The 58,392-nt window shown below is 49.4% G+C and overlaps 2 protein-coding genes across 2 annotated transcripts in view; both read right to left on the minus strand.

Annotated features, from left to right (window-relative positions):
• LRRC58 (leucine rich repeat containing 58) overlaps nucleotides 1–3,508 on the minus strand; it is an 18,047-nt gene extending 14,539 nt beyond the window's left edge. The window contains exons 1-2 of the mRNA XM_010567680.1: nucleotides 3,428–3,508; nucleotides 2,712–2,903 (exon numbers count right to left, since the gene is read on the minus strand). Coding sequence (XP_010565982.1) covers nucleotides 2,712–2,903; nucleotides 3,428–3,508 — 273 coding nt within the window. The remainder of the gene's footprint in view (nucleotides 1–2,711; nucleotides 2,904–3,427) is intronic.
• Nucleotides 3,509–5,569: 2,061 nt separating this feature from the next.
• Nucleotides 5,570–24,810, minus strand: FSTL1 (follistatin-like 1). The gene is made up of 13 exons (XM_010567681.1): nucleotides 24,789–24,810; nucleotides 22,056–22,109; nucleotides 21,382–21,516; nucleotides 21,117–21,220; nucleotides 17,885–17,989; nucleotides 16,495–16,624; nucleotides 15,318–15,350; nucleotides 13,597–13,727; nucleotides 10,663–10,781; nucleotides 9,738–9,850; nucleotides 8,420–8,530; nucleotides 6,608–6,705; nucleotides 5,570–6,345 (listed from the first exon to the last, which is right to left on the minus strand). Exons 1-13 carry the CDS (start codon nucleotides 24,808–24,810, stop codon nucleotides 6,301–6,303), a joined length of 1,200 nt encoding a protein of 399 aa, XP_010565983.1. The 3' UTR covers nucleotides 5,570–6,300.
• Nucleotides 24,811–58,392: the final 33,582 nt, after the last annotated feature.

The following is a 58,392-nucleotide window of genomic DNA, read 5'->3' on the forward strand; positions in this document are numbered from 1 at the left end:
CCCCCCCCCAACGCGGGGCCGGAGAGGGGCGAGCGCTCTTATGCAGGTTGCGGGGCGCCGGCGGGAGGGAGGCGAAGAGAGCGGGCCCAGCCGCGGCCCCGAAGCGAGCATGAGAGAGAAGGGCGGAGCGGGGCAGCGGCTGTGGAGAGGAGCCTGGCACCCCCGCGCCCCGCTGGCGCCGGGCGACGCGAAAGCTCCGAGTCCCTCTAACGGGAAAATTAAAAAAATAACCTCCCTCCTCGCCTTTTCACTCATCCTCAGAGCCCGGAGAAAAGGCGCTTTGCCCCCTCCCTCCCGTCCCCCCCAGCACCCCAAGGCCTCTCTCTGTGGTGACTGCCGGTGGCGGGGCCTGGCCCATGGCGTCCCGGCCTTGCGGGTTTTGTCCGGGGTTTTGTCCGCTTTGGTCCTTGCGGACCTGCTGCTGGTGAGGCACCAAACCAGAGGAGCCTTCTCAGAGGCACCTCGGCGTATCTCCTTGTCTGGATGTGAAAAGACAGCTTTGATCGTGAGCTAGGCCGTTGGCAGGAGTTAATCCACTTAACACGTTGGGTCTTGTCAGGCGGAGAGGCCTGATGCAGGTTACGGATTGATAACGGAGCTGACTCGGGTTGTACCATATATGAAGAGGGAACTCGGGATTTGGGATTCCAATTCATCGCCCTTTGGACACAGCTTAATGGCGGTGTAATCAGTAATCGCCTGCTGGAAGAAGCAGCAGCCGTGTTTCATGACAATGAGAAGATTCACAGCCCAAGGGAACTTTTGCCCTGACAAAGTCCGGGCTTAAGAAACAGACTTGCTTCCTTATGATGCATAGAAGAACCCGAAAGAAGGGAGTGGCGATCTTCCACCCGCTTAAAACACTTCATATACCCCCAAATCTCTGTCATCTTAGAGTGGAAGAAACGCAAACGAACCACGCTTGGCTTGTACCAGCCAAGAGCTTAAAAACAATGCGTGAAGCAGTAACAGTGCTGACTTTGAAGGTGTCCAGAATACTGTGGACGAAACCCATGGTGCATTTGTCCTTCCCTTGGCGCTCCTACAAACTCTGGATTTTACCACTACAAATATTTTGAAGTGACAGCTCCCGTTCCCATAAGCAGGGATTTGTCAAGGCTGTGCCCAGCCTTCAAGAAATGGTGTGCCATGGTGGGTGGGAATGAAAAGGTCACCTTCTGTTGGACTTGTCTCATTTGTTCTATAAGTCTCTACGGATTCACAGATGCAACCCCTGATGTGAACCCAGAGATAGCCGTGTAAGAGTAGACACTGTACCAGTACAGTTATTTCAATATAATTTTGCCTGCTCTATAGAGGTTGCACTGTTTCAGCTGGATCGGGATAGTTTGTGGGAGGGTTTATGTAAGCACAAGAGCAAGGTCATCTGGATTTTGCTCTTGCCTCCTGCAGTGCTCTGAGCCTGTGCTCTCCCAAAGTTGTGTCCTGTGAACCAGTTCATTTTTTTCAGGAACTGAGTCTTATGATAGGTTAGTTTGTTCTCATCTTCAGAATTAAAGTTAATAAATACCTTACAAATGCAGTTCAGTCTTGATCAACCACGTAAATAGCATATTTCTCAGTTTGAAGCTTAACAGTCCTGGAGAATTGTGAAGCGATTAAGTGCATGTAGTTACACAGTGCAGCAACTCGTTAATACTTGTATGTGCTTAACTCCATAAACAGGTCAGAGTTTTTGCCAGGCCTCTGCTAGAGGTGGACCACAGCCTTCCTGCTCTTCCTCTCTCCCACCCCAAAGTAATTTTGCTTCAGTAAGTATGCATGATGCACAAGGCAAAGTATAGTGCCATCTAGCTAAATTCTTGGCTGACACGTCGTCCTTTCATTCCTTCTTAAAATCCTGGGAAATTCTAGCCGTAGAAATTAAAGTAATAAAGCAGACCCACTTTACAGTTGAGCAGTGAATGGGCTGGGAATGCCACAGTTAAGACTGTTTATGCAGCAGCTGGTACATGCTGAAGAGGCCATTTGGTGTGAAAAGTAACATATAAGAGGCAATTTTTTTTTTTTTTAAACAGCTTTGGAAGGAGCGTACCAAGTGAAACAAAGGAACGCAGCCTTCTCTTCTGTTGGACTGTCATTTGCACAGAAGAGCTCATGGTAGTAGAAGTTGCTAAGTCCATTACAGTTACAGGGGAGATGAATGGTAAGACATTATCCTCCTGTTACACGACACCATTAAAGGCCATTTCATCATTCAGTTCAGCAAAGATGACATTAGCCATTCAGCCCTGTCTTCGTAAGGTCCTATCAGAAACAGACGGGACCTCGGGAGGGTCACCCCCCTGTTCTCCCATCTTGGGGTAGGATCAGCTATACTTGGTCTACTCCCGATAGCTGTTACTCAAGTCTTTTCTTAAAACCCATACAGGGACGAAGTCTGTGAAATATCATGGAAGTGTCTTCCAGTTCTTTGCTAACCTTGACATTCAAAAGCATTCCCTGACATCTCACCTAGATCTGCCCTGGCTGCCGCAACTGAAGCTAGTGTCCCATCCGCCACAGCGAGATGGGTATGTTCATTTTGGTAGCAGTCTCCACCTGAAGACAGCTAGAGCCTTCCTTCTTAACTGTGCGTAAGGCTTCTGATCTGTCCTTGTAAGTCATGTTTTTGAGGCCTTTAGCTATTTTACTTGCCTCTGGGTTCTTTCCACCTGATCCACCCGTTTTGTGAAAGGCACTGCCCAAACCAGAAGGTACTCCAGCTGAGGCTCCCTCGATGCCACACGGGACAGAGCAATTGCCCCATACTTCACCACCTGTGTCCCTCTGGAGTGCGTGGCTGGGAGGCAGAAGTCGTGGCTGCCGGCTGCATCTCTGTCGCTGGCTCGCCACGTGATTGCGACTTCCCACTCCTCTCTGCTGTACCTCGGTTTCCCCAGCTATAAAACAGAGACAGTCATGTCTCACGTTTGTCAAATGCCTCGAGATCTGTGTATCAATGCCATCATGGGGTGTGCAGAAAGATAGCTGTTTTGTTTTTTTTTAAGAGGAAAATGAGGTATATGGCTTGTGAGAAATAAAAAAATCCACGTGTTATTTTTTAAATTTTGTTTCATTTATTTGGCAGTAATATCCAAACCCCCCTGCTTCAAAAAAATTACAAAATCAAGTAAAATAAGTGCACTAAGGAAACCTACAGAATACTGATAAATTTCACACACGTACAGGAGGGAATATAGAGGGAGGAGTGGGACTTCTTTGTTTGTTGCTTAAATTTGGCTTTTTGGAAAAAACAAAACAAAACAAAACCAAACCTGCCTTCCCTGCCCCTTGCAGTCTGTACAGCAATTGTCCCAGAGGGCAATGGCTGGAATTCAGCACTTCCTTCCCCAGCAGCCAAGTCACCCAGCAGAAGTTAGCGACTGACCAGCCTGCTGCAGGGTACAGTCTGGGCATCGCTCACCGAACGGTTGCCCTTCCCCTCAGTGCGGGGAGGCGAGATGTTTCGGTCCTCTTTGGGTACCGTAGCCCTTAGTGCCGGCATCGCTCTCCACAGCTGTGTTTCCCTTTGAGGGCGGAAGGAGGAAAAGGCTCCGCACGTGGCAGCCCTTTCCGCGGAGGCACGTTCACCGCACTCCTACCCCGCTGCCCCAGGCTATCCTAGGATCTGTTGTATGGCTTGTCAGAGAGCTCAGCTTGCCTTGCCCAAGATAGCAGCTCATCCCTCTGCCGTCAGTGCAAGCGCAAGCTCTGTAAACCTCAAGGCCAGCACTGACCTCTCCAGCTGTCCCCAGCAGCCATCCTTGTAGAGTGCACATCCACAGGAGACAGGAAGGGGACTAGAGAACGTATCGCGTAATGCAGTCTACAGAAGCCCTTCAGCCATGGATTAGCCTCCCCTTCCTGCAGGTGCTCTGCTTCTCCCAGTTGGAGATTTTCCTGACTGGACAATAAGATGTTATCTCCATCCAGGGAAAGCCTTTAAGGCAAGCTGTTGTATTTTCTCTAAGGCACTTTAATGATCCAAGCTGGAAGGAAGCGAGCTGGGAGGCACGAACTACCTTTCAAAGCAGGGTTGGAATAAAGCAACACATTTATGAACAATGTTCCTGTGACTCCAGATCCAGCACATGAAGCTGTTTCACTCATACTGTTGGGGAGGAGCGAGGCTATGTCTGATGGGTGCTCCTAATTCCACCAACCACTTCATCCAGTGCCACCAGAACACAAACAATGACCCCGTCCCAGTGTAGCATTGTCTACATCCCCCTCACCTTCACAGGTGACAGCTTCTCAAATCCAGACCCTCATGGGAGAAGAACCAGCCCCCTTCTGCATGTATTGTGCCAAAACCTCCAAGCATGGCAGGGTCGAGTATGACTCTCACTGGAAATGTGGCACTGTGCCAAAGTCAGTGGAAGTCCTCTGGATTCACATCGGGGAAAACAGCTCAAAGACCAGACAGCTTTTAACAAATCTGGCTCATGGGTGAGACCACAGGAGGGACCAGGCTTTCTTCTTTTCCTACGCTTGCTAGGTACCAGCTCATTCTTCCTCTCCAAGGAAAGCACTGTGCAAAAAGGGGAAGGTTGGGACAAAAGTCCTGCTGATCTTCACTCAAGCAGAACATTCTTTTGCAGATGCATGTGGAGTTTTGCTTGAGTAAGCACTAGGGACTGCAAGACACCTGGCAACAACTGCTGAAGTTGCTCACAAACAGGAAGATGGAAGTCACAAGCAGTCATCTCAGGGTACATGCAACTGCTTGGGATGCACAGCAGGGGCGTAAAGGGAACGCGGAAGCTGGAGGTTCAGGCCTGTGAGCGTATGAAGTACATTTGACAACTGCAGGAGAAAATCAGCTCGGCTGGAGGCTACAGAGGTGATTGTCAACAGAACAGCATTTCATTTATATCTAGGACCAATGCTCTGAGAAAGGGGTCAGACAAAAATGACCCGTGAAGGGATGCGAGGTTGGTAAAAGACAGTCTGATCAAAGACATCATGAAATGCGTCAGTAATGAGGCTTCCAGCCCTGACTCCAAACTCAGACCTGGAATCAAAGAATAATGCTGCTGCCTTACCCCAGAGGGAGATGGAAAGCCCAAGATGATGGCTAACAGCCCTGACTCCAACTAAACAGTTTTTTACGTAGTTAAGCCTTTTAAGATACCCTGCTAATGGGATTGCCTGGTCCCTCTGTCTCTGGACTACTTGGCACTCCCCTCTGGGAAATTTAGAGAGGCATGAGCACGGACTTTGAGCACATGGTCAACGCTAGCTAAGGGAGCAAGAGCTAGAGAGCTGCAGTGTCAATCTGTGCCTGGTGAAACTAATTACATCCAGCCCTGTCTCTTCTTCCCATGAGGGACACTGCTATCCCCAGTTGAGAAATACCCTGTAGCGCAGGGCTCACAAATTGCTTGTGGTGTTTGCGGTGGCCGAGCGCAGTGCGATACAAACTGTGCATGGGCATTACAGCACTGTCAATAACAAAAACCCACAGGCTGGGTTTTCTTGAAAGATCTAGAGCTACGAAACATACAAAAGCTGAATTACTACCATAGGAAATAAAGTAATAAAAAAAAAAAAAACAAAACAAGAGGGGGAGTCAGCATGTGAATGTGATAAGAAAAGAATATGCTAGCACCTCTAAGGAGGGGGCAGGGAGAGTAAGAGTGAGATGAGGTCAAAAGGAACCATGTTGTGTTGGAGCCCACAATGTACTGGAGGAGCTGCTGGGGACAGTCCGGTGGAAAGCAAGGAGGAACGTGCTGGACTCATGCCAGCAGCATGGCACCACGACTTCCAGGTGTCACACCAGGCTGACCAACTTTGAGGAGCCTGAACCAAAGGGGAGGGTAAGCAGGGCAAGGTCCTTGGCTAATGATGCCCTGCAGCACACGTGCTCAGCCACAAAACTGCCGGGCCTGTATTTCTGCAGCCAAGGCCGGTGCCGACAATTGTATTGATTGAAGACCCCCTTTTCTATCCAGCACTGACCTCCGTCCTTTCCCCAGATCCAGGGGAACAAGAAAACCCTGTTAGCTCTTGGAGGGAGCAGCTGTCTGCCCTGGGAAAGGGTCCCAGAGGCTGCTCTAAGTCCCTCCCAGCCTTCCAAGGCCCCAGCAGTAAAGCTCCCTGAACAGGTGGGCTCTGCTCCCCTTTCCTGGCCCCATTCTCTGTGTATTACAAAACAAATAACCCATCGCTATACAATGTAAATATCTGTGACTGGGCAACTGTAGCAGACACTTGTGCATACTGAGATCAGCACTGGAGGACAGGGTGGCAGGTTGGGCCCATCCTCCTGGGCTCCTCCAGTGTGGAGGCCCCTTACATCTCCTTGGTGCTCATTCTCTTGGTCTTCTCGGCCGTCTCCTGGAGAAAGAGAGTACAAAAGTGAAGCTCCGCACTGACGCAGGAGCTGGCAGTGCCCTGAAAGCTTTGGTTCATCCACAAGCAGCGCCGACACTGGCTTACACCTCAAAGCCTCACACCTGTATTTGTCCCCACAGGCAACAGAGATCCCCCTTTACTGTGCTCCCCCTTCCACCAGAAGTCTCCAAGTGACAGAAGCAGAGGGAACCCTCTAAGCAAGGAGACGCTTAGTGCAAGCAGACCTTCCCAGCCTCAAGCTAACCTGATGCTTCTGCAGTTCCTGAACGTATCTAGCCAGCTCCTCCTCAGTCAAGTCTTGATCAGGTCGCTGTCTCTGAGCAGGCACCTTCTCATTCTTCCCTGCAAACAGAAAGGGAGTTCAGTGTTATCGCAAATAAGGGATGCAAATTTCAGAGGCTGAACCACGTAGAACAAAAAGAGGCAGGTCGGCGACAGCACACCTCAAGCTTAGGAAGACTTTGCTGGAGGAAGGTGTGGGTTGGCTTCCTAGAAGGAGAATGGGCCTTGTGGCTGCCTGGGACTTCAGAACCTGTGTATCCAGTCTGTCCCCATCTCTCCCTCCCATGTGATAAATAATAAAACCACATGGCAGAGGCTGCATATTATTTAAAAGAAGCACCTATAATTAGTTCAAACATCTTGGCCTCTTGTAGGGAACAAATGGAAGCTCAGTGCTATCCAAGTACAATAACTGACGCCTAATGAAGAGGTAATTTAGCTCAGTGGAGATGCAGCTTGCTGATGTATCTGATCTGAGTCTTTGGTTTCATTATCCCTCTAACAATAGCCTCTAACCCCTCTGCTGCTCAGACATGGGCAGAAAGTCAAGGAATTGTCCCATTGCATGCTTCTGCCATGGATGCAGGGAACAAAGTAGACAGCAAGACCGGGTGTTGCATAGCAACTTTGAAGGTTGTTTCTGGGGAGGCAACAAAAAGAGCCTCTCATTTGGTTGCTTAACCTCTGAGACCTACTCACAGCTCCTCTGGCAGCTCTATCAGTATTACAGTTATCTTTTCTGAGGTGAGTTTCGGCTGCCACAGCCAAGTCTGGTCTGAGGTGATCCCAAAACCTCTGCTGCAGAAGGCCAGATAAATGTAAAAAACTCTGTACGTACCTCTTGCCGTTCCCCTCTCTCCTCTGCCCAAACTACTGGCTATAGATCTGAACTAATGTAGTGCTGACAGCTCCTGCACACCACTGAAAACAAAGCTCAAGCAAAGGCCTGGTTTCTAGGGAAGAAGGCCAGTAAAATGCAGCGCAGTGCTGGGAGAGTGGACATGGCTCCTTGAAAAGGACTCGTACATTTCCCAAGGCAGGGGAAAGCTGGCTTTACACTGGCCCTGGACCGTCTGTGAGAAGGCAAAACGGAGAGCCGATGTTGACGACCCCACCGTGACTTCTCACAATTGTAACATGGCTGTGAAAGTTGAAGAAAGGCCTTCCAAAGGCAGAACAGACAGACTAACAAGCCTGCCTTACTATGAACACCACCTCCCTTCATCTCCATCATCATTATTTTCTTCTACAGTTTTTATGGCAAGAAGCTAAAGTGCTTTCTTGGCATTACTGGATGAAGTCTCCTATCTCCCCTGGGGGGCAAGGCAGGACCCTAGCTCCTGCTTTACAGATACCATAAACACAGATACAGTGAGGATACTGACACACATACAGGAAAGCTGACTTGCTTACACCTACATGTATGGTTGCAGACAGTGACCTGTTCGGCCTGTGCATGCCCCAAGCCAGCTGGATGCAGAGTAGCTCTGGCCTGAAAGATTTGGTGCTGAATTTTCATGACACCAATCCAAACTACAAACCCCAGCAGCATTGCCTCCAACCCAGTTACACATTTTCTGGCCTCTAGAACAGAACCAGCTTGGGTTTGGCCAACACGGAGCACAGGGAGGGTGATGCAGAAGCCACCCATAGAGAAGCTGAGGAAAAGCTGGAGAGAGAAGAAATCTGGATAGCTAGTGCCCTCGAAAGATAAAAAGCAAAACCCCTTTTTGTACAAAACCAAGTACAGTAATTGCCTAGAGAGCATACAGACCCTCGCATGTCATTGCAGTGCACACCCAGTTCCCACAGGCACAGACGCAGCGGTTGCACTCCACCTGGGTCTCTGCTCCATCCTCATAGGTTTCATCTTCCAGGGCACACTCTAAAGAGGCACAAAACAAGGGCAGTGGTTGTGAGATAGCGAGCAGACTAAAGACAACATACTTTGGAGAAGCCTTGAGAGAGAGAAGAGGTACACAGTTTTGGGGGAGGCCTTCCTTCCCCTAACCACCAGAAGTTTCATAATGACTAAAACATTCATGCTGAATTTGGTGTGTGAACTCAGCCAAAACATAATTTGAGAAAGTCAAACACTTCATTTTGCTTCCTCAGAAGAACACATTTCAATTTCTCAATACCAAATGAAATCTCAATATTGGATTTGTTTGTATTTCCTAATCTGTTATACATAGAAGAGAACCCCCAAAGTGAAAGTTTTGGTTACTCTGAAACAATTGCTCTTCCGGGTGGGGAGAAGTTGGGGAAATGATTTGTGTGTTTGCCGTAGCCCTAAGAAAGAAAGGAAAAAAAAAGGTTTCTCATTTCAGCTCACATTTCTCCTCAAAGCTCTATTGTATGTTTAAGTCGAGGCCCCCAGAGCATTCAAGGGCCTGTATGGTGTTAAGTGAAAACCAGCTGATCGTGTTTTCCAGGGGAGGTGCAGCATCCCTCGCTTCCCACTAAAACAGGCAGCAGAGAGTTCACCTTAATATTCCCTACGAAGCATAGCCTCTGTCTGCTCCTTGGTGCCACCGCAGTGGGATGTAAATCTGGCACCTTTGGACCGGCAGCCCCTGAGGAGACAATTAGATGAATAGCTAGGCACGCCTGATCAGCAGAACACTAAGCTGCTTCCACGTGAACTGTAGCGCTAAGCAGGATTTGGAAGGATAGTGAACTTTGAGATGTTCATCAGGGAGGGTCTCTGTGTGAAAGGCAAAGCATAGCAGGACTTTGGTCTGGTCTGACTTTCCTAAGTTATCTAGACATGAACTCCTCACATGATTTATCTCCACACTGCTAAATACATGCCTTGACCTTCCAAGCATACCATATCCATTTAACCTACGCCCTTGCTTCTCAGATCCAAATGTTTTTCATCACAAGAGCTGTGGGAGCTCTGGGACAGAAAAAGCAGTACTTCTGACAATGCAGGGACAAGGGGTGCTGTCAGATGGGAGGTAGCGTATATCAACATTATCTCTGGGAGTGGAGTTACAGCATCCGATGTCTGGCCCAAAGCTGGTCTCTTTTCTTTCCTCCCTTCCCAGGACCCCTCTGGTTCCCCAATACAAGTAAGGAGTTCCTACTTTTCTCTGGTGGGTTGAAGGATGGGCTGAGGCACTTGAGAAATTCACTGAAGCTGAGCTTCCAGTCAGCATTTTCATCTGACAGCTCGATGAGGGCATCTACGCAGAGTCCCCTGAAAGGAAACACAGTGGCATGTTCTGTACGGGGCTGTACTAGGCTGGTTCCTGCTCTATTGGCTTCAGAGCACAGATGAGTAAAACCAGTAATAACTCGTAAGGTTCTGAGATGCCTGGCAGAAATGGCTTCTGTACGGAAACCTCAATGGATACAGACAAAAGAAAAACAGTCACAAAATACTCCCTGTCTGGCAAAGGGCCAGGAAATGGGGGGATATTCGGAACCGCAGGAATAGGACCCTGTTGACATCTACATGCTGTCACACAGGTAGAGATGCAAGCACAGCTAACCACAAGCAGCCTGTTCTCCTCATTGTTTCACACAGTGGCAGACACACAGAAAAAGGGAAACCTCTCAAACTATGTTTTTATGCGATGCTTGCACGAGCTCTAACTGCAGGCTGCCCATGAGCTGTGTTTTCCTACCATCTTCCTTGCACTGGATCTAGCTATCAGGCAAAAGGTGAGTAAGGTCCACTGGAAATCTGATTTATTAGGAAATAAAAAAGACAACAAATTTTCTGTCACCCAACTCACCTTCTGGCTGCACACCTGTAAGATATAAAGCAAAAGAAGGTTGGAATACATGGCTAACGTGAAGGGTAGGGGTGGGACTGCTCCTTCTGCCCGTATTCACACCTATTAATTAAGTGAGATTAATTATTTAACTAAGTGAGAAGCCACTTCATGCACAGTTATCTTTGTCAGTGCAAGCCCTAACTGATATTTTCCATGAGTGGATTTTCATGCCCCCTTCTACCACATCTGGCCCCCGGGCCCTCCTTCTGGCATCCTGTCCACTGCCCACCTGAGCAGCTTGTTGGTCTCCTGGTCCATGTAGGTGGTGATGTTGACAGCAGTCTCATTCTGCTCCACAAACTTCAGGAATTCAGTGGAGTCCAAGCGAGAATCACCATCGTCAAAGCTCTATAGGGGAAGATGGGAGGATGTGAGAGGGTCTGATTTATCGGTTCAGGGTAGCCCTTCCTTCTCCCCCTTCCATATGTACTTAGCATGTTTGAAGCTTCAGTGAAACAGGTTGCATCATCCCTGTTTTGCACGAAGGACAGAGGCTCAGAGAAAAGCAGCAACATATTCATACTAGCATCAAAACTGGGAGACACGATCCTAGCTTTGTTCTCACTGATAAGCTACACTGCCTCTCATTCACCTCCTGCTGCTTGATTTATGGCTCTAACCCCATTTCTTCTCTTTGTTCCAGCCAGCTCTTAGCCTTCTTATATACCTCCTGCCTTAAAGCAGACCAGTTGCATTCAAGGAGGTGTCAGCTTTCCAATATGTGCAAATCCAAAGCTGTGCCTAGACTGTGACAGTGACAAAAGGGAAAATCACAGGAAGCAATTTTCTGCTGATCCCAAAGAAGGAACAATTTAATGCAACAGCACAACGCATTGCCACCAACTTCTTAAGGTCTTGACAGGACTCCTGGCACTGAAAAGCAGAATTTTTAGCCCCGAATCCTGGCTGTACTCCCAAAGAAGTAATTGCATTTTGCTCTCCTGTTTGGAGATGTCATATCACAGCGCTGGGCACTCAGCAGGAACTGCTGGGCCCCCTCAGAGACAGCTGCATTGCAGTGAGGGGAAAATGAATTCTGCACACAGACTGCTGCTGGCTAATTCTTGCTGTGTGACTTGGGGCAGGTCACTGTGTCTCCTTGCGCGTGCTTCCAGGAATGCTGGAAGAGACACTGCCTGTTTTTACCTCTATGTGGTTCAGGAGAAACCTGTAGGGCTAGGAAAATTACTCTGTGTGCTGTAGCCTGCATATAACTGCTCCACTAACATGTTTCAACTTCTACTAGACTTTGAAACCTCTTGTCCCGCTATTTCTTGTGAAAGTGGCCGCCATTCCCTTAATGACCCAGACTCAGTTCAGTTAGTTTTCTTGCCTTTCAATGCTATGGTCTGCATTTACATGTTTCCCCAGAGACCCTCCAAAACAGAGAAGCTTCCCACTACCAGCCTCACTCCTCTTGAAATAATGTCCTTCAAGGTCATGGCCTGCCTGATGTACAACCCACATCCCAGTGATCCACACAAGTCCGGCTTCCAGGAGGGAAACAGCTTAATGACGCATCTACAAACCTCCCCATCAAGGAGAAAAGGGAAAAGCTTCATGTCATCTTTGTCTCCAGTGTTTATTACCTGCAGGGCAGGAATCAGGCCATTTGCAGGGCAGGCGTGCAGAGCCCCGGGACTGGGCACAGCAGAATTCCTCCAGTGACAGTGGACCCTCACTGGTGACACACATTAGTGTGTGTTTGAACCCAATTTAGTTTGCTTTGCTTGGATTTGTCCCAAGTTATTCCAAGCTCTGAATTCTGCTTTAAAAGTATTTCAAAGCTTTAAGGATTGTTGATATGGTGGATTACCACCTGACAGAGAAGGAAATTCCCCCTTTGGTCTGAGAAAAGGTACAGCTTTGTCATGGAAACTTTCACCCACTTGTGCCTGGGATCAGTGCTCCAGAAAAAGAGGGACAGTAAAGAGAACATGAAGCTGTCTGCCTCTGAGCTGCGGCCACGGGATTTCACCACCGCCCCAACAGGCATGGGGCTGGCAGGGGTGACCAGGCTGTGCCGTGGCGGTGGAGAAAGACCGTGGCTGGCTCATGTGTTTCAGTGAAGCCCATGGTCTGGGGAGGCTCTCCGTGAAGGCGGCTGGGGACAGCATGTTTGCAGGAGGAGGGACTGAGCAGCTCTACTCTGCAGGATGCTGCAGCTTTCGGGTGCCAGCGGGGGTGCCTGAGGCAGTAGGCCACAAGTGGGTTTCCACAGACGGAGCAGCATTAATGGCTACAAAGGCAAAGATGCTCTCTGGAGCGCAGGGACCAGCTCCTCTGTCTCACCAGGGGGTGCCATTGCCATGGCAAATTTGCTTGCAGCGCTAACTCCTGTCAGGCACCATTAATCTCTTGCTGTCGACAGCTTATGATTTAAACACTCTCCCCCTTTCCCCACCTGCTCCTCCAGCTCCACCCTGAATGCTTTGAAGTCTTTATCAGGAGCTGGGCGTGAGGGGGAGGGACGAAGCAGTGCATGTGGCAGGAGCATGGGAGAAGCGTGTGATCTGCTGGTTACAAAAGGAGGTGGGGATGGGCTGAGGGACAGACTGACAGGGAGGAGGGAAGACGAACGGGATTATTGCAGGGCCTGACACACACGGTTGGCTCCTCTCTCTCTGCAGAGCACTAGGGAACCGCCAGCTCTTGGCCACAACTAGGTCATACTCACTACTTGCAAGCAAATATTCCGCTTGAAGCCCCCAAGTGTCCCCTATCCCCACCTCAACATGGCCTTGGGACCGTCTGGAACAAAGAATCAGCAGCCTCTGCCCTGGCTTCCTGCTCCTTCTACTTCCATTTCCAGCACTTTCACCCATCTTTTCTCCTCTGGCTATCTTTTGTGCCCTGAGATCAGTTCTCCTCTCCCCTGCCACAGGCACACCTGGCCTGCCCTCCTCCTTTTTCCCAGGGCAGGTCAGATCCACAGGGATGCTCCAGTTCTGGGCTGTCCCATAGCCATGTCAGTGGCTCTGTCAGCAGCTGCTGCAGGCAGCCTGTAACACATCATACTGTAGGACATACCAGAGCTTTCTGGCCCCCTGCTTCACAGGCCCATCACACACTGGAGCCTCCTGGCTGGAGACATGGAAGCTGCTTTGCAGTGACAGGGCAAGAAATGTTCTCTGGCCTCCGAGGCAGGCACTGCTCTACTTGCCTTGAAATACTTGTCCAGGACTTCGCTGTAGTTGCTGCCCTTGGAAAACCAGCCATCTGGGATAATCTCAGCTTCCAGCCACTGGATGACACGGCGACGAAGTTCGTCCCTGTCCGACTGATAGCAGACGACTGTCATGGGAGAAGGTGTAGCGGAAGAAAAAGCAAGGATGAGAGAAATGAAGTTGGCAGGGAGACCACAGAGAAACGACTGGAAATAAAAGCCAGCGCACCAGCCCTGATGGCAGGTTGCAGGCCCCTCTGTCCTTGGTCCTTGGAGATGCTCCAGGGCCAGATCAAAGCAGGGGCGCCATGTGCTAAACGGCAGATGGGCTGTGGGTGACACCGTGTGGCAAAGCCAGAAAATGACACCCCTGCCAAACACCTTCTGCCTTCCAGTCCTCAAAGCTTGCGGAATAACAACCCGGGGCTGACTCGTCTTGGTGTGAAGAGTCTCCAGATTGAGGGAGGAAGGTGACTGACTGGCCCTGGACAGTGTTCCCAGGCTTCCCGATGTCAAGTACCAAAACTTCCATCCTGTGCAAGGGCAAAGACTAGACTGAGCAAGCCGCTGTCCCCAAGACTTGAATTTTAGAGCCTACTATCTCAGGAGATTTCGACTTGCCCACTCTGATTGGAAACGAGAGGGCATTAAGTTGGGCTTGTTCACAGCGCTCTCCATAGTCACAGGTTTCTCTAGGTGGGCATCACCTTGTGTGCTAATACTGAACAACGTATTTAGAAGCAGAACTGAAACCCTAGATGTTCTCGCTTCTGTGAGTCGTCACACCCACCCAGACAGAGGTCAATCAAGCCAGAAGGGGAGTCAGTGTGCATTTGTGTTGCCTACACACACCAAGGATCTCCTTCCGAATCCAGTGACTACAGTCACGACCAGACAGACAGATGAAATAAAAAGCCGTAGGGATTCTGCATGTTTAATGTTGAACTTCCCCGAAACTGCTTTGAGGTGGTGGCCATGCCCTGACACGGTCCTCTCCCTTAAGCCTGTATGAGGGTTTCCTCTCATCTGTCCTGGGAAGCTGAAGTTGATGATTATACAGCTCCAGCAGTTAGAGGCCATGGATGGGAAAAGGGTCCCCTGATGAAGCACGGGCCATGGCCCCAAAATCCAGTCCAAGTACACGAGGCAATGCATAAGGGAAGAAACCAGGCACAGAGAATCAAAGAGACTTGTTGGCTGATGGGAGAGGTGGTTCAGCTACACCTCCTGACTCCCCAGACAATGCCCTTCATTATATAGTGCTGTCTCTCTGCCCTGCACCCATCAGTTAATCACTCCTGAAGCAAAGTCTCCTTTCAAAAGAGTGCTCGTGGAGTTAGGGACATAGCTCCACAGTTATCGTGTCTTAGATCCCCAATGAAGTCTGCAAAAGCGCGTCTCTTCCCTCAGGCTGTGATGAACACAGCTTGTGTCCCTAGGGGCAAACTGGGTTTCATTGCACCTTGTACATGCTCAGAGTCCCTGAGACATCCCAGCACAGTGAAGAGCCCAGGAGATGTATGAGCTCTGAAAGGTTACCCAGGAGTAAAGAGCTGGGCAATCACATTTCAGCTGATGTATCAACTCAGGCTCTGCTACAGCCAGTGCAGAGGTATGACTTTGACACAGAGCTGTGCAACTCCCCCAGCAGACCTTCCTCCCCATCTCTTTTCCCAAATGCATACAGAGGCCCCAGCCATGCAAGGAGACGGACTCACCTGGACTTGCAGCTGGATTCTCAGACTTCTTTTCTGTTAATGAAAGACAGAAGAGGACATTTCTGATGCAACATGAGGCAATACGAACCTCTTCCCACCCTGGGTGTCACTTGGGCAAGAGCAGAGGAACCTGGGAGTCTTCAGAAACACGAGGGCCTGGAACATCTGTCGCCCCGAGGGGAGACTGAGGACTGTTTAGCCTGAAGAAGAGAAGGCTCAGGGGCAATCTCATCAATGTTTATAAATCTGATGGGAGGGAATGAAGAAGACTGAGCCAGACTCTTCACCGTGGTGTCCAGTGACAGGGCAAGAGGCAGTGGGCACATATTTATACACATGAAATTCTGTCTGAACATAAGGAAACAGGTTTTTTTACTGTGCGGCTGGTGTGGGGGTGAGTTAAACAGCCCTACCATTGAGACAAAATCCTTGCTCCTGAAGTTCTTGAGGTCCCTCATGAACAGGGATGGCAGTATGGGCTTTGGGGGTTTATCCTGAGAGTCTGACCTTTCCTCAGCAGGTAGACTGAGACACCTGCCTGGCTGAATCCACGAGCTCAGAGAGAGGCAGGCAGGAGCAAGAAGTTGTGTCCCGAGTGCCCTCATCCAGCATCCCAGGGAGACAATAGCTCCAAGATCCCACCACAGCCAAGGTGTCAGGGTTCTGAGTACACTAATGAGGGCCTCCATCCACACTCCCTACCCATGAGCCCAGGGGCTCCGTTTCAGCTGATGTCTCGGCCCCTAGCCCTTGGCTGGGATTACGTTGTAGGTATGCCTGTCTCCAGCTCTGTCGCAACCATTCCCATACCTGCCATAGACCCTGTTGATCTAGGCCCTGACCTGGTGACTGTCTTCCCACCTTGATCTCAGACCTGCTATAGACCGCATCACTACAGACTTGTCTGGCAATTACTGGCCTGTGCCCGATTCTGGTTACCGTCACCAGACCTCATTTTGTGGCTTGACTTCAGGCCTACTTCATCACCACAAACTTGCCTGGTGATCTGGACTCTTGGTTGAACCTGGCTGCCGTTCCCAGGCTTGCCCTGTTTATCCCACTCAGCTACTGTGGGACAAGGTCCTGGCTGGTGAAGCCTCTGCCTTGCCTTGTTATCATGCTCGGCTTCCGACTCTCCCTCCCTTACAGTGTAGCTGGCCCTCATCGCCGGGGTTACCTTTACAGTGGCCATCGTAATCCACCTGGATCTTGGAGCCAGTGAGGCAGGCATCACGGTGCAACTCACAGTGGTTCAGGTACGTCTTGCCATTGCTACCGCACACAGGCCTCTTGTGAGGTTTGCATTGCTGTGAGAGAAGCCAGAGAAGACAGCATTTTACCTGCCTCTTCGGGACAGCTAGAGGGAGGCAGGTGAGTCCCAGCATCAGCCCAACTCAACAGAAGCCCTTGGCACAGCCTCCTTGGCCCAAAAGGTGTTTGGAACAGGCTGAACCCACCCATCGTCACCCCGGAAAAACCTGCACAGGGAAGTCTGTGGGTGTGGGTTCAAAGGCTTTGCTTTATCCCAGCCTCTGTCACCACCACCACAACAGGAGCCTTCCCGAAAGCAGAGCCCAGCAGAGAAAATCAGTGCCCAGCATAAATACTGAGCGTAATCCTGCAACTGCTGCTGTATGTGCCATGGACATGCCTGCCCGGAGGTGTTTCTGTGAATCTGTTCTGTGCACCTCTGCTTGCTCAGCTCTGTTGCATCTTTTTGTAGACTCTGCTCCACCTTTCTGTAACCGAATGCAGAATAAGCCATCAGCCACAAGCAAACAGCACAGCCTACAGCAGAGGGAGAGTTCACTGGTGCCACTGTTCAGGCTGTGGGCTTCCTTCTCCCATCCCTTTCAGTCTGGCCAAGCCTACCCAGAGTGACAGACTCTCTTCCTGTTAACGGGGCATTTTACTCTCCAGTCCCCAGGCTGGCCACGTCAGAGCTGCAGGCTCTGAGGGAAGTGGGAACAAAGAGCCACATGCCCATTCCCAGGAGCCAGGCAGGAACGGTTTGAAAGCAGGGCAGAGCAGAGTAGGGAGGCAGTGTGTCTCTACAGCTGGGAAAGACTCTTCTAATCATCTCTGGCTCCCTGCTGGATGGAGCTATTCATCCTCACAGCACTCTACCACAATTATTTCCATTTTACAAAAGCTGATTTTTAGTAGGGTGCTTGTAACCTCCTCAAACCAGATGCCAGTGAGGGCAGGCTTTCTTGGAGCTCGCAGACCGCTCCCTAGAGTGCCCTCCAAAGCTAGCGGCATATCAATACCCTACTGGGCTTTCCCAACAAAAGACCTCCAGCCAAGTCTCCTGTGAGTGTGAAGACCCTAGGCAGTTGTGCGAGCAGCACAGCTGCAAGCCCCAGACAATATCTACCCTACAGGGCTCTTCCCCCACACCACACTGGGAAAGGCCCTCCTGTTTGAAGAGCCAGTGTGAATTTGCAGCTGCTCCAAAACAGCCGTAGCCTCATCCCGTCATGAGATCCTTCCAGCGACCAAAACCCAGCCGGGGGGTGATGGTGGTGACACCCGTCCCTGATGCAGAACCTGTGCTGCCCTCATACCTCAATGCAGAGGCAGGTTGGCTCTCCCTTCTCAGTCACTGCACACTCCCGCCCAGCTCCACAGAAAACATTGGCACAGATCTTGGATTTGCTCCTTGGCTCTTCCTGCAAGATACAAAGAAAGAGACACAAAATACTTCAAGTTACCAGGAAGAGCAGCAAAACAGCTTTAAAAAATAACACATTTAACTTGTAGACTGGACCAAAGAGCACCAAGGTGGTAAGGAACAGATTATAGAACAAGAGAGACATGACTGCAATAGATGGACAGCTCAGATGATAACCAGGAACAGACACAAGAGCTAGGGCTACAGCCCCAGCAAGAGAGGGCTTCCTTGAGGTCATTCCCGGACAATCACCTAGGACAACTGGAGCAAACGTGAGCAAGAGAAAGTCTAGCATGAATGGCAAGAATAATTCGCTCATGCCAAGGACTGCCATCTTCAAAATTTTTTTCATGGAGGGTAGGGAGCAGAAACGTCTTTGCTTGAAACATTTAAGAAGAAGGTGAACATAACCCTGGAGAAAGGTGTGATACCAAACAGGCAGAAAAAATTGCCATCGGGCACCAGATAATGCCCCTGTCACAAAAAAAACTTCACAAAACTACAGGACCCATTATCTTGCCTCCACTGGTCAAGATTAAACACTTCAAAGGAAGAAACACTGTCATAAATAATTATACAGCAACCTTCTCTGAGAAAATTTCTTCTGGTCCCTGACAGCCAGCAGTTGACTTATGCCCTGCAGCACAATTTATATGCTTTAAAGTTTTCTCCTAGGCAAAGTCATCAGAAGTATTCTTGTTGTTCACATAACTGTCAAATCCTTTTTTTTGAGTCCCACTGCGTTCCCAAACTGATGACACTTAGCAGGGAAGATTTCCACAGGTTAATCATGTTTTCAATAAAACCAGCATTTACTTTTATCAGTTTAATCCCTTTTTTCCTTAGGCTTTTAAAAGAGAAGACACTTCCAGGGGTTCAGAGTTGGGACACCCTGGTTTATTTCCCTGCTTTGTCATTAATTTCCTTTGTGACTCTCATTTCATCTAACATTTTCCACCTGTACGTTAAGTATCTGGTTCAGGCTAGCCAACTGGCTTCCTCAACAGTTTTGTATCAGAGACAGAATATTGAGGAATGTAAAATAACCAGTGGGATAGGTCAATCACATCTGCTGTGACTCTTCTGTCTAATATACAAAGCGTTTTTTTACCTTCTCATCCGAGTATTATTCTTAACCTCTGCTCATTTGTGGTATCTTTGTACCTCCATTATATACTTTTGAAAGTAGGTGATCAAAAAGGAGCAGAATTTGCCTGAGGAGCAAGCATTATTGATACATTTAATAACAAATGCTGAGCACATTTTTTTCTCCTATTGCTTCTTTATCCTAATTTGGGGGTTTTTGTTTTGCTTTTAAACCACAGTTTCACAGTGAGTTGCTGTCTTTACTGAGCAGCCCACAGTGACAGTCAGATCATTTCCTGAACGACCTTGCCCTGGTCTTCAGAATATTTTGTCTGCCGGCCTACTGCACAGTCATCAAGCCCAAGAAGGTCTTTTCAAAGCACTACAGGATTCCCTCCAGGTTCACATAATGACAAACACCTTCCTTACTCTCTGCAAGTGTTCCTATCTTGCTGCTTATCCTGTAAAATAAAAATATAATATTCAGACACACCAGTCTTAGCTCAGAAATGTGCAGTGTCCCAGACCTGCTCACCCCATGAAGACAGTCAAGAGACTGTCCTCCCATTGCTCTTTCGTCCTCCTTTCACATATAATTTCTGAGCTATGAAAGACACTCTGCCCCTTCTGCCGCATCCACCTCTCTTTAGTTGCCTTCTGGTGGAGGGCTGGGGTAAATGATCTAGGCGCTTCTGGTGTGGGATGGAGCAACGTGAGTGCTTCACCGCACAAAGCGACCTCACACAACTTAGGGCAGGAAAGGAAGAATAACTCATTTTGCAAAAAGCACAAAGAAAAAACAAATTTTCCCAGGCTGGAGTCTAACTAGGGCACTCACACACCTAAAATACACTGTAGATACCCAAATGCTGATCCATTTAAAGGGTTTGGAACAACATGCCCATCCCTTCACTGAGCCAAAGACCAGAAAAAACCAAAAAAGAACTAGACACAGCTTTGAACTGCCACCCACCAAGGTCTGTAATCCAAGTGCCTGGCAATAGATGGCAGTACTCTGCCTCTCCTTACCCATGGCCAGGCAGGACCACCAGCAGCAAGCTCCCAGCTGCGCCCACCGATGCCAAACCTGGCTCTTGTCTCCTGGCCTGAGAATTACAGCACTGCTACAACCACAGCCGGCCTCGGCAGGTGTCCACAGGGAACGAGCTGGGGATGCAAGACTCTTCTCCCCTCGACAGTTTGCTGGAAACCAGGCCTGTGACGCGGCCGTCCTGGCCACAGCTCCCTCCCTGTACTGCCAGAGCCCGGGAGCCATCCCGCAGCTCTCCCACTGGGACCTGGGGTGGGGATGCTGGCAGGGTGACACCGCCAGAACAGCCTCCTGCCAGGCTAGAGGGCCACGTTACTCTGATTTTTCTTATTAATCAAAGCAATATGGTTTGCCAGTTGCTGCTTTTTGTTGTTTTAAGCTGTCCTAGGCTGGCAGTGGGTCGGAGCTGGTTGCCACGTCCCGGCACGGCTGTCTCCACCCCGGGGGTTTGCCAGAGAAAGAAAAGAATCGAGCTGCTCTGCCTGCCTGCCCTCTCACTCTGGCACAGGGTTTCTCAGACTCAGCATGCTCATCCTCCCTCCCGGCAGCAGCAGCCGTGGCAGCAGTTACCAGGCTGGGTGCTGGCTCCACCTTTATTTAGTAAAAGCAGCTCTCAGCGTCCACCCCAGTTCCCAGAGCAGTAACTCAGCTCCCTGTGCCCTCCACTCTTGTAATGCTCGCCCCACAAACTGTACTCTCTCCACCTACAACCTACAAACCATAGCCCCTTCCACTCGTATGCCCCCCTCCCAAAATCCCCGAGACTCTCACCTCCTTCTTTTACCAGACATCACCTCTACCGCTCTACATGTACCCTACCCGGCATCTGCAACCTGACCCATTGCTGCTGCTTTGCAGGTCGAGGTGTGCTCTTCTGCCAGGTGATAGCAGCTGCTGCTGCAGATCCTGCCTTCACCTCCTGCAAGAGCCAGAAACATTTTCCTCCGCCAGCCTGCACACAGATGAAGTTAGCAGTTGCCACCGCTACCGCTTGGTACGGCCACACAGCTCTAAGGTGGTTCACGGCATACCGCAGGGTGGGAGCTCTTTCTAGCTGCTCCCAGCCACCTTCCCGGCAAATGCCCGAGTCTCCTGTGCGGAACTGGGAGCGTAACGGAGATGGCGGTGGACGAATGGATGAGTACGGTGGGGGTCTGTGAATGAGGCTTTATAATCTTCACTCCTGGTTCTCTGGCAACCTCCCAGGTGCTACTAGCTGAACTAGTTTCTTGTGAGAGATATTCTGATCTTACCTTGGACCGTGTTATGTTTGCTCTTTATAAAGCTCCATCTGCCGGAGTCATGCGAGTAAGCGTGGATGGCAGCTGCCACTTCAATATTAAAGAGCTCGTCCTCGCACGTACCATGTAAAAGCTTGAAAACATGAACTGCAAAAGTTTAAATGCAAGGTCACACACAGAAAAGACTCCACAGTGTTTCAGTGTCACTGCCCTTAAATTAATTTCAGGATTCGTGGACTGGCATCACGGTTTTTACATTGCTTCCTCCCTGTGAGCTGTCATTGCCTTTTCTGTCACCGTGGGCTTGGGAAGTGTCACTTGTCCCTGTGCACAGCGCGCTCAGGCAGGCGGAAGGGAAAGGGCAGAGACTCGTTATTAATTGCTGCACGGTGGCATTTACACTGCAAGCCGTGACAAGGCAGTTCCTCTCTTCTGCCTTGGGTAAGTTGCCCAAGCTCTCTCTGTTTGGGCAATGCTTTTAATTACTCCTCTGCTGCCCGGAGAGCAAGCAGGAAGGTGTAAAAGCAGCGAGCACAAAGCCAGGGCAGGAGCACCTGGATTCCGGAGCATCTGCCACAGCACAGGGGCACTCCTGATTCTTCACCCCATGGCCTCCACAGAGGCAACGACCTCCCCAGACATCTTCTTGGGCAAAGACACAGAGAAAGCTGCTCACCACGGCTCACGGGCCAGAAACTCAGGGTGGCCGGGCAGCATCAGGTACGCATAGCCCAGACCGTCTGCCGAATGGGGACAGGAACGCACACTGCTTTTGGGGGGCCAGGAAGTGTTAACCCATGGATGAAGGGTTCTTGCATGCGAACGGGCAAGTGCCAAGCAGAAGACCTGAACTGACAGCGCAGCTAGCCACACGCACTGCTTCTGCCTCAGCTGTTGCTTCCTGGGGAACAAGGAGGAAAAAGAGACATTTCCAAGGTATCCGCGGGTGAGAAAGCCTGTGGCAGCGCTGATGCTGAGGGATTACCATGGCAACCGGCAATGAGGGGCCTCAAGGTGGAAAGCTAAAATTAGGCAGCGGGAAGGGGCTGTTTCTCCTATCTAGCAGCAACCGGCGCTGAGGAGTCAGACCCCCAACACAGCATAAGCACAGATGTCAGGAACATTTCCGAGCCCCTGCCTGCGTCTGCATGTCCGGGACCAGGCATGGCTCAACACATCAACACACGGTGCCATGTCCGGGTCTGCACGGGGTCCCGAGGTCCTGCGAGCTTCCATGCCTGCTCTGCGCTGGTGGGACTACATGAAAACACTGCGGTGTCTGCAGCAAGATATATGTGTGACTGCACGCACGAAGGAAAAGAGGCATCGTGGCTCCTTGGCTTTGCAAGGGAGCTGCTCGCTGAGGCTCTCCTTTGGCTGCTCCCTCCCTTGGCTCCTGCTGAGCCACCACTGCCTGGTATAACTTGGTGGAAATAGGGACTTTCCCAACCAACCTGTGAAAGCTGAAACCATTAACAGTTCAGCGACAAAACACCTCCGTAAGGAAGAACAAGCTTCCACCTGCAGAGAAGAGCTGTGCAAGCAGCTGCACGTCCACAGTGCCCCACTGCCCGAAGGGAGCAGCAGGGATTTCTGCCATTACGCATGCTCTGGGAAATGAGCAGGGAGACCGCCCTGCTGCGAGATGGGGAGTTAATGTGCTTGAAAACAACCCTTCAGATTGCTTTTTGTTTTCTGCACATCCTTCCATACAAAATCTCCTCTTGGAGATCTCAAAAGTCTTTTTCTCAGAAGCCCATGCTGCACTGGAGAAATACTACCTGCTGTCCTGCTCCTACTGACACGACTAAAAAGCTTTTCTGCTATCAGTAGCGACTCTAGGTCTTTTTCCTCTTTTGGCATCAGTTTGTGGCAATCCATAAAATGACTTGACCCCTCACATAATGCTCTGTGCTGTTTGCTGTAAAATCAAGGCTTTGCATTTTTGCCCTCTCTGATGTACAAGGAAATCAAAGTGCTCTAGAGCTGTAGCACTGAAAGCTCCTCTGGGAGGCAATCCCATGTATTATACAAACTTGAGTACTACACAGATAAGGCAAAACCGAAGGGCACCAAAATGATGTCTGGGATTGTGAGGCTTGCACAGATTCTCATGCCTCGGGGAAGGCAGCAGCAAAAGCTGGGAGGAAGTTTTCAAATATAACCAGTACAACTCACAATAGACTCCCTCCATGCAGCTTTGCAGCTATGTATTTCAGCCAGTCCTTCCTGTGTCTTCCCATCCACATCCCTTTTGCCTGTTCCCTGCCATGACTGACACAGAAGTAGGGATATAAGGGGTCTCTGAACGTGCCAAGGTGCCACCTGTAAACAGCGCTGCCTGCACAATTTCTAAACCAACTCAACATCCAGCCACAAAACCTAGCACTTCGTTCAGCTGTTGTCTTGGCAATGTTTTCTCCTCAACACAGAAAGATCTGGAGACACGAAGTGCTAGGTCAACAATGCAGAAAGCTAATACGAGAAGCCACGTCTCCCGATTCCCAAACCTCCTTTCTCCCATCATGGGGCTGGGAGGGAGAAGCACTGTGTTCTGCTGTGATATCCAAAGAGAGGGCTGGGCAACAGAGCAGCTCGGGGTGGGGGGGATCAGGAAAACTTAGCAACTCCTGTACAGCGATGGCACTGAGAAAGCATTTGGCTTGTGCATTTCATCCCATCATCCAAGCGTGCTTCCAGGCAAAACGGCTCCTTCGGCAGCACGCACGTTTTGCTGGAGGGCACGCATGGGCAGGCAGCCTGTCACCTCCCGCCATTTGTGCGGCCGGCTCTGGCAGCACATTTGTCCCGTTGTTCTCCTTTGTGACTAACAAGCAAAGCGCTCGTCCCTCCCCGCAAACCTGACCTAATTCCTGTGGCAGCTCCCTGGATCCTCTAACGCGCTGGTGTGACGGGGCGGAAATTTGGCAGCAGCGTAAACTGAGCAGATTAGCGTGAAACGAGCAGGCACCCCTGACGATGGGTTTGCCATAAATAGATAGGTCAGGCAAACATTGCAATTTCTCTTCCCTAGGGCTATTGCCTCAGGACATCTGCAGACTCTGGAAGAAACCCCACGCAAATTACCCTTAAGTCTGACTTGGAAGGTTTGATTTTCAGTTGTCAAAGATAAGATGGAGATAAGCCCAGTGTGGGGGGATTGAACCACAATTCCCAGTTCGGCTCCCTGATAAAAACCTACCTCCCAGGACATCGCCGCTATTAGGAGGACACAGTGGGCTGTGGAATGATCCTTATCCTCTACTCTGGAAGGAAACCTGCCATCAGAGCTTGCTGTACCCACTGGCGCAGGGTTACACCAGGACCCAGCTGCACCGTTCCTCAGGTCTGGTGTTACCCAGTCCCAAACTGGCACCCTCTGGAGCCATCCCGCCCCTCAGGAGCTCCCTCTCCCTTACCTCTGGGAGGCACATAGTACATGTCCTGTGCCTCAGACCAGCAAAGGTGTTGATTGGCAGCTCAGAAGGCCCGAAAACAGGCTGCCCCCAAGCTAGTTAGTTAAAAAGGCAAAGAAAATATGTTTGTGAGGCAAAGTCTGGACCAGTGCTGGATTCCCCAAGGCACTGTGACCAGACACATTTGACAGCGTTAACAACATCCTATTTGAAGGGTGTCAGCATGAGGTCTACACTGGATACACCATTAAAACTTCAGGATTCCTCCTCCCCCAAATCCTAAAGCCGTCCTGCGAGCAGCAGAACTAATGAAGCCCAGTTTCCAACAGCTCTCTGCACGGCCTGTCAGTTAGTTACAGGGCAGCGTATGGACTCCTTCCTGGGGAGGAGGGGGGGGGATGTCTTTGCAGGCCCCTCTCATTAAGCCAGTCACCTAGAGTCAAAAAACCAGCTGGATCCCATTATCTCGGAGGCCTCCACCGCTTTATCAGCTGTGGCGGAAACAGGCTGATAGATTCAAGACTCACTGGAGGCGAGAGACAGGCGGGCACAGACAGCCTGCTGACATAGCTTTGCTTCCTTAGGGAACCAGGCTGCAATTCCTTTGCAGAGCCCCATGAAACACCCCTCTGGCTCAGCCTCTTGTCTCAGCACCACTACTGCTCACAGCCCTCACCCCAGTCCCCCCGCCGTGACTCCAGCCCCCCTTAGCCTCCCCCACACTGACCCTCGTCCTCCCTCCCCAACGTTTTCCTTGCGTTGGAGGACAGACCCCATCTCTTTTCTGCTTTCATCCATCCCTGGGAGCTTCCACTACTGAAGTATTTCAGCCAGCTGCAATCCAGGGCTGCAAACAGCCCTCCAGACACAGCGCTGGGAGCTGCCGCGCTCCCTGCGGGATGCTGGCTACGGAGAAGCACATGTCCCAATCCAGTCCCCAGTCACCACCCCCCTTCCCAAATCTTTCCCTGTATCTCTTCCTATTCTGAGCCAACATCTAGGACTGGCTCACTAAGTACATCGCACAACAAAATGCAACCCCTTAAAGGCTTTTGAATACTTAATAGATGAATATTTCATGGCAGCTGACTTTTGCTAATGGGAAACAAGCCAGACTATACGTCTCTGCCCATGCTGGGAATCAGGGCATGTTCCCAGAAAACCTGGATGCAGAGACAAGCAGGCAAGAGAGGAAGGGACCTGCACCTCTGGGAGGTCACAGGAGGCTCCCTCTCTGCAAAACCCATACCTCACCCATTTGTGGGTAACCATTCCTGCCTTGCTGGCTGCTCAGTCCGTGATCCATGAACCAGCCGTGTCCATATCAGAGCATTGAGCGTGAGAGTGGTGAGGCTCTAACTGACCTCTGCGATTGAGAGGAGCCCATCAGGTCGGCAACGTCTGCATGAGGCCATAGAAAAACAACATTGCCTGTGGCAGCCTGGTTGTGGGTATTTGTCGGTGGCTCTGTCAGGGAGATGAAGGCGTCTGATGCTACTACTGCCACAAAAAAGACTGCTGTGGCAGTATCGCCTTGCAGAGACTGGCGGGGTGGATACAGAGAGCTCTACCTCCCCACTGACCCCAGTGGGTATATGGCCTGGCCCCCTGACAGGGACTGCAGCCCAACACACCAGCCATGGCTTTCTCGTGTGCCACAGCGAGCTGGCAGGAGCTGGTGCCTGCAAGGAAAGGGAAGCAGGAGTTGGGAGGAAGGAGGCTTTTCTACCCACAACCTAATCAAGAAGAGAAAGGCAGCTGCCAAACAGCTGATTTCTCTTACAGTGCGATGCTAACAGTTATGGAGCCAGGCACACCTCTCTCGGGGACTCCACTGCGTGAGGACTCTGTTTTCCCTTTTAAGCTGGAAGGAATGTCTGTGCTCTGGCCCCCACAACCTCATATTTTCCACCACAAGGCAATGACCGGTGAGGCCCCATAAGGGGAACAATGACATGAGAGTCTGGGGAAGAGGAAATCTCTACTGCAAACAAGTCTGGAAAATGGCTGCTAGAAGGAAGGGAGCTTGTGTCTGGCAGCACTCTCCCCGCTGCAGCCTCGCTCTGCCGCTCACCCTAAAACCCCCCTCACGCTCACAGCCTCAAAAACGTAAGGGCTCCAGACTGCACTCTCTCTTAACACTCTTCCCTCCGCCCATCCCTGCAGCACTTCTGGAAGAAGGGGCTGGATTCCCTCCTGCCGCATCACGCGGTGAAACTGCCAGCTCCTCTGCAGCCACCAGGAACTTTCTTGCTAGCACTGGCTGCCGGCGAGGCACGGAGACAGATCAGAGACTGATTTGTGCACGCCAAGCCAGCTGGAGAGGCTTCAGCTGTGAGCAGGGCAGAGTCAGTCCCACGGGAGGAGAGGAGGTGCTGCTGCTGCTGCACCGCAGTTCTCAGGGGGAGGAATCCGGTTAATCACTTCGTGTTTGGATAAGAAAATAACCCTTGCACACAGGGAAGGATCCTGGTGCACATGAAAGGTCCTATGTGAAGTTAGTCCCACAGGATTTGTGGGATGAGATTGGTATCATACTCCTCATGTGACAGACTGAAAAAGAAAGGCCCAAGGGAGGGGATTTGCTCAAGAACTACCAGAAGACAGCAACTCAGTTCCCTTTGCTCCCTGGTCCGGAGCCAGGACCACTTCACAGTCATACTCCTCATTGGGGCATGACTCTCCTTCCCAGACCCTGAGTGCCCTGGGCCAGGCTCTGTTTTGCCATGGCTGGGCTTCTGGGAACCACAATTCTCCATCCTGCTTTGTTTAAAATAAATATAATTTAAAAAAAATAATAAAAACAATACCAGCATTGACTCCTGACTTTCAAGAGGAGGGGGCTGTCCTGTACGTGGGTAGCACATGAGACAAGTCACAGCACCTTAGGAGTGGTCAGAGGAAGCCCTTGCCAACAGGAGGGTGTGAAGGAGGAGGAGGAGGAGGAGTTCCTTCTCAGGGCAGGCAGGCAGAGGGTGAGCACTGTCCCTGGCCTCCAGACCGGAGCAAAGCTGTGGAGCACAGACTCCTCCTAGCAATTAAACACAGACAACATCACCTCTCTCCTTCTCCAAGCACACCCAGGCTCAGCGGTAAAAGGAAGGTTTCTCTGCCAACTGGCATTTTCCAAAAGGCATGCTCCTTCCATTTGCAGGATGCAAGAAGTCCAAGTCCACAGAGCCCAGCACCAGAGCCCTCAGATCATCTGCCCCATTTCGGGGTGCACTTGCTCAGCAGCCCCCCCCCGCCATTACCCAATCTGAGGCGGTTTGTGCCATATACAGTCTCAAAAGTTCCCTTTCAACCCCTAAATCTGTGGTGACCCACACTCTTTCTGCGTCATGCCAGTTCCTCTTTTTCCATCCTTTGTCCCCCTAATTTCCCACACTCAGAAGTCCTGCAGATTTTACTGGTCCTCCCAGTAAGTTTCGTTGCCTCTTTTTCCAGCCAGCTGGGATGATTTATTTCTGAATGGGACCCAAATCCGGCACATTTCTCAGCCATCACCTGGCTCCAAAGGAGCGAAGGGAAGAGCGAGCTAAGCAGTTGGAGGCAAGTTAGGATTTACAACCCTATGGCATCTCCTCACCTCTTACAGTAACTGGATACACAAGAGGAACATAGAATGCAGGAAATGCTGAGGTTTACCAGCAGCCTCTGGCTTCTTGCGCAAGAGACCTCAGCAGTTTTGTTCCCATCACTAATGCAATGGATTTGGCGATCCCTCTTCCCAGCTCTGCGTGTTGGTCCTTCTTTACCCACCTTCTACCGCAGCACATCGCAGAAAAGCAATGGAAATCACTATGTGATTGGAGGGAAGCACTGAGTCAGCCTCAGTGTGGGAGGGAGAGTGAGAACAGAATTGGACATAAGCCGGTTTTGCACTTCCCATCTTCTAGACTTGGTCAAGGACTTGCTCGGCTCCTTGTTAATGCAGAGCAGCTTCAGGGCTGCTCCACCCAATGGCTCTGCTGGAGATGGCTCCGCAAGAGCGAATCCCCAGGGGACAGCGCTGTCACAGTCATTCCTCGCCTTTCAAGCTTCTTTACTATATGAAAAGTCATGAGATACCCTTTACACAGTGGGAACAGTGAGGAAGGGTCAGAATAAACCCCATTATTGGGCATTATTTTGTCTCGACAACTTTTTTTGGCCCATGGTATTGACGGAGCATCCCCTTTCTGAAACCAAATAGTCAGGAATCGTTATCAGACTAATGGAAAATCTGAAAATAGAAGCGAGGTAAAACAAACCTGCAAGGGGGAGAAGTTTGGGAAGTCTGGGGAACTAACCTGGAGTCCGCTTATCAGTGGTACATCTGCCAAAAAGGCACAGCTCCATCAAAGGTTAAACTGTGTCCCTGTAGCCAGAGGGAGCTGAACGCAAGTCTGCCAAAGCTCTGTCATACTACAACCTTCAAAATGCAAACTATGATTTCAGGAGGTGGGCAGATGCAAAGAAAGCTTTCTAGGTTCTCATAACCTCAGCTTTTACTCCTGAAGACCTAAAAACTGGCAGAAGGGTGTGCGCGCCTACTCATTTGTATTGGAAAGAGGAGAGGAAAAACACTGCTGTAAAAACTAAATGAAAATCCTTGCTGCAAGAAGAACATGGAGAGAGCTGCACAAGCATACAAACTACATGGAGAGAAGTGCATGTGTTTTTCTCTGCTCCCAGAAACATCACATCAGCAACAAGCAAATGCAATTAAATGGCAAGGGCAGTCACCCCACAGCCCCACACTGGGACCAGAGAGTAGCAGTGTTGGGCCATCCAGGACCCAGCACAAGGGGAACTGTGACCCCTGAGTTATGACCAGCTACTTCTTTTCAACTCCTGCTGCCCCTGTTATCCCCCAGAAAGCCTCCAGCCCAGGCACCAGCACCTGAAACCGTCCCTGTGCGGAGCTAACACCATTTCACACCTACCCTGAAGAGGCTTCCCCTGCGATAGGGAAAGCGCTGTAAGTCTCTGTGACTTGTGCTTAATGGCTGACCTCTTTACTGAGACAGCCAAGAGGAAGCTCTGATAAGGCGAGAAGACCATGAGAAAATTGGTTGCATCACTATGAAATATGCTGCAAAATCCAGTCACTATGGTAACTGCCACAGCTGGGAGGAAATAAGAAAAATTCCGAGGGTTTCCAGCCTTCCCATGGATGCCCCAAGGATAGGTATCGCCCCGCGCTAGCAGTGCCCCAGCCACCCGCAGTCCCTTTGCCCCTGCACTGCTCCCTGCAGCTCGTGCTGAACCTGCTCTTGCTCAAGATGCTTGGCCAAACACGGAGACTGTTTCTTAGGCAAACTGATTGTGCTTACATCTGTGTGTCCTTGCGGGTCGCCCATCTCATTCCTGATTTAACCCAGCTTAAACAAAAGGGTAACAGGAGATAAACTATGCTGTGTGGGCTATCAGTGAGGAAGACGGATGGTATTTCCTCGACACATCCCCCCAACCTGTTAGCTTACAATCTGTTGCTCTCACGATATACCTGTTACAACTATGTTCCCTCTCACAGCAGCGGAGCAGTATATAAAATGAAGGGTAAACGTAACTTGAGTAGTGAATAACCTCTGCTGTGCTCATTAGAAGTGGCACACCTCATACCCACGCGTGTAGTCTCAGGGAAGCAGACTCGATCACCTGCACTTCTCCCGGAGCAGAGCTCCCCTTATCACCCCATGGCCTCCGTGCCAGGCTGACAGCACAGACTCGCCAGCACTTACAGCCCAAAGACAACTCTGTGATTAAGAAACAAGAGAAGTGATTATTGATTTCCTATAATTCCTAAATAAGGCTGGGTAACATTTTTCAGACAGAAAGCTAATTCACTAGAAAACGCAATTTGAGGTTGACCAAAACTATTTGGAAATTTGTGCCTAGTTCAGGGAACAGCTTTGATTCCAAAATTATTTCTAAAATGAACTATCTTCCTTTTTTTATTTTGAAATATATTTCACAAAGTGTTGTATGTAAACTTAAAGGTCAAAGAGAACAAAATAAAAACGTGTTTTGATAAGCTTAGCAACTTTTTCTTTGGTCAGTCCTTTTTTTCTATTAAAAATAACAAATGAATTTCAGCTGACCTGAAATAAAATTTTTGGTTTGACTCTCTGATTCCACTAGGGAATTAGAAAAAAAATAAAATTATTCCCATGGCTTTATTCCTAAAACATCGTTATTTGGTGTCTAAAGCAACCTATTCTTCTCATTCTTTCATCTCCTTCCATCTGGCTCTTCATGACCGTGTCTGGAAATAACAAAGAACTGTTGCAGACATCTCTCTCCCCCTCTCTGCAATCATGGAATTTTTTCCTGTCTAGTTGGGAAGACTGTTAATGCTGACTCCCATGGCTTGACTTTAAAAAACAAACAGAAAAATAAGGCTACAGCTCCATTTGGTGGTTATGATAACCCAGATAGATGTTGCTTCAGGGAAAGCATCTTCTCCTCTGAGTCACTCCAGCAAAGCAAACAGCACTTATTTAACAAGGCAGCTGCCAGTCCAAATCATACCAGGGCTGCAAACACCATTCTCCATCCCTGCTCTTCTCTGGTCCCATCTCAACCACTCAGTCCCGTCCCATCGCTTCCCATCCCTCAGACCCTGAGCATCCTACGCTTGCCTCCTCGCGGACACACGCAGGGAGCGCTGGCAGTTCTCAGCAGAGGAGAGTAGAATTCCCTGGGCTGGCACCAGCCAAACCCAGCTGGTAAGCTAAAGGGCGTCAGGAGGTTTGCACACAGAAGCTCAAAAGGCAGGCTGATACCCACACAGAGAGAAGCAGAGAGCGCCCAGGACTCATGCAGAGACAACACGGCACTGCCTGCGGCTGCGGAGTGGGTGCCTGGGTCCTCTTCCCAGCTCTCGTTCCCTGATGGGTGATTTCAAGAGACTTGCTGTCGTTGCCTATACATGCACCCAGAGGTGATGCAACTTGCAGAGATGTAGAGGACCTGAGCACATCACTGCAGTCACTTAAAAACAGGGCTTTTGAACTTCAGTAGCCTGTCTGGCCCCAAACCAATAAGGGCAGGCAACCAGTGCCAGCCAGATACAATGACGATGACCCAAGCGCTTGCCTGTGTCTCTTTTCTCGCTGCTCTGGAGACAACAACAAGGTGTTAGGAACTTGCTATGAACTTCGGTACTGCCCTGGGCTAGAAGGAGAGGGCTCCGAGCCCTGCTAGTGACCCGGAGGCTCTCCACGCCTCCCGCAGCCCACATTCCTAGAAGAGGGATCACTGCTTGAATCACCTCCAAAAGCACGAACTATTCCCTAATACTTCTTGAGCTCTTCCCAGGATGTTTTGCTTTCTGCCCTGTGGCCTGGCCGGGCCGCGTTTCAGAGATGAAAGGCCATGAGCGCGCACAGACGCCGGCATCCTTACGCATTCCTGGCTCGCAGGCTTTCCTCGAAGCAGCTGCAGGCGCACTGCCAGGGAAGAGGAGCTGCCTCCCAGCCTGGAGAAAGGGCTGCCACTCTGCCGGCTGGCAAACCCGTGCTTGCCAGGTATACTGCAAGGTCCCGGCACAGTCCCCTCTGCTTTGGGGCCAGCAAGTGACCCCCCAGGGCCCCCAACCATCCCAGCAGCTCCCCTGCTTCCCCCTAAGGGCTATGACGGCCTTAAGGAGACACAGTGCAAAATGTAGAGGGCATGATGCTATCGGGACGCAAAACTGCTTAGTAACAACATGTGGTTTTCATCTCTTTTGTCCCCACGGCTCCCAGAAAACGTCACAGACCAAGCACATGGAATATGCTGGGAAACCGTGTGCTGTGGGGAGGAAACCCAATGAGTACTTGAGGTCTTGGGCAGAAACTTCAGGATTTGTGCAACACCAAAGCGGCCAGCAGGAGCTTGGGGGGCTGCAGTACAGACATCTGTATGCACCCCAATTCCTCTGCCCAGCTCCAGCACAAGCCAAACCAAATTCCCAACCCCAAACACTGAAGGAAGCTTGCTTGCGGTCTCGGTGTGCAGCTCAGCCCCATCGCGGTGTTAAAGAGAGAGTCTGCCAGTGGTCTGGCGGGATTTCAGCCCAACATACTGTCCCCACCAGCAGTTCTCACTTAAATTCTGGCACCGGTGCAGCACCTCAGCCCTAAACCTCACAACCAGCAAGAGAAGGGGCCTCCCTGCACCCCTCCAAACCCAGCCCTTCCCTCCGGCAGGGTGAAGCTGGCACAGCTCAGGAGAGCCGAAGGCGGCTCTCGAGGATCACACCGGCCTGCAGCATGGGCTGCTGGCAGAGATAAGCTCAGAGCCTGGCTGGCGGCTGCAGCCCTCACACCCTCACACACCAGGACAAGGAATTATAAACACTTTCCTGTTAAAAAAAAAAAAACCAAACAAAACTAAAAACAAACCAACCACCAGAGAGCGTCGAAGAGAAACGACCAAACCAGCTAGATCCAAAGGGAAAAAGCTCAGCCTCACTGAAATGAGAGGTGAGACTCCCCATCTTGGGAGGATCTTGATGCCCTCGTTGCTTCGTGCCAGCAAACCAGAGGCATGCCAACAGACTTGGGGTACGCTTAGAAAACCGTGGGACTCCCTTAGCTGGCCACTGTGCCTGTTTCTTTGTGCAAGGGAGCTCCTGTTCCTGGGGCTGGCCTGTTCCTGTTGTGAATACTCTGAGAAGCAATGTCCTTGCAGTCTGTGTGTATCATACAGTTTGAGGCAAGTGCTCCCCTATTTCCCACCACTGTCATGATTCAGACGTGGGCTGAATTAATTGCATGCTCTTTCTCTACGAGTGTATAAACTACAGCACTGCCATATGCACACAAGACAGATTATAGTCAGTAAAGGAAGACGGAGTAAAGAAGTGGCTCTTTTTGGGTGTGCTCTTTAGACGGGTCCTTTTCCCCATACCTCCCCAAGACAATTCTCACTTTTGTTTCACACCACCCAGGCAGTCAAACAGCCTCCTTCCCACCACCTCATAGAAATCGCAGTGCGAGAAAAGGCGGCTTTGTGCCACCTGCCTGATCACCAACACAACTCATGGCTGCTGTTGGAGCTGTGGCTGGCACAGCTCTGTCCCTGCATCCCAGCGCTGCTGAGTCTCAGGTCCCCTTGGCACCATCCTTCCCACCCAAGCCTTGTCTTGGACGAGGGAGCCCCAAGCAGGAGCAAAGTCAACAGCCCAGAGGGGAAATTTGTTGCGTTCTCTTCATACCACCGCTGCGGCATAGTGTTTCCAGCAAAGATGCTCCTGGTAATAAACTCAGTCTTCTGGGGTGTCTCTGCTACACAACCTTTCCTGCTGTCCACTGGCTGTTTAATTTCTCTCTTGAGTGCCAGACCTTCTGTTTGTTAGCGCTGAACTTCCTCCAGCTGCTAGCAGCTCTTATTGCTCTGTGTTGTCAAACTGAAGACTGCTTTCCCTCCTGCCCCAATTGATTTCTACTCCTGTAACTTTGTACTGGTGGAGCGTTCAGTTTTCTCAAGGTGTTTGGGCAGTCATGGTCTTTGAATCCTTTCTAATGCTTTGGGTTTGGGGTCTTTTGGTCAAAAGGAAACTTAAACTGCACCTCCCTTCTTTTTTAACAGCAATCACTTGGACGTCATGCCTGCATTCTCTCAAAGACGTCAGAAATAAAAGCTTTAATCTTGTTTGTTGTTCAGGAGTCTCTGAGAGAGACTGAGAAAAGATCTTTCCAAGACCCAAGTGGCAGGACTCGCTGGTGAAACACAAGCCACAGAGACAGGTCTGATCGTGTCCTGCCTTGCCGCCGAGCTCCGGCTCCCCACTCCCTGCCTGTCCAGACGACTCTCCTTGTCCTCTTTCCCAACACACTGGTCCTACTGCCCTTCAGCAACACTCTCCATCACCAACACTTGCCTTTGAGTGGCACTGCAAAGCTCCCATGGGATCACACACATGTAGGAAGCACACAGGGCTGGGAGGCACCTCTTGAGTCACCAAGTCCGTCTCCATGCTGCCAGTGTCTCCTCTGTGTACAACTCCATTTACATGATACTGATTAAAGGATGTTATTTTTTGCCTGTCCCACACCCATTGGAAGCCCGGTCTCAAAACCCTCTTACAGTTATGAGCCTTCCCCTGATGTCAAGACTGACTATATTCATGGCCAATTCATACCTATTTATTCATACTGGCGTATGAATAAATTCTATGCTTTAACTCAGCTTAAAGCATATGAATTCTATACTTTAACTTAAACAGCACATTTCCTTCCCTGCCATTTCATTCCCTTGTCCTGCCCAGCATAAGGGAGCAAAACAGATAGCAATAACAGATGTCTGTCTTAATAAATGATGCTCTTTTATAAAAGTAATCTCTGTTTCGATTGTTATCAACAACACTTTTAAAGAAGCATGGGATCCAAAAATCTTCAATTACAGTGGAAATCTGGGGGACAGACCAAAGCAGGGGTGAAAATACGCACTTTAGCACCATTTTACGGCCAGAAGAGAGCAAAGAAAAGTTTCAAAACTGAATTTAATATTTTTGCTACAGTGCAAGCTTAGCCAAGATTATAATCAGGACAATAAGTCATGACCGCCAAATTCCTGTTCCTTCCAGGGAAAAAGAATCCTCTTCTGTACAACAAGACGTGACATGCAAGATTAGGGATGGAGACAGAAAGTAGAAGGACTTTGCTCTTGATTGCATTAGTCTAGGAACAAACAGAACAACAGCTCCTAAGGTGAGGCAGCTTTATCGTATTTCAGAGAGGGAGCAGCCCCCTCCAGAACTAAGTCCCCTACTGTTTTGGAGCTGATATCCATTATTAGCCATGCTGTTATCTCAATGGGCAGCTGAAAGACAAAAAGCAGCATTTTCCCCACATTGTAAACCCTCTCCTATAAACCAGGGCTACGTATCCTGCAATTAAGAACACCATGCTACAGGCAACAATTGCCATGGAGGCTTGGGATCTCTTCATGTAACTAAGCGCCCGCGTCCCCACTGATGGAGCGTGGGGGGGGGCTCAGGAACAATTCCTGGGAGAAAGAGAGGAGCAGGAGGGTAGGGATGCTGCCACAGAGCAGCTCACATCTGGCTCTCCCACTTTGTTCCCCTAGCTTTAACTCCCATGGAAAGAAACAATTTTTTTTGTGCAGCCTTTTGCAAAATCTCTTCAGTGGGACCACACGTTCCTCCTCCTCCTCCTCCTCCTCGTTCCTCAATCAGCCCTCGTGACCTCGTTTCCCAGAAGGCTGGTTAAGTGCAGATGGGTTCAGACACCCACACCAGCCCTTTGCCTTCGGCAGACTGGGAAGGTGTCCCGCGCTCCTTCCCAGCACAGGGACCTGACCCTGAGGAGCTGGAGGCTTCCAGCAAATCCTCTGCCTCCGCTGGCATCTCCAACAGAAGGCAGCAGACCACACAGACTTAGTTGTCCTCTCCCAGATGAAGAACGATCCCTTCAGGACAAACTTAAGGCTCATTTTGGGAATGCAGGAGGGATGCAGAGGATGGAGTAGAGAGAAAGGGAGGGAGGGAGGCTGCATTGTTGTCTTCCCACTCTTGGTTGCTCTTTGGGTAAATAATGGACTTCTGTCTCCAGGGCTGCTAATCAGCTCTAAATGCCCTCAAAGAAAGCAAACAACAGCACAATAGGAAAGCCCAGAAATAAATCCATTTCATTATAAATTCATTTTGTTTTCATTCCGTTTTTCTTGCAGTAAAAAATTCAGGTTAAGCTAAGCACTTTCTTTTCCCAGCAATCCCTGCTGGCTGTCGGCTAATGCAAAAGAAAGTTAAGCTTTTGACAGTATAATGGCTTTGTTAAAAAAAAAAATAAAATTATATTATTTCCCAAGACAAATTCTACAGTATTAAACGTCTGAGCAATGCAGCATTGTCCTTGAAGCTGTTGGTGAAGGAATTTTACATGGAGAGATAGGAGGACAAGAGCAGCTTTCATGGGAGATGTATTTTACTGCATAGATCTCCACTGCTCAGAAATAAAGAGATTTTGTAGCAGTGACACAACCCATATGCCAGATAACATGAGTTACGCAAGCTTTTGCCTCTACGCTACTTGCAGTTGTGTCACCCATAACTAGAAATTGTAACCATCTGAAGACTCTTCCGTGGCATGCAAACTATGTCAATCCATCAGTGTCAGCACATCTCCATACTGGTGTTTCTAACAAACTCATTAGCAATAGCTAAGACTACTAATCCAGGAGTAAGGAGAAAGAGTTTAGAGTACTAAATGGAGTGAATTCATAACAGATATCACAAATATTTCAGTAATCCTCTGTGTCTAGGCTAATCCCAGCAAAGCTGCTTGAAGTTCAGCCATTGACAGGAATACCCCCAGGCAGCAGGAGAAGCCACAAACAGCTGACCGAGAGCAAACCCCTCCTGAACACCACGCAGAAAGGGAAAACTGGGTGGTTCTGGGATGAGCATAGAGTCCCGAGGCTCAGAGCCTGCACTTACCCTGCGAAATTCAAGAGGGCCAGACACTAGCAGGAAAATCCCTGGCACCCGAGCTCAAATGTCTGCGCTGTTGAAGCAGGACCAGGGCCACTGGTGTGGTCTGCAAGTTCTCAGACACGGTTTAGGGCTTAGCACAGACCCTGGTAACCAAGAAGTAATTCACACGCAGCCACCCTAATCAGGAGGTAAGACAATTTAAAAGCATAGATGTGGGCCATTCTGTCTCACTTGGCCTCACAGTCAGCAAAGAACCCTGTGCATGCTTGATTTATTAATGCAGACATTGCCAAAGCCATGGCAGAACCGCAGCCACAACCTGCGAGGAGTCAAGCACCACGATGGGAAATCTAGTAATGGCCAAGACAAAGGCATTATTTTCCACGCATCTGGTATTTGCAAGACATCTTTGTAGCTGGAAAAGACCAAGGCACGCCAAGCTCTGTATCTGAAACAGCAGCTCTGATCCACCTCCAACTTCACTTGGGTTTGTACTTCACGGCCTGACCTCTTCTGAAGGTCTTCAGAGGGATGGAGAGCAGTCAAGCCAGCTGATTCACAGAAGTCAAGGTGTCACCCCATGTTATGGGTGGAACGGGTAGCACCCCAATGCTTAAAAGCAGCCTGACACTTCCCCTTATGAAACCATCTTTTCTGTTGCTGAGAACTTTGCCGGCACTGAACTGCTCAGGTTGAATTTTTCCACGCCAGGTGTTTGCCTCAGGCTGACTTTTCCTTTTTAAAGTGTCAACAGAAAAAGGTCAGTGGTTTCTCAGAACAAGATTAAGTTGTTTTGTCCGTGTTCAAGGAATTGGTAAAGTTGTTGTGCTCAGAATAGTCCTCAGTGCCTCAGCCTGAATTTGGTGGGAGAGTCACCCTGGTGCCTCTTGCTTGTGGGAAACTATCCACATCTGTCAGACTGTAGCAAACATGTGTGTGTTTGTGGAAATCACCAGTTTACACACAGTCAGTGACCCTTCTAGTGGCTGATTACTTCTGAAACTTCAGAAGTTAAGAAAAATCCTTCCCCTTACAGCTCACAGATCCTGATTACGTTGCCCAAACACTAACTGAACATGATGACCAAACAAGCTCTCTTCCGGGATTGCAGGATTTCACAGGCAGCTGCTGCTTGGGCTACAGCATGGAGCAATGAAATGAAAGGCAGGGGACGACATCTCCCTTGCAGGTCATCAGTCATTAGAGCCAGGAGGGCTGATGCCAGAAGAAAACAGTAATTTAGGACAAATAGTACAAGGGTGGAGAACTGAATCAGCAGATGTTTTGCATAGAAGAGGCAGGCTCAGGACATGACTGAGACTAGAGAGAAGAGGGCAGGTCAGGTAGGACATGACCTTCCCCTGGAGCTAGAGGCCAATGTGGGACCTGGATCCTGTGGCAGCAGGTCCCAGTGTGTGGTTTATGTTCCCTCACCAAGCCAGCCGCATGGTGGGATCCAGCTCAGAGCCTGAATGAGTACCAGAACCAGTCTGAATGTGCAGGTACTACAAACCTTTTACCTGTGAAGGTGTCTGAGCTACTGCCGCTCCATGATGAAACCTCTATCCTTCTCGGTCACTCAGTAAGCGAGCGCTGCGGATCTAAGAGCCAAGCACACGGGCAGCTCGCACTTCATCTCTGACCTTCAGCTGTTTTTTTCTTTATATTTTCTCAAAAGAGAAGCATAGCCTTGTGCTCTTAGTGGTATGGAGTCAACAGTTGCCACCACATCTCTAGACAGAGCATGAAGACCACCTGAGGTGATGGCTTCATTTGCTTGTTTTTGTCTGCAGTGAGAGAGATGTAGTAACAGCCAACCTTACAGAGGTTTGATGGCAGCTTAAGTAATTAACCAGCAAATGCTCTAATGGGCTGAGATAGATGATGCAGCAGACGGCAAAAATATAATTACAAATGCTCTGCACCACAGAGGCAAACAACGTTGAGGAATGCCAAACCAACTGCAGCCAGAGCTCAGCGCTACAGGTCCCAGGTCTCTCTCTCCCCCACAGCAGAACAGTCCAACCCTCCCTCCCCAGTACTCACTCCTAGAAGGGACAGGGTCCTTCTGGGCAGCCAGGTCTCACCAACACAAGGCACTGCCTCCAAGTGCCATTTGCCCTGATCACACAAGGAGCAGCCACCCAAGCAGCACGTATCTCCCAACAGAAATGAACTTTGCACGGCAGCTGGAGCTGCAGCTCGGCGGATTTACGCCCCGGAGCTCGGGAACACGGGATGGGGGGCATCCAAGGCAAAACAAAGGTGGTGGAGCAAGGTAAATGACAGGGCAGTGGCTCACGCAGAAGTAAACAGTACCTGCACAGCAGCCATTCCTCCCTGAGCAGCGAACATGATTGTGCCAGACCTTGGGAAATGTCCCAGAAACCTGAAAGTTTATAGTGGCAGTAGAAGCCAAGATCTCTGCATAGACAACAGATCTCCAATTACCAAAGCCAGCTCAGTTGGCTTAAGGACAGATTATTTCCATGGGGTTTTTTTTGCTTGCTCATTTAATGATTACATTTTTTTGTGCGGATCTGTTTTCCCATATAACAGCAAGAAGCCAGACATCAGGAATTTTTGCTAGGCCTTTCTAATCAGAGGGACTATCTGTGATGCAACTTGCAAACACAACGCTACCAATGCTTTCAACCACTGGGGTTCCCATATCTGCCATTCCTCCTTGAATCGGAGGTGACCCCACTGATCATCTGAGGTTGGCTTCCCAGCCTCCTGGGAACCATGCTACAGAAGACTGACATTCTTCTATTTACCTTTTGTATCCACTCCTGCATGCCTCCCTCTAACCTCCTCTCTTGAAGAGAAAATCATCCCATCTGCTCTGGTTCTTGTGCTAGGGCTGAATGTTCCCCCAAACAGCCTGATGTTCACAGATGCTGGAAATGCACGGAAGGGAAACAAAAGCCTTCAGCCTCACTGGAAACCCAGCCCACAGCACCAGCTTAACATTGCCCAAAAATATCCTCTCTGATACAGGGCACGCAGCTCCGCAAAGTGAGGGCAGTGGCCATGTTCTCCCTTTGTTAGCAATGATGTAGAAATGGCTGAGTTAACATTTCTCTACAAATCCCCTTGTTTGTGGAACTGTATAGACGACACAGAGACATCTGTGGCAGGCCGAAACTTGGTGTTTTACATGCTTTATGTCAAAATTAAATCAAAGACAGGGGAAGCACACTGAGCTTGGACGTATTTTAAGTCAAACAAGCATAAAATATTTGGCAAATTTCCCTCACTTAATGCGGTATAAACAATTTTGGTATTCAACAGAGAAAATTTCCCATTTAATGAATGTAGCAAGTAACTGAAAAGAAGGTCACACTATTTTTGCAGTTTCAGTTAAGCACAGGACAGCCCCAGCTTCTGCTGCACTATTAGCAAAGTCCATGTGCTTAGTTAAGCGGCTCTTTTGCAGCCAGGGCTGCACTGGGGATGTGAGAGGAGATACTCCTGCAGGACACTAGGTTCTCCCACAGCACCCAGCGAAGACAAGTGGATTTTTGCCATCGCTTTCAGAGGGGGGAAAAAAAAAAAATGAACTCCGATAGACAAAAAACTGAGGCAGACTAAGGGTTTCAGAAGGCAGCCTCTGGCAGATCCAACCGCAGCAGTTTAAGACATTAGCTTGCGCAGCTGTCTGCCAGCCTTGGCTGTCCACCTTGTCGGCCAGCCAGAATTTATTGCTTCTCTAATAAAGTCAGCAGAAAGAAATACATGCTTGTGCCTCAGCCACTACACTTCGCAGCCCAGTATATTAGACTGAACTGCTGACGATCATTGGTTTTCAGTAAGATCACAGACTCGTGGCTGTATATCCAAGGAGGGGAAGAGCAGACAAGAACAGAACAAAATGTCTCCCTCGCTTCAAAAGGCTTAGAAGAGACTTGAAAGAAAACAGACAAATAAAGGGGCTAAAGAACTTACGAAAGATGTTTATTCTACAGAAATTGCTGCGGTGCCTCTCTTCTGCATCCTTTGCTGTTGGAAAGGCTGGTTTGGCTAGCTACTGCTCACCCCGGGGGAAGGGAGCTGTAGGTGCAAAAGATAAAGCCAGGTCTGCAGGAGTTATCACCCCTGCTCATGCCCCCGCTAGCCCAGAGCTCTCTGTAAGAGGAGGAGCATGCCCCATCACCTCCAGCTAGAACCAGGTATAAGGAAGCCGAGAGCTCTCCTGACCCTAAGGCCTGCACTTCTGACACTGCCCTCCCCTCTCCAGGGCTCGGCTCCAGGAATGACATCGCCTGAATGTATACGCAGTCTATTTTTACAATTCCTAATGTAACCAGACCCTCTTCTCCTACGCAGAGGAGAGATTTCAGTGGTAAAATGGCATGCGTCGAAAGAAATTCAGATAGGAAACTCAGAAGGCACAATAGGTTTTCTTTTTCAACAAAGATTTAAGAAACCCCAGGAAATTCACACACCCAAAGCGTTTATCAAAACGTGTTTCTAGAGCTGGCTTTGACTTAAGCACACCAGGAAATCAGTGGTAGCTTTTTGAATACTGAGAACAAATTGCTTAAGTACATATCATTGTGTATGTGTAGACATTATTCTCATGTACTGGATGTCACACTTGCCTTGCTGAACAAAGCTGTACTAGATGCTACCTGTATAAACATGCAGGCTGTCGGAAATAAATATAACATCATCTGTTTCACTCCACAAGACTACAGAAGTAGCATGTGATATTATAACAATGTATTGAGCCACAATAAACAGATGTAGGGTGCTGCAGGCCACCTTGAGGTTTTGCAATTATTCAAAGTCTAGTATAGTGCAAGGAAAGGTTCAGTAACCCAACACTGAACTTCAGCTCTTGAGTAAAACCTCTTGGTTTGTTTTTCAAAGAAAACAAACCTGACTTTTCAGCTCCCCAATAATCTGGGTTAGCTCAGTTTGAAATAAATTTTTAAAAAACCCAACAAGCAAACAAATAAAAAAATCAAAAAACCCCTGCTACCCAAAGAAGCACCAAAAAGCTCTTTGTTTCAGGTCTAACAGCCCTCCTAGGATAAAGCTTGCAAAGTCTGCCACAGTCCTTCCCTGTCAAACACCCAGACCCTGTGAGGGTGTAGACACTTCAGGTCAGATACACACATAAAATACCAGACAGTTATCTAGAAAGTTATCTCACCAAGCTGAAGGAATGGTATGCATGTGCTCCTTTAGCCTACAGCAAAAGCAAGGTAAGGTAAATAATCTTAGCCTGCAATGGAAGATTTACTGGAATGACAATATCTAACATCTTATCACAGCCTACGCAAATCCAGCTGCTGGCTGTATGTCCCTCCTTGCATTCTAAGTGCTCCAGCACTTAGAAGACCTGAGTCACTTCAGTGTGCCAAGGCAGAAGAAAACAGCCCTGACCAAAGAGAGACTACTTATCTTACAGTGAACATGAGCATCTAGCACATCTGTGCTGATCTGTAAGAACTTGTCACTCATGGGGCCTTGACACTGATTCTCACTTACCGCATGAACCACAAAACCCTTACCCATGCAAGTATTACTTGCTTCTGCGCTTGGTACCCTTGCCTCCGTGAAACCTGCACATAAACACAGCCTAGTCCCAGCAGTGATCATTTACACAAGAAACCTGTAATGTTGCAGTCAGCAACATCAAGTCCAGGGTGCAGATGAAAATCAAGTGTCTACAAGGGACACTGCTTGTGGCTGCTTCCTTCTCCCCTCTAGGAATGAATACTTGCTCTACAGCAAAGGTATCCAAGCTGGTTGTGAAGCAGTTCCTGACGTGTTGCAGCTTACTACTTCATCCACGATAGTAAAGCTGACCCAAGTCCAGCTGTCAACGCACACTGTGCCATAAGCAATTCAGGATACGTTTTGTGACCTGTCCAGTCATCCCTGCTGCGTGATGGCAATTTCAGCCAAAGGGTGGAGCAGATGTTCATGGTCACAAAGCACATCAGCTGCGCAAGTTTAATCCTCCAAGTCCTTTGTTACAGCAAAACACAATTGACTTTCATGAGCCTCATATCCTCCAAAACACCAAGATGTCAGCACAGCCCTGCCATGGGGACCCTGTTCCTTCAGTCACATCAATGTCCCATTAAAAACTGTCATTTCTTCCTTTTCTCATATGTCAGACACACTAAGCAACAGTCCATGAGACACGTGCTTTACTTCTGCATGCTCCATGCCTGGACTTCACTGTGTTTCCCCATCTCAACCTGAGTTTTGTATCTTCATCTCAGCCAAGACATTGTAATTTCCCCCTCCCCCCTTCCCTGTCGGAAACCATGCAACTGCAGAGAAATCAGACTACACTAATACTGGGACAGCAGCCAGCAGTACGTGGTGTGCCTGGCTTTTAACAGCTAAATCCTATCAAAAATAATGATGCAAATACGGGCACTCCTCCCCGAGACATCCTAATGCTTTTAACAACCTCTTGGGAATGTATAATGCTGCTGGATGGGACAGAGGCCGAAAGGAACAAATTTGGGACTCCTGGTACTTACTGTGTGAACACCAGCTGGCTAAACAAACAGCCCTAGGTCTGAAAGTAGAGATAGCTGTATGCATGTTCTTCAGCTGCTGTATCAGATAGCTGCTTCCTGAGGACAGGCATGAACTGCACCAAATTATCACCTAAACGCAGCCATGAGGTGGAAAGCTCTCCTTTAGGAATCTCACCCACAGATGGAGGACCAGGGGTTCTACCAAAGCATCCTTAAAGTACTTGGGCCCAGACTAGTATCACCATTTAAGAGACGAACTCCTTTGCTCTCCCCATAAACCTTAGCTATATCACCTGTCTTCAACGCCCTGGGTTTCAGCAGCTTTTCCAGTACCACATAGGAAGTCTGTGGGAAGCAAAACTGGGACTTACAATTCCTGCCAGGTAAGCACATCCCCATCCCTCCGCCAACAACTGCCGTCAGTCCACGACACTACCCTGCCCACGCACTGCATGAGTGCGAGCAAGGGCAAAAGCCCCCCTCACGCAGAATTAAGCCGAAGGATGCAGAAGCATCCATCCTTCAGTCATGGCACCCTGTGTCCTTGAGTACATCACCGAGTGCCCTCTGGAGTCCGTCTCTGCAATAAGTGAGCGCTTGACAACTCCCCTCATCCCTGGCCGGGAAAGCTCCCCATGGGCAGACACCCCTGGCAGAGATGGAAATCACCCCCCTGCTGCCGAATGCTGCTGGAGGCCGTGAAGAAGAGGTCTCGCCAGGCCCTGCCGCAGCCCCCGCCAAGGGCTCTGGCAGCCTCTCGCTCCGCCGACTGCGGGGAAGCGCGGCAGGGACGGGCGAGCAATCCCTGGGACACGTCCAGCACAAGCTGCGGCACGGTTCCAGGTCACGCCGGCCGCGCTCCTCGCATCCCCTGCCGGACCCCAGCACCTGCCGGCCAGGCTCCGTCCTCGAAGCTGCCGAAACCTTCCCAAGCCCATTCCCCTGAGCCCACTGTGCTCCCCCGGCAGGGTGGGCACTGGAGGAGAGAAGCCCACCTGGCCATGCTCCTCCGTCCCGGCGACACACAGCGACTGCCGCAGATTTTGTACGAGAGGAACGACGGGGACAGACCATAGCTTCTCTGAGAAAGCGTTAATGCTCTCCTGCATCCAAAAAAACAGAACAGCCAGCAAAGGGGCCTCTCTCATGGGGGCTGTGGTCAGCAGCACGGGATGGGGCAGAGAGGGAGGGCACCTCCTTTCCCATCCCCACGCTCTGCTTTCCCACGTTTTCTCTCACGCCTGTGCAAAGACAAAAAATGAAAAGCTACGTACCACCCCCCCCATCAACCAGAGCTTTTTGGGGCAGAGTTCAGTTTTCAGCTACGCAGGGGCAGAGGAAGAAGAAGAAGGTGCAGGCAGGGAAAGCAGCAGGAGAGGTATTCACCTTTCTCCATGGCAGCTCACAGGCAGAGCAGCTCGCACCCGCTGGGACAGTGCTCCTTTAGACGTAGGCTGCAAGGAAGTTTGGCTCCAAGTTCAAAAAAGTCACAGCCCCGAGGAACACAGGGCTTTCTTGCCTCTTGCCAGACTTCTATTAAAAAATGGGTTTTGAGCTCGCGGCAGAACACGGGGTGAAAACGTCACCTCAAGAGAGGGAGCCACCCCTTCTCACCTTTCATCAGTGACCAAAAGAAAGGACTTCCAACTAGCTTGCCCACAGAAAAAGTGCACAAGCTTTCTTTATTTGAATGCCTCTGCTACCCAGTTAAGGCTGCCTTGCAGGAAGATGCCTTAAGGCTATGAAAGCACAGACCTGCAGCCTAGCCCACTCGGTCTTCCCGAGGTATGAACTGGAAGGGACCCGAGAACAAGAAATGCAGAGAGCTTTCTTCTTTCTCTAAGAGGAGGGAAAACCCCCAGACACGCATATTTAAAGACAAAGTTGGAAATGGAAAAAGAAACAAAAAAGGGGTATTTTAATAACCCCTAAATCTTTATTATGCATTTTTAGTACAGAAGCTTCCCAAGGTCCAAGTCAAGATCCAGCCCAGTCTGCGCCAAGCTCTGTACAAACACATCTCAGAAGAGAGTCCTTGCCCCTGGGACAGCAAGCAAGCAAGATTTGCTCTTGGAAGAAATTCCTGTATTGTTATTTGGTTAGAAATGGATCGTTTGAGAAGGGTGGAGTGAACAGCAAGAAATCTGGCTCTGCCTGCACCTCTCTAGCTCTATCCAACGTGGGTCAGACTTGCGGGCGATGGCTTGAGTTGTCGAGAGGGGGGGCAGCCTGCGTGCTCTTCGTGCCCCCCTCAGTCCCAGGACTGACGCCTGCGTGTAAAACAAACCAAGTCCCACCTAGAGATAGACCCAACAGACCCAGCCTCCAACATCAGCGAGAGCTCTCCCTCCCGTCAAAGCCTAGTTCATCCACCAGACTCGGCCGTGAGAAAAGGAATATAAATCAGAGCAACAGCAGCGTGTGCTGGTGTACACATGGGACCTCACAGAGCACGGAGATATGCTCACCGATGTCAGTAGTGCAGCCTTTAACAGCTCTCAGGCCCCAGTTCTGCAAACTATCACTGCTCAGTTTAGATACTTTAAGTGTAGGCACGCAAGAGACCACAGATTTCCTCACTACCGTGCCTACCGCATTAGCAGACTGGTAGCTGCTCTCCCTGCCCTGGAAGCCCGTGCACTCAAACTGGCCTGTGAGCCTGGCAGCCGACCGGTCTGGTGAAAAGGGCCCTGTGACGGCAGAGACACCGTGTTTAGGGCACTGGTCGGGGAGGGTACATGCTCTAGCGGGGCTCAGCTGAAGGTGCCTGCCAAAGGACAGGCTCCAGCTGGCCACCGTGCTGCCACACAGCCCTTTGCCTACTTGCAGGGCTGAGCACGCAGACCCCCGGCCCCCAATCCAGTCAAATCTCACCTGCGGGGTCAAGAGGGTCGAGAAGCCTCTGAATATTGAGCTTTAACTTAAGCATGTATTATAGGAAACTCAAACCCAAGGCTTTAGTCGGTAACAACAGCAGCACATTTGCGTACTATGGGAAGACTCCTGTTATAAAAACCTCGCCAGCTATGTTTCCTGATGGTGTGTGGGTTAACATATAACTCCCTAATAATAAATTAGGGCTCATATTGTTTTTGTCTTTCTTCTTTTTACAACTTATATCACCCAAGGCTGTACAGATTCCCAGTAACAGCACATGGAGGTGTGCTGTCATCACGTGGCGAGGGAGTGCTAACAGACTGGGAAAGGGGATGCAACGCCTGGAGACCCAGTACTGAGCAAGGGATTAAGAGACATACCTTACCAGGGGACGGCTTGAGGAGCTCAGACCGTTTAGTTTGCCAAAGACAAGACTGGGAGCGGTCCTTGTCGCAGACCACAGTTACAATGGTGGGGAATAGATGCGCGGTACTAAAGGCCTCTTCTGTTTAGCAGATTAAACTCAAGATTCAGCATTCGGAGATCAAAACTAGACAAATGCAAGCCAGAAATGAGGTGTAACAGCATGTGGGTAATTAACCACTGCAGCAACATACCAAACACAGTGGTATTTTCCATTTGTGGTAATTACTTAATCAAGACTAGATGTTTTTAAGACACGCTTTAGAGTTCAGAGCAAATGGAATTAATCAAAGAGCTGGATGTATGGGCTGTATTATGCAAGGGGGCAGAAGAAGTAAAGCACAATAGCTCCTTCTGGCCTCGCCATCTACTAATCTATGTGGAAAATTGTGCCTTTTAGTGTCACTGGCATTGGTAGACAGCCATATTTTTAGTGACAAGACATGCTAATGTTTACATGAAATAGTAATAATAATGCCTTGTGTTTCACCCACACTTCTAATCTGAAATGCTTCAAGCTCTTTGCCGTCACTACATCAGTAAGCCTGACAGTTCACTGGCTGATAAATTGGCATTACCATCCCCCTTTCTTCCAGCTTGAACTTTTTCAGAGTAGCTAATCATCTGCTTACTATTTACATGGGAAATAGGCTACCTGTGATCTTGGGCACCTACTTTTAGGCCTCTTGGTGAGAAAACATTCACGTGGGCACCTTGCAGAAGGTCTTGGGGTGGGAAGAGGCTCAGCACACCGAACTGCCCAGCAGCTGCCTACTGCAGATGCTTATCCCCAGTACATACTTTACTGCACTCAAAAACTCTGTATAAACTCTCTAGAAGACTTCTGGTAACAATGCACTACTTAAGACCAGAAGTCAGCAGTTAAAATGTAAAAAAAAAAAAAAAACAAGAAAAAACAAAACAAGAAAAAAAACAAAAAAACCCCCCCAAAACATTGAGAGAGAGAGAATGTTTCCTAGTTGTTTCAACAAACATCGTCATATTGGACAGACAGACAAAAAAAAAGTAATTTCCATTAGTTACCATGACAACCAATGGAAATTGCTAACCCATCTTCTCTCCCTTATCAACCTTTGGCAGACCTGTCAAGGAAAGCAAGCGACTATGCCCCGTATAAGATTCTCTACTTAACTACAACATATAGCTCACAGGGAAGTCTACATTGCCACAATGTCAAAAGTGCTCCCCATACAGCACATCTCCAGTTTGTCTCCTCTGAGCTACAAACAGCTGGAGCGATGCTTGCTGCTCCCCTCAGAGAGCAAACCCTCCAGAAATGCAATCACCCCTGTGAGACACTCCAGCTCTCCTACCTTATGCCCTTCCTCTCCCTCTCTGGCTCCATAAAAACATTCAACCATCTCTTTCTTCCCATCTGTGGGCCATCAGCTCACATCTTAAATGGGGCCCCTACAAGCCCTTTTTGCACATCTTTACTACCTGGCAAGAAATTGCTGTATCACACAGCAATTCTGGTCCACATTTTATCTCAGTTTTCCTCACTATTGTTATTGATAAGGATAATGACCCTCTGCAGTGCCTGCTGCACCTTCTACATGAGAGCTTTTAACTCTTCTTAACAGGAATGCATTCAGCTTCATAAACCCTTCCAAGAGGCATAGCATATCATCATCCTTTTTTTACAGATGTGAACACTGCAGCTTAGAGGAATTAGGTGCCTTGCCCAAAGCCTACATACAAATCATGGCATGATGCTAAGAGTGAGAACAAATAGGTCTGGAGAGAAGAGTCTGTTTGCATTTTCTTGATGCCTACAGGCTATGAAGTTGTTTGAACCACATACACTCGGATTCCCCTTTAGTCCCTCCACGCTGCCAAAACCCCACAGCAAATAAATACAAACCTGGGGAAAAAAAAAAACCAAAAACAAAACCAACAGTTGTGTCTATTTAATGCTGGTTTACTGTTGACCTTGCATCTGCAGCCAGGATGGCCTAACGCACCCCAGCGTCTGGATGTGTGCTGCTGCACTGCAGAATAGCTTGGCAGTGATTTGTGAGGAGGTATTAACGCCCAGCTGTTCTCCCGTCTCTTTCGATTTTCACGTGCACAAAGTTAGGAGTGGCCCAGGCACTGTACTGACACCATGCGGTCTCAGGCAATTCATATACCACAGCGAGATTCAACACTCATCCGGCAGGATCTGAAATTCCCAAATATTCCACATGAATTGCAAATTTTGCTGCATTCTCCTCCACTCCCCCATCCCAGGTCTGGGTGGCAGGAGTTAGCAGCAAGTTACTCCGTAACAGAGCTGAGCAAGGTGGCTCTGTGTGCACGTGTGTACGTGCACACAAGGTGTAACAAACCATGTTTTGTGCCCAGTGATTAGCCATGCTTTGGCTCAGTTTCCTCCATGACACTCTCCTGGGGGACTGCACGCAGCTCCGAGCACCAAAGAGGGGAGGACAAACCATAAAGTGCAAAGCCAAGGAACCACAAGCTCTTCTACAAGCTGCTTCCCACAGATTCCTGTCTCCAGGCTGATCGCATCTGGTGGCTACAAAGGTATGAACTATGATCAAAGGGGAATACTCACAAAACACTTCCCTGGTCTGTAGTAAAAGCTGATCTCAAGCTGGAGCTTTTCCCTCAGGTAGGGCAGTAACTACTGCACTGTGTCTATTTTTACAAAACTTAGAGGAACACAATATCTTGTAGGAAATTAAAATACTTTGCTAAACATGGCTGAAACTGGCTGTTGGGTTTAAAAGTTTTTTGAGGAGATTCAAAGGTACCAACAGAGAGTAAGATCACATAAAGCTCCATTTCTTTAGGCAGCCAGGGAAAAACGTTCTGCTTTGACAGGAGGAAGGGAGCTACAAGGAGATCAAAAGAGGTGGGCTAAGCACAGAGCTGAAGGACCCCAAAAACTGGCTATGTGTACAAGGTGGAGATCACTGCACAGGGGAGGCACTGATTATCATTGAACACAGGGGCATAATAAGGACCGTTGGGACAGAATAAAAAGATTAACAGTCTACTTGCTCATAGAAGAGGACCGTGAAGATAAACTTACTGACTTTGAGATACTCCAGAGCATGGTATCATTTTTCACAGAACAGGAAGGGGGCATCACTTATCGGGGATGTACAAAACTGGATTTGATGAGACACTAATGGCTACGGTTTGTACAAGCAGCTACTAATCCCAGGGCACACAGCAATACCTTGTAGAAGAAACAGTCTGTTTTTCTAAAGGGGGATGCTTTGAATGACCTCGAAAAGCATTATCACATTTGTTACTAGCCCCTCTGAAAAGCTTGGCGAAACGCATGGGCTGCGGGGAACCATCCTGCAAGTGTGCGTGCATCTTCCCACGTACACTTCTCAGGTGAACAAAGGTCTGAGGACTTGCCTCTCACCCTCCTGAAAGTGCTCTTTTCAGCTAGGCAGGGCTGGTTGCACCGACCCATCCGTAGCTCGGCAGCCGACGTGGCCAAGGAGGCACTGGGAGCAGCCACCGATGTGTGCCACCGGCCACACTGCGGCCCCAACCCCACAGCAGGTCAAGTAGGGGGAATGCTCCTTGCCAGGGATAGCACGGGCCACCAGCCCAGCCCTGGTCACCGGGAAGGGGCAATATGCCACTTGCTGAGCAAAGCTCAGTGCATGAGCAAGCCCAGGCTCACTCTTTAACTGCGGACTGGGTATAAAACAGGCAGTTAAAATTAAAAAAAATTTTAAAAGTACTCCCTCCTTACCCTTACACATCATCCTCTACCAATGAGTCCAGGCCCCAGTCCTGGGGACATGAGAAATGGAGCTCCATGAGAAACAGAGCCTCTGTTGGAACCCGACTTCTCTGTCATTCATCCGCAGGGCAACTGGAGAAGGGGAGGGCCGACTGAAGAAGATTAGGCTGATACTACTCATGTGGCATTCATCGTCTTGGGGCTGGAATACCCCAGAGCTTGCATCACACGGAGCAAACACGCTGTCCTCAGACAAGAATACCGCAGCTTCTCTGCCAAGTTGAAGGCAATGCCTTCGACGTGAATGCTTGGTCCCCTGCCACCTTAATCTTCCAGAGCCCTGGGTTTGAATGCGTGAGCTGCAGACCAGAGCTGGGTCACAACCTTTTCGGTTATCCCTGAGGAATTTTACTCACCCAGACAACGAAACGATCCAGACGTAGCAGAAGTTCCCCAAGGAAATCACTTCCTGCTACATATAGGAAACGAGACAACAATTCCAATCCCTCATACTTAAGCTTCCTCAAACATAAACACGAAAAAGTGGCCAAAACGCAGGAGGGGAAAGAAAGTCCCAGAGCAGCAAGGAGTACATATGCAAAGAGTTACGTCATGCAGAAGGAAAGCTCTTGGCTTCAGGCTACAATTACCAGCACTTAAATGGCAGGGGCTGCTCTAGCACAGAGGGGGCCCCCCCACCAGGCACCGTCCTCCAGATCAATTCATTGTCAGAAAAAAAACGGCAACAGACTCTGCCGTCAAAACCATCCCCGGACAGCGCGGCACTGGAGGCCAACCTGGCAACTGGCCAGCGCCTGCCGAACGCTCCCTCTTCCGTCCGTCCCGCTGGATGGACAGAAACTCCTTGTTCTGTCCCTCCGTCGCTCAAGCCCCAAAATGCCTTGCCCCGGCAGCGGGGTGACGAGGAAAGAGAGGCCAAGGGCAGCATTTCTGATGGCAGGAGGCACACCTAGGCCACGGGCTCCTGCGTTAGGACAAGGTTCACCAGTACATCTCTCCATCAGCGGCAGGTACCTTTGCCAGCCCATCCCTGTCACTCCACTCTTGCTTCCTCCTTATCCAAGACTGTAACATCCTCTTCTCCCCTCCCCTGACTTGGAAGACTTGAAAAGACTGTTTCAGGCTTGAGTCTTACTCCTGCCACAGGTACCTCTGCAGCAAGTCCTTCCACTACCTCCCTAGGTCTCCTCACAGATAAAGAAACAAAGAAGTTGTCTCTGGCTATAGACAAACTATGAAGCTATCACCATTTCTTGAAAACTTTCATTGTGGGGGAAAAAGCTGATTAAGCATGGAAAGCTCCACCAGCATCCAAATTCCCAAGGCCTCTTGATCCTGTCTCGGGACTCTGGGTGAGAAGCAGGGATGGAATGAGGAGGAACATGTACTGGCTAGGGACAACCAGCAGTGGGTGACAAACAGCCATCCAAACAGTCCTATGCTTGGAGCATAAGGTGTGCAAATCCTCTCCTACCAATGAAACTCGGCTGCTTTGCCTTGGTGTTTTTATCTGTTTCTCTCCATTGTTCCTTCAAGCTGGTTTGCTGTTCTTTGCATTGCAAGGCCCTCTACAGATATACAATCAAGACCAAAAAGAAAAAACCAAATTCATATGCTGTGTAACAGAGCTGCAGAATGAAATGAGGGAAGGATAAAGCAGAAGGAACAAGAAGACAGGCTGGTTGCTATGGGGTCCATTACATAGCGTTACAGTATTTAGAGAAAGTGGTTAGAGGTCCATCTCTGGGACAGCGGTTGACAGGGTACAGCCATGGGAAATGCTGTACAGAGAGCCATCCTGCAATGTGCATACAGAGATGACCAAGATGGGTTCTAACAAGTCTTTCAAGCTCCTGGTTTTCCTGGTGCATTGGGTATTCTCCTCAGAAGCATGGAAGAACTAGCACCCTCTCCCCAGTGAGACAAAAACCAGATTCCTGTCTTCAAGCAGCATTTAGTTTCTTCCACCAAATATTTGCTTAGCTGTCAAACAGTGGAAATGTGAGATCCACCTAAAGCTGAGCTAATGAGACGCCAAATCCTTCCCCAATCATCATCCCCAAACCCCTTATTTTTTCCAAATGTGTTGGTCCAAGAGGAGCCTCCAACTGTTTCCAGGTTATGGACCCCTTGACGCGCTCCAAACAAGGTGCGGGTGTCTCAAGAAATTCCACATATGCAGACTGGATCATGAGTTTGATTTTCTTCATCGTTTCTCACAGGCAGCCTACATCTAATCCACTGCTCCAAGCAACCACAGGCCCAATGTCAAAACAGAGAGGTACAGTGAGAGAGTTAAGGCATAGAGCAGGTAATAAAATTTCACAGGAACTTACATGAACTTCACTTCTGGGTAGCTGGTTTGCATGTCAGAGAAGGGACATAGTCACTCATGACTGCTGGCTGGTGTCTTCAGATCAGAACTGGAGCACACTTCAGAGCAAGTAGTAAGAAAATGCCATGCAGTCGCTGCTCGGGCTACAGTTATCTGTGCTTTTAATATAGCACCGAAGCCTCCAGGCCTGCTTATCTGCCATTTGTTTATTTACTGCTGCAAGGCGTAAGAATTGCAATCAGAGCCCCATAGTCAAGAGCAAATGAGCGCCTGCTCTAACTAGCTCACATCTAACTTAGTACCCTAGCTGTGGCAAAATCAACAGCCTCTGGGAAAGTCAAGGCGTATATAACCCCATGTCTGCCACCCAGACACAGCTCTGGAAGGAATTATGCTTCACAGCATAACAGCAGTCTGCTCTTTTCTTTTGCTAAACTCAGAGGCAATGCTGTGAGGGATAAACCTCTCCAACGAAATGCTGGTTATTCACAGATTAGCTTAGATATCATAGTACGGGAGAAGCCAACCCCCCTGCAAAGATAGATGCAACTCAGCTAAATAACGCATTTCTGGGAACCAATCTCATCTAGCTCACAGGATATGTGGCAAAAACACAGCCTAGTTAACAGGAGTCTCATGAGCCCAGAAAGACACATCTGGCTGAGATTTGTGACAAACTCTCTTCTGTACAAAGAGAAACATTCCCCAGCTCATGTAACACCACACAAGAAAGATCAAAGGTGCCCTGGTGCCTCCTGATGGGTAAGCAGCTGTACCAATAACAGCAGCTGGAAAATGCAACAGGAGACTCTCAGCCAGTCCTCTCCTCCTGTGCTGGGAGCAGAGCTGCCTCCCAGGCAGGCCCCAGCAGCAGCCCCCTGTTAATTACCAGCAAGGAATTTGCACGCTGGCAGATAAAGTCATTCACTCAGCTACAGCACATTTGCACAAAGCAGCTCGGATCTGACAGCAGCTCCAGGCGAGAAGCAGCATCGGGGTGCCACGCACACGTACGTGCTATGCGACATCACTTCTGCTTCAAAGCTTGCGCCGTGCACGCTGCTGCTCAGAGGTTATGGTCCCTTGAAAACAGCCGGGGAGGTTGTTTAAACACTCATACATGGGGCATTTGGCCAGCGACTTCAGCACAACACGAGGTGCCTCAGACAGAACCACTTGGTTCGTCTCCCAGACTCTGATCCCTGGGACCATCCGCAGCACAGCAGCTGCCCGACGGCACAGCACGCGCCTTAAGAAACCGGCTTTGCACAGATAAGCCTTTGCTGTGCGCCCAGGGTAGAATCATTTTTTTTCCCTGCCTCCCCATTTAAAATATGCTTATTGCCTTGAGGCGCAGCTCCAGCAACGCCTGGTCTGGCACTCAAGGGCAGGATTTCAAGGAGGAAGACGCCTATCACTCCAAAACCAGCTCAAGGAGAAAAATGGATGCAATTTTTCCTTCCACTGAAGACTGAAGATGTGCCTGCTCGACTAGATCTGGGAAGGTAGTTTTATTACATTAGTGGGTTACATGTGACTGCTGGGTTTTATTGCACAAAGCCAGTGCATATCAAAAACAGCCCGAGTTACCCACGTGATTGGCACCACGGTGTCTATTCTTTCCGCTGCCATGGACAAAATATCAGCAAGAGGAGGACTGAACTACCCACAAAGTCTCTATCACTAAATTTCAAAGGCAAATGCACTCTTCTTAAAATGATGGCTTCAGGGCCAAATACAGCCAAATATCGCTATGCAATTACATCAGGATCTCAACTTTAATTTATTCAGTTTCACTTAAGACAGCAGTTTTTAGTTTTCACCATTGCAGAAATGTGGGAAAAGTTTAACCAAAGCAAGTTGACGATGCTGGCCAGACTGTGTGAACAGCCCAATGGGAGGAAGTACACTAGGCTTTAGGAAGACCAGCTGAACTCCCAGCTCCGTCTTCCCTCGGGCACACGAGCACTCTGCTGGCAAAAGGGGCACAGGTCTTGGAAGGGGTTGAGCGTTGCCCTCCCTACATGCAAAAGCAGTCAAGTCAGATCGAGAGGAAGCACTCGGGTGAGATAAGCAAACAGAACTTAGCCAAAACCTTTGTCTTTTCTCTCCCCCGTAACATCCCTTTTCAGCTTTTCACATGGAAAAATTACACCGAGGGAAGAGGAGGTGGGGTGAAAAAAATTAATCCCAGGGTTACAACAGATGTAGGCACTGCAAACACTGTGCTGTTAGAAAAGGTTCTAGATCTGCCTCCAGATGCTTGTCATTGCTGTGTTGCTTGGGGGTTATAGCCCCCTCAGATCTGTCAGTAGACCTCCTCGCAAGAAGAAAGCCTCTAGCCCTCCTCCTCTAGCCCTTTTTAGCCAAAATGAGATGAGTCAGATTGAACTGTTTACACAACTCTTCCCGAAGGGTGGCTCATTTGACCAGAAATGGGTTAAGGATGGTTCAGGAGAACAGCTCCAGGTCCCAGAGATTAATCTGCTCCTTGCCAGTTTTCTGGCAAGGAGCAGGGAGCCGGCCAGGGCAGTGACTTCTCTTCTTGGCAAGGCTGGATTCAGGATAGGACTTCTGTCCACAGCACACAGCAAAACATCTAAAATTCATGGTGAAAATAACTTCCTTGATGATTCTGAATCAGGTTTATGCCAAAATGAAAAAAGAAAAACCCTCACGCTTATTTTGAGGTAAGTACCCTGGTGGGACATGTAACAGTGCTGGCATAATTACAGTGGTACCACCAGTGGAAGCCCTCCCGCCCACTACCCTTCAGACCTCACGGACACAGTCAAACAGCGACTGGACTCCTCTCCAGCGTTAACTAGGTAACTTACTCCAGCAGGATATGAACAACTGACTAACTTTTAATACATTCATCAGACATTTCGAGCCTCTCCCTTTTCCTCTATCGCGATGGATGCTTCCCAAAAATCACTCCATCTGCTTCAGAAAGCCCCAGCTGAGAACACAAGCAGCTTCACCTCTGCAGCATCCCCATTAATACGAGCGAACGGCCGCCTTATTGAGAGTCTGACCCAGGAAGAAAGAGATAAAAAGGGCTGTCTGAAGCTGGTGGCTGGCTTCTATCCGAGGAGTACAGTTCACCGTCTATTGCTCTTGTGACTATTACTGAACCGGGCCAAGAAAAGCTCCCAAGTTTTGGCACGTCTCAGATTTTCCAGTCTGCACAAAGTCATGCCAGGAACATTTACTGAAGCAATTTCTTTCTTTCTTTCTTTCAAGATTCTAATTATGCACCTAACAATGTTGTAGAAATGAGTGTTGTACAAAAACCCCAGTACAGTTCAGATACAGTTTTGCCGACAAAATGATTAGAAGCTTAAGGCTCAGTGTTAATATTCTGAACATGCTGAAAGGCACAAAGTGCAAACTGCAGCAGAAACCGAAGAAATAGAGGGGTTATCACTCCCAAAATCTGGAATAGGGAAAACCACACAGGAAAATGCCACACTAATCTTATGAAATGCCAGTGATGCAGCAGAGTAGTAATAAGAAACATTTAGAAGGGGGCAACCGTCAAAGCTGTCTCTGAATTGCAAGCAGCTCACCCTCAAGCACAGCCCACTCCCTAGAAAATGAGAAGGTCTAGATACCCCAGAGGGTGAACAGATGTTCATCACTCGGCACCTACCAGCAACGAGGAATCAAACTGAACCCCAAACCAAAAGTTGTCCGAGGTGTCAATTTTCCCTGAAAGCAGACCCAAACCTCAGTCATCACTCTCAAGTTTTGCTGAACTTAGACTGGAATCAAACCAAAACGTTGGCTGGTTTGACACCTGGACCGTTACCCCTGAAAACAGTCAAATCATTCATTTATCCACTCAAGCATGAACTGGCCTTTAAAACCAAGTTTTGAACATGACAGCTGTACATTTTTCTTACTTTCAGTCTGCAGATGAGGCACAGAGACATGACAGTATTTAACACTTGGGAAGCCACCCAGGTACTCCAAATTAGAGCACATTAGGCAAAAAGCAGGATTTAGCACTCTGACTGTTAACATAACATTAGCGGCACCAGTGAAATCAGAAATCAAGGGCCAAACACATCTTGGCTATGTTTCTCTGGCTTACTGACTCCAGGAGGCTTTACTCAGACCAGTGCCATCACTATTTAGCTGTTATTATCATTCACCTTACGGATGCACTGCTGTGCACTTCCTCCCTACAGAGGTTTTGCTGTATATTGACCGGAACTGGTTAAGGTTTATTTAGGGTTCCTAAGAAAATGAATAAAACCGACCTGGCTTTTTCAGGACAGTGTTGGAGAGGATGCATGGAAATGCTGACTACATAAGATTGTCACGCCTTGGGAAGAAAGCGTATTACAATATTATCGTGTACAGGCAGATGTGAAACGCTAGCCCATACTACAGCTCAGTCCTGCTCCCCTTGGTTTTCACGATAGCTGTGACCAGAGCTGTAGCTTGACAGTGTCGGCTCGCAACCGCCCTGTCTCACCTCCGCTCCTCGTGTCCCAGCGTTTGCATTGTTCGTCCCTTCAGCGAGTGGCTGGCAGTTGCGGGGAGTTCGCCGAAGAGCTTTGCTTAGGGGGACAGAGCAACAGCGACGGGCTTCACCCTAAACCCCCCTCCTTGCCATCACCCGGGCAGCACGGTCCACGGGTGGGAGGCAGAAAAAGACGGAACCGTCTGTAGGAAATCGGACGTGTTTATTCTTTTTTTTTTTTTTTTTTTGTGCAGAGCCAAACTGCGATGCTCTAGGGTGGGTCTCGCCATCTGGGAGAAATATGTAGGGAGAAAAAATGCAGGCGGGGAGGACGAGCTGCCTCCCGCCCCCCGAGCGGGACCGCTTCCCTCCGAAAGCGGGCTCGGCCTCCCTCCCCAGCCCAGCTTGAGTTCATTTTCCTCAAATCACTTCCACATTTCCCCCTGCCGTAATTATCAAATATTTTGTTTCTGACCTCACTTTTACGGAGGCTGCCGCAACCGGGAATTCAGGCACCGTTTATTTTCTGTCAACAGAGCTGGGGTGGGAGGGGGGGGTGGGTTGCGAGTTGGGGGCTTTCAATGTCATTGCAGTAAAAAAAGGAAAAAAAAAATAAAAAGAGAAAGAAAGAGCGAGCGGGAGGGAGGGGAAGGGGAGCCCAGCCCGCCGGCAGGCTGAGGGGGGGCTCCGGCCCGGGCCCGGGCGGGGAAGCAGCCGCCCCCCCTCCGCTTCTCCTCACACGGAGGGGTCCGGCGATCCCCCAACTTCCCTCCGGACCCGGCTGCTACTTTCCCCCGTCCCGGCG

Source organism: Haliaeetus leucocephalus, unplaced genomic scaffold (genome assembly GCF_000737465.1).
Source record: "Haliaeetus leucocephalus isolate CR32 unplaced genomic scaffold, Haliaeetus_leucocephalus-4.0 Scaffold228, whole genome shotgun sequence".
NCBI classification, from domain to species: domain Eukaryota; kingdom Metazoa; phylum Chordata; class Aves; order Accipitriformes; family Accipitridae; genus Haliaeetus; species Haliaeetus leucocephalus.

Excerpts from the sequence above, each read along its gene's own strand:
- FSTL1 (XM_010567681.1), bottom strand. The coding sequence starts at position 24,810 with ATGTACTATGTGCCTCCCAGAG. Across the intron at positions 17,990-21,116 it reads CTGTGTGGCCGTACCAAGCG|GAAGAGCCAAGGAGCAAATC; the intron begins GTAGCGGTGGCA and ends TGTATCTTGCAG. Across the intron at positions 8,531-9,737 it reads CTTCAACCCACCAGAGAAAA|AGTGTGCCCTGGAAGATGAA; the intron begins GTAGGAACTCCT and ends GTGCCTCTTTAG.